Below are 71,204 nucleotides of genomic sequence, written 5' to 3'. Positions count from 1 at the left end.
TATGTTGGATACCATTTGAAATATCAAAATATTTAGAAAATGGAGTCTGAAAGGTAGAATATAGTTCTTTAATTCCCTGCATCGTTCCTTTCATTTTAGACGTATAGCATCCATTCTGTGTTAATAAATAGAAAGCATAGGGAGAATATTAGACCAAATTCCCAAGTTAAATAGAATAAATTCCAATACAGTAATATCGAGGTAAAATTCAAAGGTGTGACTTCTTGAATTCCTAAAAACAAAAACAAAAAACCTCATTGTCTATCTCCTCCTCCTCCTCCTCCTTCTTCTTCTTCTTCTCTTCAGTCAGTTATGGAGTTTGAACTCGGGCCCTGGGCACTGTCCCTGAGCTTTTGCCATTCAAGGCTAGCACTCTAACACTTTGAGCCACAGCACCACTTCTGGTTTCCTGGTGGTTAACTGGAGTTAAGAGTCTGAAGGGCTTTCCTGGGGGAGCTGACTTCTAACTGTGATCATCAGATCTCAGCCTCCTCAGTAGCTAGGATTACAGGTGTGAACCTCCTATCTCTTCTTTAAGAGGGAAGAAAGCTTGTATTTTAATAAATATTTTTATCTGGTTTGTGTCTGCATTCATTTGTTTGCTTGTTTATTGGTTTTTGTTTTTTAAGACAGTGTCTTACTCCATAGCCATGCCTTGAATTCAGTCCTTTGCCACTGCCTTTCAAGTACTGGGGAATTACAGGCAGGTACCACCATACCTGGCCTTGTGTCTACTTTAAAGCAGTATTTTTCACTCCAGTATAACATTGTTTGATCTTGTTAAATAAAGTTGCAATACCAAACTCCTTAGCCTATCACCACAGTTCCTGTGGTGTCCCTTAATGTCCCTGCATGTCCCTTAAATGTCCAGCAAAATGGACAATTTTCAACAGAGCAGCAGTCAAACAATCTTAGCACATGATTTTTTTTTGCTCACAGCACTCTACCACTTGAGCCATCCCTCCAATCTGGCATTGTGCTGTTTAATTAGACAAATAATCTCAAGGACTTTTCTATTCAGGGTAGCTTCAAACCACAATCTTCAAATCTCAGCCTCCTGAGTAGCTAATATTACACTGACATCCAGCTAGGCATCTTTTGATTTAACCACTAAAAACAACTGGAATAACTCAAAGAGCTGACCAAAACACAACAGAACCACTTCTCATAACCAATCTGAATCAGCCCCACTGTCTTCAGTGGAGTTGAGGACAGATAGAGTCTGGTGGCTCCAGATGCTAAGATTAACCTTAGAGTCCAACTTGCATTTGTCTGTTTACACACATGTTGGGCTATACCTCCCAATATAATAAAGAGGTTCTACTTCTGTCTTTATGTCTTGTGCTCTAATGCTGTTTTAAGTGTCTGGATTTCACAGTAGGAAAGTACAGAGCATCAACGGAGATTCCCGAAGCATTTCATTTCAAATCACAGCTCTACCATCATGCCAGGATTTGCCCACTGGCAAGAATTTGAACCAGAGAGAGAGATACAGACAGACAGAGAGACAGAGACAGAAAAAAGAAGGAAGAAAGGAAGGAAGGAATAAAGAAAGAAAAGAAGGAAGAAAAGAAAAAGAAGAGCTATCAGCTGCCTCACAGATCAGTTTCAAAGACTTAGGCTGATGGTATGCACAGAAAATTCATATTTTCTGTACATTGGACCTAACTGGTCTCATACCTTTAGAAACGTGAACAAGTGTACCTGAATGCCCTCCTCATTAAATGACATTAATTTTTAAAAAGCATTATAGAGAATACTAATTGTGGTCTTTCAAGAACAGTGAAACCAGACACAAAACCAAGGCAGGGTAAAAGATGGGGTACAAGGATCTACCTGAAATGGGAAGCCATTTACTATACCCTGTAGCAAACCCAGATAGCATGTAAAGAGCATCAAAACACACTGATTCCATTAACAAGTCCCGTCTCCATGAACACATCGAATAACTTTTCCTAGCTCCCTAATAAAACTTGTCCCTTGATTTCACCCTTTAGGAATTTCAGTCAATGACCACAAAAATATTACAAAGAGTGTGGACCAGTCACGAGGCATGAGTAAAAGAAAGCCTTGAAGGCCTTTTCAACCATGGTCTAGTCCCCATGGAAGGAAAGAAACTCCACATTTCTGTTTATTAACCAGAGCAGGGAAAGGGAAGAGCAGGAATGGATTGGAAAGAACTCTTTCTCAGATGTTCTATACATAACTGGGTTGAGATGGGAAAGACCATCTCAACCAAAATAGAGGAGGAACCATTTCAAATAACACTGTTCTTCTCCAGACCTGCAATCCCAGCTTCTCAGATAAGGTGGGAGGATTGCAAGTTTGAGACCAGCCTGAGCAATGTAGCAAGAACTTGCCTCAAAAAATAAATCTTAAAAGGTCAGGAGACATGGCTTAGGGGTAGAATGCTTGCTCAGCATTTTTAATGCCCTGGGTTGAGTCCCAAAAATAAGAAATAAAAGTGAATACTGATCCTAAATACATAAAGATTTTTCTCCTTGGGGGAATTGCCAAAGAAAGTCTAAGGAAATCATTTAAATTCACTTTGCTACAATGTCTGTGGATATTGACTCCAGGTAAATGCATTCTAGAAGTCCTACAACCATAAATTCAACAACCAACAGAACAACTTCTAGATAAGGATTTGGGAATCTAAACTGTCCAAAACTATTTGCACTAATATATTACACAAATATGACACTAGAACAATTTCAAACTTGGGTTTTCTGGTGGTTAATTGGGGATAAGAGTCTCTTGGATGGGGCTGGGAAGGTGGCTCAGTGGTAGAGTACTTGCCTTGCATGCATGAGGCCCTGGGTTCAATTCCTCAGCACCACATAAGCAAAAAGAAAAAAGCTGGAAGTGGCGCTATGGCTCAAGTGGTAGAGCGCTAGCCTTGAGCTGAAGAGCTGAGGTACAGTGCCCAGGCCCAGAGTTCAGGCCCCATGACCAGACCCAAAAAAAAAAAAAAAAAAAAAAGAGTCTCTTGGACTTTCCTTCCCCCAGCTGGCTTTGAACCATGAACCTCAGATCTCAGCCTCCTGAGCAGCTAGGATTACAGGCGTGAGCCACTAGTGCCTGGCTCAATTTTGAATTCTTAGCTCACTAGTTTTGCAAACTTTTATTCCACATTGTTATGTATTTTTGCTTCAGCACCATTATATGTTTTATTTTATATATCTATTTTATTTATTTTATTCAGCACCTTTATATATTTTGTGAGAGTTCAGGGATGGAAAGACATTCTTTTCCCTCAAAGAGCTCACAATCTAATAGGGAAGGTAAAAAAAAAAAAAAAGCAGATGTGATCAATGACTGGTGTATGCTTTCATGCAGACAAACACGGGGTATTTCTGGAAGCAGTGTTCATTTCAGATCTGGAGTAAGAGTCTTCTAGTTCGAGCTAGGTACTAGTGGCTCATACTTATAATCCTAGCTATAGAGGAGGCTGAGATATAAGGATAGAGGTTAAAAGCCAGCCCAGGCAGAAAAGATGTTAAAATTCTTAATTAACCAGCTAAAAGCCAGAAGTGGAGTTGTAACTCAAGTGGCTAGCCTTGAGCAAAAAAGTCACAAGAGATCGCAAGACCCTGAGTTCAAGCCTGGTACTGGCACCACAGAGACAGACAGACAGAAAGTCTTCAGGAAGAGGTGATGCCAAAAACACCATGAGAATCTGGCTGAGGGCCAGGCAGTGGTGGCTCATGCCTGTAATCCTAGCTATTCAGGAGGCTGAGACCTGAGGATCACAGTTCAAAGACAGCCTGGGCAAGCAAGCCTGGGACACTCTTATCTCCAATTAACCACCAGAAAAGCTATAAATGGAGCTATGGTTCCAGTGAAAAGGCTCAGAGACAGTGTCCAATCCCTAAATTGAAACCCCAGGACTGGTACAAAAGAAAAGGAAAAAAAAAGGAGAAAAGTGGGGGGAGAGAGAGATAATCAGATGTAAGGGTGTATACCACAGTGAGTGACAGCTTGAAGGACTGAAATGTGGACCCCCCAGCTGAGACATGGGGGTGAAGATGTTGGCAGGTACCAATGCTTAGCCTTTGTGTGGGTGTCTGTAGTGTTCTGAGACAGTGAGAGTTCCTAAACAGGGCAGAGACATCCGGTCTGCATGGTAGAAAGCTCACTTGGCAGCCATTTGGAGATCATAAAAATATACCAGGATGAGAGAGAGACTTGTTAGGGCATTGTTGTGAACAACCCAACTTTAAAAAAAAAATGAAGAAGGCTTTCCTGCTATAAGGCTAGTTCTCTAGGTAATATCAACATGAGTTTATGACCAATTAGAGATGAATAAGAAGGACGATGGACAACTGCCAACTTCCGAGATTGGGAAGGAGGGTGGATCCAGGGCTACTCACCAAAGCAAGGAACTATGGCTCCTTCATTCTGCCTGTGGCAGTGGCTGACCTGCACACGATCCTTGCTTCTTAGTATCAGCAAGCCAAGGGGAAATTCTGTCTCAGCTCATCCAGGCCCTCTCCTGTGGGGCTATGTGGAACTTTGCCTTCTTTTTCCCAAAGGTGAGAATCAGGAAGAACTTTTAACTGAGTAAAAGGCATAACCATCCCACCCACCCAACTGCATTCGAGGAGCCTGTACATTACCAAAGCGAAGCAATGGGAAACACTTGGATGGAAAAAAAAAAAATTTTAACTAGGGAGATGCTTGGCCTTCTCTCTGAGCATACAAATGTTTAGAGAGGTGAGATTCTAAATGTACTGATGTCTTTGAAGACGCAAAGCCAAATGTGTATCTAAATATAGCTTATTAAGGGGGGAAAAATCAGGCTATGGAATACTTGGATTCTGTCTAAAACTATACCTAGGTCAGTAAACATGGCATATCTCCTTGAGAGTGGCAGATACTATTTAAATTTGTTTTGACGATGGGGTGTTTGGCTATTTTTTTTAAAGAGAGTGTCTTACTATGTAGCTGGCCTTAAACTTTGATCCTTCTGTTCCAGCCTTCCAAGTATTGGAATTACAGGCATGCATCACCATGACCAAATCAACTTTTTTATTTCCTTCTTTCAATGCTTCTTTCCTTCTTTCCTTTCTTCCTTCTCTCTGTCTCTGCCTCTGTCTGTCTGTCTGTCTGTCTGTCTGTCTGCTTGTCTGCCTGTCTGCCCTTCTCTCTCTCTCTCTCTCTCTCTCTCTCTCTCTCTCTCTCTCTCTCTCTCTCTCTCTCTCTCTCTCTCTCTCTCAGAAATTTTCAAAGTTCCCATTCATGAGTTTTTCTTATGTTAAAGAATTCTTCTGGCTCAATGTGTACTCATTTTGATAAAATGTCAAAATCTGCCCCCATTTTCTGGTGTGGGAATTGTACATATGAAATGATGATGGAATCCCACACAAAGGTAAAAGGGAGGGGGATAAAAGGCTTGCTGTCCTCCCATTTTCCTCCCAGTGGGAAGGAAGATGCTCACACCTACCAGGGCAGGATTTGGAAGGGTTAATGAGTGTTTGCAAGCACTCTGAGGTCTGAAGATGAAAGGTGCGCTAGGAGTACACAATCTAATTGATGTTTGTTATTTTGAATGTTTCACTGAAGGACTTTTCGCTCCATAAATGAGCTCTCCTCCAGAAATGCAGAGAAGGACATCGCAATGAAGAGTCTCAAGTGTGGTCTTTTGCCCACATCATTTTTTTTCTTCCTTCAATAATTTCACAGGCACAGTGATTTTCCACTCAGCAGTGATTATTTCTGTTAGAATGTTGACTGCAGGTGGTGTGTCCCTCTGGCTGAATCTATTTACAACAAAAACAACCATTTAATTCCTATTTCTTTGGTACTAAATTAAATACATAGATAAATAAATAATAAATAAGTTTGAGCCTTTGATGGGCCAAATGATGTACTTTTCAATCTGTTTTTTTAAAAAGCAATATTGAAATAGCTTTATTTTTCTTGTGTGTTGGAAATTAATACGTGATCAAATATTTGCATGTTACACTGTATATTGATTGGGTGGAGGTTTGTGTTTCTAAGAAGTTACTTTCATAATCCAAAGGCTAAATAAGAATCTTGTGCATTCATTTATATTCTAAAATAGGGCCTATTTGCTCAAATACCTGTACATCTAAGTTTAGGAAGAGAACTCCAAATACAGGTAAACTCCAAGATAATGGATGTTGTGCAAATCTCAATGGAGAGAACTTAGTTCTTTGATGATTTGCCAAGCAACCTAACAACCTTCCCTTCCCATTCTTGTATGTGTTTCTCTTGACTCCTGTCATTAAGAACCAAAGATTACTAACTCAGCCCCAAGCATATCCTTAGCCAAGTCAGAGTGTAATTCCTAAATCAGTAGATAAAAATTAAAGGACATTACATCTTTCCATATTTCCTTTAAGGTGCAATAATTACAAAAGCAGAGATACTCTATAAAAAACAGAATTTCTAGGGGTGTTGCTTGGGTATAGGGTGCTTACCTAGCCAGCACAGGGCCCTGAATTCAATCCCCAGTACAAAGAAAGAAAGAGGAAGGGAGGAAGGAAGGGAGGGAGAGAGGAAGGGAAGAAGGAAGGGAGGGAGAGAGGAAGGGACGGAGGAAGGGAGGGAGGGAGGGAGGAAGGAAGGAAGGAAAGAAGGATGGAAGGAAGGAAGGAAGAAGGAAGGAAGGAGGAATTTGACTAGCATTTATGTAGATCTTTTCCATTCTAATTTCACCCTTCAAGCTTCCAGATGGCTGTTCTAGGGTGAACCATTTCTAATGATATTGTACTTAGAGAACTATCTATAGGAAACTTTGATCTTTACCCATCACTTCTCTATATGTCACAAAAGGAAACAGACGAGGTTTAGTTTGGGTTCTTGGTGAAACTCATCTCCAAGATAAGGCAAAGCCTTATCCTTTGGTCTCTAATTGGCCCCTCTACCACTGCGCTCCAATACTTTTGAGAACAGTCGACTCAAAGGAGTGCTGGCTTAAGGATTGTTTGGGGAAATTAAATTTGTAAGTGGTGGTCAAGTTCCACTCTTCATAGAGTGTTTCTGGTCTCCTGATCACTGGAACTTTCAAGGAAATCTAGAGAAGATCGACACCTAATGTGATTACACTCCTTCTAAAGGTGGCCCTGAATTTTGTGCTGGAATTCAGAGACCTTGCGCTCAGTGAAGGAATACCTTCGCCAGCACACAGCACTTGACCTGGCTCTCCGCAGAGGCCTGTGCACATGGCCCAGAGGAGAAAACAGGAGGCTATGTGGGGAATCCAAGCAACACACAGCGTCCTCCTGAAAGCAGATTTTTGTTTTTAATAAAATTAAGTGAATGACAGAGCAATGACCCTCTGTGATAAAGGAGGCCTGTGACAGTAAAAGCTTTATGATCAGACCAGTTGGAGGAGCTCCACTGGCCAGCTAAAACTTTTGACTAGCTAAAGCTTAAATCGCACGGCCCTAGGAGCTTTACCGCTTATTTTCTGTAATGGTCTCCTTTACACATGCAAGAAAGTGCATCTGGTTTGTGTGCAAGTCACCATTTAAACTCTGCAAGCAGAAGGAACAGTGGATGGATTTCCTATACCCACCTTCCTTAACCCCCTGCTGTAACTTGTCCTCCTCTTCCTCTTCTTCCTTCTTCTTCCAATTCCACCTTCTTCTCCTCCTCTTCCTCTTCCTCCTTTCTTTCTTCCAATTCCACTTTCTCTTCTCTCCCTCCTCCTCTTCCTCCTCTTGCTCTTCCTTTTCCTCTTCCTTCTCCTATACCTCATCCTAATCTTCTTGTTCTTCCTTCTCCTCCTCTTCATCATCACCATTTTCAGCTTTAGCCACTAATGAGCGTCACATTTTTGTATAGGATCATTTCTAGAAAGCTAGTTTCTAAACTGAACTTTTTTTGGGGGGGGGGCGGTCATGGGGCATGAACTCTGGGCCTGGGCGCTGTCCCTCAGCTCTTCAGTTCAAGGCTAGTGCTCTACCACCTGTACCACAGCGCCACTTCTGGCTTTTTCTGCTTATGTGGTGTTGAGGAATCGAACCCAGGGCCTAAAGCATGCAAGGCAATCGCTCTACCACTAAGCCACCTTCCCAGCCCTTGAACTTTTTTTTAAACTACATCTAATACTTCAGGGTTGACTTTACCACCAGAAGCAGGGTTCCCTTTTTATTAAGCCATTTTCAAGTTGTACATTATCAAAGTAACAAAACATAACCTCCGGAAAGATGGACAAACAGCACAGTTCCCTGACTGTCCTCAGACTCCCCGACCTTTGCCAAATGTCATCTTTGTATAGGACTTGATCAAGATGTTTCGTTTCCTTGTTTCTGTGTTTTCTCATATGTAAAATGAGTCTATCAGATGAGAAGACCTGCAAAGTCTCATCTAATCCAAAAAGCTCAAGATATCTTCAAGAACTCATTCTTGCTCACTCTTTGCCCTCCAATAGCCTCCCAATGAATATTTATACCAATCCAGACAGCCTGAACACTTTGAGATAAGGTTTAACACTGCTAAATCCTTTGGAGAAGCAATCTGGATTTAGATCAATCTAGAACAAATTCTTTGAAGCCTTCCTCACATGGAAAATGATCATCCAAGTTCCAGAATGAATTACCTCTCTCCTTCCTGAAAGTAGAGTGACACCCTTGTCAAAACTTGGCTTCTGTCTTTTTGTTTGAGACCAAAACATTGTCTCCTAGCCCCAGAACAAACGCAGCCCAGCCAGTGTTCTCATCCACTCCAAGGGGATCCAGATGGGAAGCCACTCCTCCCCCCAAAACAAGGGCCTTCGCTCATATTGGGGGCAGGATAGAGACCAGCGGAGTCAACCACACAGTCTTACAGCAGCATGACCCCATGGGAAATTTTCCCCAGATCTTCAGGAACTGAGTCTCAGTGGACCACTTATTGTGTAACTTTGGCAAATCATTTAATCTCTCCAAGCCTGAGCTTCCTTTTGTAGTTAATGGCAACTATCTTTCTGAGTTACCGTGTGGACTAAAGGATCTCTATCTAGTGTACCATGCACAGACCTACTGAATATTCCACACGTTTATACTGCTAGTGTTCCAGTGAGTGGCTTGAAAGTAGTCTAAGCAAATCCTTAGAAAATATTGCCAGAAAACTATATTGCATTGGCCAAAGGCAAAAAGACCCAAATTACTTCTACAACCTTCCACTTTATGAGTCTAGAAAGGAATTACTGCTCCTCAGGGTAGCATTGAAGAAGGAAGAGAAGGGGGAAGGTTCTAGCCTTTGGTGGCCTGGACTGACTCATTCCTCTGGCCAGAGGGAAGGGAAGGACTGAGAAGAACTTTAGGAATGAAGGGAATTAACCCATGAAGTGACTCCGCAGTTACCGATGTACTGATAAAACAACCAGGAGATGGAGAGAAACATGTGCCTTATAAAGTTTAAAAAAAAAAAAAAAAGAAAGAAAGAAAGAAAGAACCCAAAGAGTACTTGTTGTCCTAGATAAAGCAAACCAGCTCCCATCCTCCCTCCAAAGCTATTTATTTGTCTTGCTGGTATGGAAGGAGTGAGAATGTTAATTGTTCCTACGTATAAGGAAGTAGAAGAAATATCAAACTGGAGACTACCCCATGACTCTCAGGATTCTGCCAGCCAATGCTTAACCTGCCTCCCATCAACTTCTAAGGTGATGTTTGAAATGGTCGGTTCATCATTTCCCATCCAATGTAGAAAATGCCACTTTCCCTCCCAAGCCACACAGTACCCAAAAGAGAAGAGGAGGCAGAGGCCAGGAAGGAAGCTACAGCCACCAGCCTCCCTGGGAGGCCCAGGACTTAGAGTCAAAAGGCCCTCCTGGGGAGCTTTATCCCTGAGCTTTCAGGGACTTTAGGTTTTGGGGATCCCCAAAGAAAGAAAAGTTAGAAGAGCAAGTGTTCCCTATGCTTGGGTGATGTTTGTGTCTGTATGACTATTATTAGAGATAAAGGATCAAAGGGGGAAATCGTATCATTAAGTAGAAAAGAGGTCATTATTTGTTACACCATCTCACTTTAAAGGGACTACTTGGAACAAAGAGCAGTAACTAAAAGTAATTAGGATGGAGACTCAACTGTCCCAGACGTATGATTGCTGACCCTACGCCATCTGGTAGATGTCAGAGAAGACCTAGGGCCAGTTCCCAGCACAGGGCAGAACATGTGGGTGGTTCTATCATCAAGGGCCCCAAGTCCTAGAACTCCAGTCCTAGCTATGTTGTGCAGTGAAACTCAAAAGCACTCATTTCACTGGGTGCCGGTGTCTCACAACTGTCATCCTAGCTACTCAGGAGGCTGAGATCTGAGGACCACATTTCAATGCCAGTGTGGACAGGAAAGTCCTTGAGACTCTAATCTCCAATTAACCACCAAAAATGACCAAAGTGGAGCTGTGGTTCCGTGGTAGAGTGCTAACCTTCAGCAAAAATGAAATATATAAATAAATAGAAAATAAAAAGCCCAGGCCCTGAGTTCAAACTCCAGCACCAGCACCAAAAACAAAAGCAAGCAAAGTCACTCATTCCTCCAGGCTCTTCCTCCTGTGAACAGTCAGGAGGCCCAACCAAGATTCCTTAAATTCCTGAGTTACTTACTGGGGCCCAGGAGCCGGGGACTGTGCTGTGCTCAAGTTGAGTACTGGCTGTGTCCTCTAAAGGCTGTGTAATGTTGGCCATCTTCTACACCGTGTAATGGCCCTGCTGGCATTGCAGGTCAGCGGTAGAGCAGTGGCCTTGCATGTGTCAGACCACGGGTTCCACCCTCAAGGGGAGGAAGAAGCATCTTCCTGGGAAGACTTGGGAGCAATGCAATATGATGCACTGGGGTGTTGGGTGTGAGCCACAAGATGAAAACAGAGAAGGGTCCCTGGCTTCACTGGGAAGCCAGGGGAACTGGAGCAAAAACATTTAGTAGAAATAAATATCAAATAAAACACTAAAATGGTAATCTTAGCTACTTAGGAGGCTGAGATATGAGGATCGTTGTTGGAAGCCAGCCAGGGATGCAAGTCTGTGAGACTTTTAATGACGATCAATCACACACACACATACACACACTCACACACACACATACACACACACACACACACACACACACACACAAAGCCAGGTGCCAGTGGCTTACTCTTGTAATCCTACCTTCTCAAAAGGCTGAGATCTGAGGATGGTGGCTCAAAGCCAGTCTGAGCAAAAAAAAAAAAAAAAAAAAAAGACTTCAATTTATCTCCAATTAACTACCAAAATCCTGGAAGCAGAAGTGTGGCTCAAGTGGTAGAGCACTAGCCTTCAGGGGAAAAAAAAAGCTCAGGGACAGTGCCAGGCTCTGAGTACAGACCCTAGGACCCACATCAAAAGAAAAAAGAAAATAATAACAGCAGCAACAACAACAAAACCAGAAAAGGAGCTGTGCTGTGGTTGAAGTGGTAGAGTGCCAGTCTTGAGCAAATAAAAGGTAAAGGACAGCGACCTGGCCCTTTGCTTAAGGCCCAGGACCAGCACACACACACACCCATCCCCTCCCCCCCACACACACACACACACAGATGAAGGACTGGAACTAGAGGTCAGTGGTAAAGTGCATGTTTAGCGTATGCATAGCCCTGGGTTTCCAAGTACCACAAAGAAAGATGGAGGGAGGGAGGGTGGGAGGGAAGGAAGGAAGGAAGGAAGGAAGGAAGGAAGGAAGGAAGGAAGGAAGGAAGGAAGGAAAGAAGGAAGGAAGGAAGGAAGGAAGGAAAGAAGGAAGGAAGGAAGGAAGGAAGGACAGAGGTGAGGGAATAAGATAAGTTTGTGCATTTATGCTGCTTGTGCCAATACATTTCTTTATAAGACCTCAGTCTTACAAGTGAGATGCCCTAAAATTTATCCCTAATCGTTACCTAGAAGTAGCAGTTTCTCACACACTGTGACCCCTGGAAGAAGTGCACGCCAATTTCCATTTACGCATCAGAGCTAAGAACTGACGAAAGGTAGAGATGATGTGGACTGGGCTGATGGTTCCAGCTTGCAAAGACAGAAAGGAAGAGAAATGAAAGAGAACTGAAACAACATCTAAAGGAAATGAATGGAGTTTGGGGGAAGAAAATGGCAAGGGGAGGGAAGTGAATGGGAGCCCATCAGCCTGGCTGGTAGGAAGGAGAAGATGAGTGTGCTCCAGACTGTTCTAGAAGGTGAGCTATGGAACCCTCTGAGCTATCTCCAGTTCACAGACAAGGGGACCCAACCACGTTGGCCAAGAGCTGAGAGCAGAGCTGAAGAGGATAGTCTCTTGGTCAATAAGGAGGGGAGAGACTCAGCAACCTCAGGGCTGGAGAGAACAGTTCTACCTACAGGACAGACAAAGCCTCCTGAGGCCTATTTCTCCCCAACTTCCCCCTGGGGCCAGAAGCCATGTGCTTTTCCTGCTGCAAAGCATTTCCTAAAGCAAATGAGATTGGGACAGAGGCCACCATGGCTGTTGAAAGAAAAAGAAATCTGTTTCTGTTCAAAATGATCTAATAGAGAAAGAAGAAACGGAAAGACCATGTAGCAGTCACATGGTGGCTGGCTTCCATCTCCTGGGACCCGGCCATTCTTCTGCCTCGGCCACCCAAGTCGCTGGGATTACAGATATATGCTACCACACTTTGCCCTTGTACTTTTTTGGTTTTGTTTTATTGTTTCATTTTTGTGCTGGTTTGGGGGTTTGACCTCAGGGCCTGGGCACTGTCCCTAAGCTTTTTTGCTCAAGGCTAACTTGCTACCATTTGAACCACCCCTCCACTTCCGCTTTTGGTGGCTAATTAGAGATAAGTCTCACAGACCTTCCTGCCTAGGCTGGCTTTGAACTGCAATCCTCAGATCTTGCCACCTAAGTTGCTAGAATTTCAGGCATGAACCACCAGTACCAGATAACATACTTTTTTAAAAAAAAAATTATTACTAAAATAAAACTATATTGCTCTTGGAATAGGAAACAAAATTATTTTCTAAACATTTTTTAAAAGCACCTTTTTTTTCCCCTAGTACTGGAAATTGAGCATAAGGCCTCGCTAGACAAGCTAGACAAGCCCTTGACCCAGGACTGCTACTCATAGCCCTTTTGTTTGTATTTTGTTTTTGAGATAGAATTGTAGGGGATTTTTTTCCCCCAGGCTGGCTCAAACCTTGATCTTCCTACCTCTGCCTCTTGACTAGCTGAGATTACAGGCATGGACCTGTCCTTTAAATTTCATTATTCTCCAGATTCAAAGCCTTGGGCTAATATTCCATATCCATTGAGTATAACTGAAGAGGGAGAGATTCCATTACATATATCTTTATTAACCTCAGTGTGGGCCTAATTCTTTGTCTTCTCAGGAGCCCTCCAAAGCCTCCAAGCCTTTTGTAAAAATAATCCCAGGGGTTATTTTCATACTGGGAGCTCAGGAATTTCCTGCCTCTAGAACCTGACTCGTCTTGTCTGTGTGTGCATGTGTGCACGTAAGATGCAAACGCAAGTGTGCGCATGAGTGGTTATGTGTGTGCATGCGTGCTTGTGTGCATGCCTGTGACATCAAGCTGGGCTTGAAAATCCTCGAGGACAGAAACTGGGTCTTCTTCTTCTTCTTAGGACACAATATTTCATAAGCATCTGTTGGATGGTGCTGTAGATCATGAAAATCATCTTTCCTTATTTATCCCCCTCATCTGCCCGGCCCCAGATTTCTCTCTGAGTCTTCAGCACCTATCCTCATCACCATTTCTTGTTCTAGAAAAAGAAGGCACTGCATTCTGCTGATCTCTGAATAACCCAATACTATCATCTGTCACTCTTCCCCAAGGCCCTGGTGTTTTGAAGCACACACAGCTTTGTGGATTTGAGAGATGGCTCTAAACCCATGGTTAGTCTCCCCAGGGCTAGCTGCCTAATGGTGTGGTTCTTGCAATAACAATACTTACTCTTAAACTGCTGCTTCTATGAGCCTCTTCAAAGCCTTTTACAATCATTAGCTAATTAAGGCATAGCTCTGCCCTAGTGACTACAGTTATAACTCCCACTTGACAGATGGAGAAACAGAGGCAATGGTTAGTAAGCACAGCATTCCAGGGTCAACCTCTTAGCCAGAATTAAAAGTCACCCGTGTCTAATTCTGTGCTGAATCCATTGAACTGCATGTTGTTCTAACTCTCAAGAAATGGTTCTACATGAATGGTGACTTGGCTCCTCTTGTTCAATGCTATTGTAACTCTTTAGGCTGAAGCTGAGTTCACTTTCAAAGAGGACCAACACACAAAGAAATCAAAAGAACACGCCCCCCCCCAGTGCAAAAAAGTATTTTCTGTATGTTATTGTTTCCATAAGAACCCTTACCTTAGATAAATATTTTTTGAGCATATGTAAAATGCATATGGCATCTTAGACCTAATTACAGAATGTTACCCATTTCTAGCCCTTTCTGCCTGGCTTCTTTGATGAATAAGATTTAAGAAAGACAAAGAAAAAAAGAAAGAAGACATAAGGAAACTTGAATTGATGGGAATCCCCAATTAGGATCAAATAATAATAATAAATAATAATAATAACAGAGTAGACACTTTCCAGAGATATAACACAGCATGTAATTAGAAGGATTAGAGGAAGAGGTGTTAAGTAAGAAATCTTTGTGGGGTTTTTTTTTGTTTTTTTTTTTGGTTCCGTCATGGGGCTTGAACTCTGGGCTTGGGCACTGTCCCTGCGCTCTTCAGCTCAAGGCCAGCGCTCTGCCGCTTGAGCCACAGCACCACTTCTGGTTTTCTAGTGGTTTATTGGAGATAAGAGTCTCACAGACTTTCCTGCCTGGGCTGGCTTTGAACCGTGATCCTCAGATCTCAGCCTCCTGAGTAGCTAGGATTACAGGCATGAGCCACCGGCGCCCAGCTTCTTTCTTCTTCTTCTTCTTTCTTCTTCTTCTTCTTCTTCTTCTTTCTTCTTCTTCTTCTTCTTCTTCTTCTTCTTCTTCTTCTTCTTCTTCTTCTTCTTCTTCTTCTTCTTCTTCTTCTTCTTCTTCTTCTTCTTCTTCTTCTTCTTCTTCTTTTCTTCTTCTTCTTCTTCTTCTTCTTCTTTCTTTTGCCAGTCCTGGGGCTTGAACTTAGGACCTGGGCACTGTCCCTGAGCTTCTTTTGCTCAAGGCTAGCATTCTATCGCTTGAGCCACAGCACTACTTTTTGGCTTTTTCATGGTACTGAGGAATCGAACCTGTCCTGCATGCTAAGCAAGCTCTCTACCAATGAGTCATATTTCCAGCCCAGGAATCTTGATTGATTTGTTTGGCAGGAAACATATGATTCAAATGCTCTAAAAGAAAAGTTGAGGTTCTTAGCAGATGAATAAAACCAAATATCTAACCAACATGGTGTGTTTGAAATTTGGGGTTTTTTCTTTGGATTTTGCTTTTAATACTGGGACTGGAAACAAATAGTTGAGATTCTTATCAAGAAAGGTGGCCTATTTCTTGGCTCTCCAGTCTATGTCTAAAGGCCCTCAGAGCACAAAAAAACAAGATGGTGGAGGTTGGGTCCTGATGGACACCTTCTGGAGAGTTCCCACTGCTCCAGGTCTGCATGGGCAATGGAGTTTGGGGTTGCCGGGAAGGTGGGGTAAGAAAAATCCACATTCACATTTAACATGAATGAAGACACAGGGATAAGAAGGAAGAGAAAGTCAAGAAATTTGGGATGGGGGGGGAGAAAGAGGAGGAAGAAGAGAAAGAGGAAAAGGAGAAGGAGGAAAACAAGGAAGAGGGGGAGAGAGAAAAGGAGGAAGAGGAGGGAAGAGGAAGAGAGAAGGGAAAGGAAGAGGAACAAGGAGGAAGAGGGGGAAGAGGAAGAAAGAGAAGGAAGAAGGCCGGGCGCTGGTGGCTCACGCCTGTAATCCTAGCTACTCAGGAGGCTGAGATCTGAGGATCGCGGTTCAAAGCCAGCCCGGGCAGGAGAGACCGTGAGACTCCTATCTCCAATAAACCACCAGAAAACCGGAAGTGGCGCTGTAGCTCAAGTGGTAGAGCGCTCGCCTTGAGCTGAACAGCTGAGGGACAGCGCCCAGGCCCAGAGTTCAAGCCCCACGACCAACAAAAAAAAAAAAAAAAAAAAGAGAAGGAAGAAGAAGGAGGAAGAAGAGGAAGAGGGGAAGAGAAAAAGAAAGGATAACAGATTGGTTTTAAATTTGTTTTCTGACTTTTTTTTTTTTTTTGGTCAGTCATGAGGCTTAAACTCAGGACCTGAGCACAGGCCCTAAGCTGGTTTTTGCTCAAAGCTAGCATTCTACCACTTTAAGCCACTATTCCACCTCCATTTTTGGTGGTTAATTGGAGATAAAAATCTCACAGACTTTCCTGCCCATGCTGACTTTGAACTGAGATCCTCAGATTTCAGCCTCCTGAGTAGCAGGGATTAGAAGTGTGAGCCACCAGTCTCAGATATTTACTGATTTTTAAGTAAGGTCATTTTCTGTGCTTGTGAATCCAAGTAACATTCATTTAAGGTTTCCTGGAGACCGCAGCAGACAACCCCAGCGTAAGCCCATACAGCACATATTTCTTATGGAATCATAAATATTTAAGTTACTGTGTCCCTCCTTACAAACCCATGAGATGTATTAATACAGACTTAGGATTTGAATTTGGAAGGTTTTTTTTGCATGTGAATTACCTATCAGAATTAAAGTAATTACAAGCTACCACTTCACAGTTCTTGATTATTCTCATAGCCCTGGCTTGAATAAACCAGGTAGGTACAAGCCTGTATTTCAGATCCCAGACATCTTGGGGCCTTGAACAATGTGTCATTTCTTGCACAGGAGAAAAGGAGCTGGTAATAAATACCAGATGGCTTGTCCTAGCTGAAAGAGCTTAGACACAACTGTGAGCTTCTGCCCCTGTACTTGGCCTTCTTCGTTGCAAAACCCCTTATTAAAGACAAACATGAGAAGTGGTACTGTGGCTCAAAGTGGTAGAGTACTAGCCCAGAGTTCAAGGCCCAGGACTGGCCAAAACACACACACACACACACACACACAACACTGGCCAAAACACACACACACACACACACACACACACACACACACACACACACACACACCATGAGAATCTACAAGCTGTCACTCAAATGAAAAAACTTTGTCTCAGCTTTGACACCTTCCAAGCCACATCTGGACACACAATAAGAGGATGGTGTTATCTCCCCTATCCAGAGTTTTGGGAGACTATCAAGAGTTCTTCTTTCCTTCTTTTATGATGGTGCCGAGCCAAAGAGAAAGGATACTACCATGGGTTGGGGATGACAGTGACGGCCATTACTAATGGTGCTGATTATTATTTGCAGAAAGTCCAAGTGTACACTCATCACGGCGATAAGCTCTGGAGTAGCACAGAGAATGCCTCCTGGTGGTTCTCAGGGCAGTCATCTTGGGCTACCCCTTGCCAGTATCAGATAATTGCTAGATGCTAAGTTTCAGCTACCTGTGTGGAATCTTCTCCAGCATTTGATCCCAGCAAAGCATCAGATTCCCTCCTGATGTGAGTTCTCTTTGATGTCTGAGATCCTGACGAGGATAAGAAGGAGTCTTTGGAGGTGACTACCTGCTGCTGGCCAGCTTCATACCTTGCCTGGCTCCATGGAGCCTCTCTTGGAACCCTGGGGAGTCACCCCTCTCTTGGAGAATGGGGAACCCCACATCAAGCAGTTTCTTGCCCAGGATCTCCAAGGAAGTACCGTACACAACACTCACTTCTAAAACAAGCATCAAGATGAACATTTCTTCTTCTTCTTCCTTTTTTTTTTTTTTTTTTTTTTTTTTTGCCAGTCATAGGGCTTGAACTCAGGGTCTGGGTGCTGTCCCTGAGCTTAAACATTTCATTTGGTGGGTATGATGATGCATGCCTGTAATCCTTAACACTCAGGAGGCTGAGGTAGGAGGATCTCAAGTTTGAGTCAGCCTGAGCTACATAATGAAACCCTAAGAAGTTAATAAATTAAAATTTTAAATTAAAAAAAAAAAAGCCAGGTGCTGGTAGGTCACACACCTAGCTACTCAGGAGGCTGAGATTTGAGGATCAAAGTTTAAAACCAGGGCTGGGAAGGTGGCTCAGTGGTACAGTGCTTGCCTTGTATGCCTGAGGCCCTGAGTTCGATTCCTCAGCACCACATAAGCAAAAAGAAAAAAGCTGGAAGTGGCACTGTGGCTCAAGTGGTAGAGCTGAAGAGCTGAGGGACAGCGCCCAGGCCCAGAGTTCAGGCCCCACAACTGGACCCAAAAAAAAAAAAACTTTAAAACCAGCCAGAGCAGGAAATATCCGTGAGACTTTTATTTCCAATGAACCACTAAAAAGCTGGAAGTGAAACTGTGGATCACTGGCCTTGAGAAATAAAGCTCACAGCCAGTGCCCAGGCCCTGAGTTCAAGCTCAAGGACTGGCACACGCGTGCGTGCACGCACGCACGCACACACACACACACATTCTCTGTATATGCAAAGGCTGTGAGATTTTGGCCACCAAATATGAGTGGTTTGGTTTGGTTTGGTTTTTAAAGAAGCCAAGAGTGAAATGTTGTTGAGACATTTATAGAAGCTTCTGTGAGTTGTCCTTTCCTGAAACAGAATTTCTGTTTGATTTCGTGGCTCTCAACAACAGAGATATTGGTACTATGGGGCTAAGGGAATAAACTCAGGACTCTGTTTAATGTTATGTCACCAACATGCATGAACTGGCCATCTTTTCCATCCCTGGCAGGTGACTGGAAGTTGGCCTGGGCCCCTGAGAAGAGGACTGGGGGAGTAATGGCTGGTGGGACTGAGCCGGCTCAGGAACTAAAACCTGCCATTCTGCTTGTTGAGTCATTGACAATCCCCAACTTTCCAGCCTGAGTTGGGAAATATCTGAACAAAATAGACTTCAGATAGCTAACCTTTTCCCTCTCCTTTGACTGGTGTTCCAGAGAGCGGAGCCATCCAGTTGTAAGGCAAAAAGAGACTTATTCCAAGTTCTTAACCTCTAGACCAAACCAAAACATAAAAATCTTGCATGAGTTAAATTTATACATTACACACACACACACACACACACACACACACACACACACACACACACACCTGGAAGTACCATTAAAACCTTGCATTATGAAAACAAGATCAGATAACAGGGTCTGATAAGCCCAGGTAGGATGAATTGCATACATGGGGCATCAAATACCAGATGGAAGTCATTGGCTGCTTTGGGCAGTCCTATGTGAATTAGAAATGGAGGGCCCTCATCAAGCCAGGGAGCTAGGTTTTCCTAGGTAAGCAGGTGGCTGCATTGGGGGCCATGAGGAAGGTTAGACCAGGCAAGCTAGATGAACCTTCTCCTCTCTTTCTTCCCCTAAGAGCAAAGGTAAGATGGGAGGAGAGCCCATAGGCTAGACCTAATACCAGAAAGAATAGGATTTCTCTGACTCTAGTTCTTTCTGCTCAGTGACGTTATTCTTGAGTCTACATTCTCTAAATGAGGGGCAATGGCCCAGAAAATTCTGGACAGGGTTCCCCAGGGAAATAGCCACCACCCTGAGGCCTGCTCCCAGCTTCTTTAAACCTTGGCAAACATCTCCTTGTTCCCAGCTCCCCCTGGGGCGGGCATGCAGCAGCTCGAGATGGCAGCTCCCTCCCTCCCTCTTCCCCTTGGGAGGATGAGGCAGCCCCAGCAGGTGTCTCTGACTTTTCTCCTGAGGCAAGAAGCAGCTGCAGGTGCCTCTAGTCCCTCCCTCCCTTTTTCCTCCAAGAGGGAGTGGGTGGCTAGGGAGGTGCCCAGCCACTCCCTCCGGCCCCCCCAGGGCTGGTAGCTTAGGGAGGGCCCTCTGTTACCAACTCTGTCTCTCAGAACAGAAAGCTGGAGTCCCATAATCCAAACCCCGCCCTTCCTCTCGTTTTTCCCATCAGCCCACTCTGTTGAGGAGGTTCAACCTTACTGTCTAGTAGCTTTATGGTGTTCCCTAGGACATAGCTGTTCTCTGGAGCTGCGTGGACTCTTGGATTCTTCATGCGACCTTCCATCTGCCAGTTACCCAGCTGGCTATCAGGCAGCCCCACAATGCCCAGTGAGGCCTAGTACCCAATACTCAGCTTAGCACATGTAGGAGATAGCCCTCCGGTTTCCAGTGTTGGCAGCCCATACCAGGAAGACCTATATATTCTACTCTGGATATGATTGAACTCAAACCTTAGGCAGCCAGGCTGCCCTTGAACTAAAATTCCACTAGATCCCAGCTCCTTCCTGCTGGGAATCCAATCACTAGACTCTTAGGTCAATGGAGACCTCTTCCCAAAAGCAGATGATCCCATTTGATTTGAGGATCACTCCTGAAGATAATTATTCATTATAAAGCTATCCCCACTTCCCCTCCCCCCTTCTCTCACCCCTCTCTTCCTCCCCCATCTATATCCCATCTGTGGTAGGTGGGACCACTTTGTTATGAAAATCAAGTCTTCCTGGTCTTTCTTTTTATCTAATTTTATCTAATTTATTCCTGATCATCTTCTCTTTTGCTCTGAATAAAGTTGACAACTGGAAAAAATGCACCATTTTACAGACAGGGAAACTGTCTGTAAACTGACTAGAGAAGTGTTGTTTCTTGGGGATGATAGAGCCACAGTAAAGAAGACATCCTCATCTCCTGCAGCCCACACCTCCTTCGGTCTCCAGATTGTAATGTCTGGAGATGGTAACTTCCATTTTCTTCCAGCTCCTATAGGGAGAATGGGAATGTCTGTAATAGTCCACCCCCTCATCTTGGAACAATCCAGGCTGAATTTTGAATATACTTCTTGACAGGATGTTGCCATCAAACACCACTATCTTCTGCAAGTGTTGCTTCTTACCTGCACAATTTCCTGTGAAATCTTTTATCAATAATAGAAATACAACCAGATAAAACGCAATTCCAAAATCTCTTCCACACCTTCCAAGAGATGCTTGGCTTGTTACTTACATAGCTGCATAGGAGCAATGAACAAGTATGTTATAATCTGGAAGGACCCTCAGAAACTTCTCAGGCTACCCCATGGATTAGACCATTGAACAAAGGGTGTCCAGTGCTATATTAGGATCCCAAGAACATTCACTAGGAACTGATTAAGCCAGCCTTGAGTCCTAGACTCCCTGCTTCCAGTTCATCAGGCAAAGCCAGCACCACCATAACTAGGTAGCCTGCACTTGTTTATGCAGAATGAATATTGTAAATACAGTGTTTATTATACTCTCAACTGCATGCATAAAAAGACAGTGCTCTCAAAAATCTCAAAAGAAAACAAGACATTGAGGTCCATAATAATACAGACAAGCTGGGCATAGTGGCATGTGCCTGTAACTCCAGCTACATGGAGGTTGAGGAAGGAAAATCTCAAGTTCAATCCCAGCCTGGACAACATAACAAGGGCTTGTTGAAAGAAAGAAACAAAGAAGGATAGAAGGAAGGAAGGGAGGAAAGAAGAGAGAGAGGGAGGGAGGAAGGAGAAAGAAAGAAAGACTAGTGACACTGCTGAATTTAAATTGATTTGCCAGTCCTGGGGCTTGAACCTAGGGCTTGGGCACTATCCCTGAGCTTCTTTTGTTCAAGGTTGTCACTCTACCACTTGAGCCATCATACCACTTCTTGCCTTTTTTATTTATGTGGTACTGAGGAATAGAATCCAGGGCTTCCTGCATGTCAGGCAAGTATTCTACCATTAAGCCACATTCACAGCCCTTAAATTGAATTTTTATAATGATTGTATTTGAATGCACAGCAAAGCTAGATATATAGAGTAATCCTATAGTGAATCCTTTTTATTAGCAAACCACCTTTTTGTCAAAGTAAATAATTCCTTCTGATGTTCATAAATCAGTTTTACCTAAACTGAAGTGTGGTGTGTGTGTGTGTGTGTGTGTGTGTGTGTGTGTGTGTGTATCTTGAGAGCTAATCCTCATATTACTTTAACTAAACCTCAGAGTCCACAAAGGACATGATTTTGGAACCACTTGGGGAGAAAGCCTTTGAGCAGTAACAGATCTGGGAGATGAGTCAGATAGATACACTGCTTCTCTCATTTCTCCCATCTTCTAGGTACCTCTTCACCAGAGCAAAGCCTCAACCATAATGCCACAGCTGAATTTCATAGGAGAAAAACTATGACACGATAGACAAGAGAGCCTGGCTTATATGCAGAACAGCTGGTATTGGGGCTAGGGATGGAGCTCATTGGTAGAGCACCTGCCAACTATGTACAAGGCCCTGGTTTTGATGGACATGCATACACACACACACACACACACACACACACACACACACACACACAGCATGGCACAACCCAAAGATTGATATCAAAAGGCAAATCCATATTCACTATTTCTCACCAACATCATCCAAAGGGAGGATCCAAGAGAGATGCATGATATTGAATAAAAGAAGTTCTATGTGGATTAAGAAATTAAACCCGTTATAAGAATTGAATAAATATTTTTTAGATTGATAACCCCATTGGTTGGCTGGCTGGTTTGATTGCATGTTTGTTTGTTTGAAAGCTTTAAAGGACCAAGAATTACATCAATAATGAAGCCACATAGAACGTGTTTGTGACAAAGGGACAGCCAGTTTGTCATTCTCCAAGTAAACAGTGAGGAATCAGGTGAGCAGAGAGGAAGTCTAATATTATGCTAGAATTTTCCTCTGACCCATGATTATAGGACCCCCACACTCCCCCCACAAGTAGCACCATTAATGGAGAGGCATAGTTCCAGGGCTCTTCCAAGACAGAAAAGGGTCTTTGCTTGCTACATGACATAAAGGAGGGTCTCTGTAGGGACAGGGACGCCATGTTGCTCAGTTCTAGTTCCTGCCACTTCAGACATTGCATTCCACATACTAGGGCCCTGGAAAATAACAAGTCCACATTCCCAGGGCCCCTTCCCCCAGAGCAACCTGGCCTAACCCTAGGGAGCTATGGCCCGGCCCAGTCTCCACCTTGCCCTCCTGCAATGTGAGACACCCAGCCAGGTGAGGGTGGAGTACTCACAGAACTGACAAATGGGAAAGCATCACCCTGGGGCACTCAGCTCCTAAATTGAGTTCTTGGTTCAGGGAGAGAAAAAAAAAAAAAAAAACAAGAGAGGAATTTTCCACTGCCCCATTAATCATGAGAGCAGTAGGCTTGGAGCAGGAAACTCCAAGACAGGCACTCCAGGTCTCTCTGGACCCACCCAGCCCCACCATTCACTACCCTCTCCTTTGCAGAGCTACCACGCATTATGTAAACCCAACATGGATAATCCTTTGTAGGACTATATATCTTCCCACTATATAAGCTGGTGGCCATATCTACCCACACAGGAAAAACAACTGGAAGCAAATTAGAGGGGAATCTACTGATCAAGCCTGCTTCCCATCTTGGGTTTTCAGAAACTGATTTAAAGCATATCCCTCCTGGGCGCTGATGGTTCACACCTGTAATCCTAGCTACTCAGGAGGCTGAGATCTGAGGATTGAGGTTCCAAGCCAGCCCAGACAGGATCTCCAATGAACTACAAAGAGCAGGAAGTAGAGCTGTGGCTCAAGTGGTAGAGCATTAGCCTTGAGCAAAAGAAGCTCAGGGAGGGACAGCACTCAGGTGAGCCCCGGGACCAGCACCAAATAAAAAAATAAATGCACACATACCTAAATAGATAACTAATGAAATAGCATAGTTAGAAAAAATAAAGCATATCCCTTCTCCTGGTTTTCTCCCATGCAAAAAGTCCAGTGAGAGGTCACCCCACGACTTACCAACGAATTTACACAGGTACTTTAAGGTCCTTATGCCTCTGTACTCTTCTGAGTACAGAGTAACATTTCCCACCTACAGCAGTTATGAAGATTCCGTGAGATGACACTGGCACATAAGCAGAGTGGATGTTAGTTGGTCACGATCGTCAACTCGTTGGTTCTACAATTCTTGATGGCTCACCAGCATATCCATGAGGACTCAGCTTCTCCCTTGGAGGATGCTAGTTGAGTAGGGAGACAGATGGTGATGGAGTTCTTTCCTGGCTCTATGCATCTTCCCCATAACGCCACACAGTAAATACACGTGTGCTCAGTGCACAGCTGATGAGTCTGAGGTCTAGGGGTCATCTTGGAGACCTGAACCCCGGTCTTTTGAGCCCAGACACAGTACTATTGGTTTGTTTTTGTTAAGGCTTGGTTTGAGTTTTTGAGACAGTGTTTCATCCTATAGACCAGAAACTCACTATTTAGCTCAAGTCTTTTTTTTTTTTTGGGGGGGGGGTGTCCAGTCATGGGGACTGAACTCTGGGCCTGGGCGTTGTCCCTCAGCTCTTCAGCTCAAGGCTAGTGCTCTACCACTTGAGCCACAACACCACTTCTGGCTTTTTTCTTTTTGCTTATGTGGTGCTGAGGAATCGAACCCAGGGACTCATGCACACAAGGCAAGCGCTCTACCACTGAGCCACCTTCCCAGGCCCTAGCTCGAGTCTTTTTGTGTATATATGCTCCTACCAGGGCTTGAACTCAGGGCCTCAGACTCTCACTTAGCTTTCTCACCCCCAACCCCTCACATATGGAGCTTTACCACTTGAGTCACACCTCCCATCTGACTTCGTGCTGGTTAATTGGAGATGAAGTCTTCTTTCCTACTTCCTACAGGGTGCCAGTGGCTCAAGCCTGTAATCCTAGCTACTTAGGAGGTTGAAATCTGAGGATCGTGGTTCAAGGCCAGCCAGGGCAGGAAAGTCTATGAGATTCTTATTTTCCCATAACCACCAGGAAACCAGAAATGGTGCTGTGGCTCAAAGTGGTAAAGCACTAGCCTTGCAAGAAAAAGCTCAGGGACAGCACCCAAGCCCTAAGTTCAAGCCTCACAACCAACAAAACAGAAACAAAAAAAAAATGTCTCTTTCCTGACCAGATTGACTTTGAACCCTAACTCAGCCTTCTAGTTACAAACCACAGATGCCTAATCGGTCTCAACCTCTTAAGTGCTAGAATTATAGGCATGTGCTACCATGTTCACCTTATGTCTCATGTCTTAAAACCATATTCTCCAGTCTCCTCACCCAATCTTTTTCCTTTTTCTCTTTTACAGCATCCACAAAAGTTTCTAATGGCTTCCTGAAGGTAACTCAGATCACAAAGTACGTGACCTATTTTAGGACTGTGAGTAGTGGATGTAGAGTTACCTGTAAATTTTCATTACTCATGGTTCATGTGACCAGTGCTGATCATCTTCATGATATCATAGCAGCCCTGAATGTCAGCATGGGACAAATGGCCCCAGAACTATGAACTGCCATGAGGCTACCCCCTTACACCCAGACAGTAACAATTAAACATTGCCTATTAAAGGAGCCCTAAAGAAGCATGGATGAGTAGAATGAGGCACCATGGGCCAGATTTTCCTGCTTTTTCAGAGGAATTGCTCTCTCATCTTTCAGAAGGCGGTAGGGGCAGTTGGGGGGGGGGGGGAAGAGATCATGTAAATGAGAATCTAGCAGAATAAACTAAAAAGGATCCCAGGGCAAGCAAAAAATGGTCATGTTCCTACCTCAAGCTAAGAATTGCAATGCCATTTTATTCCTCCTGCGTTCTCATCTTGCAACTTTAGTTGATGAACTGCCCTCCAAGTGGGGAGTCCTTCAGTCCCCAGACAGCTGGATCATGCAAGATCAGTCTAGAATCTCTGCCTAATTTCTCCATACAGATCCCCATTCTTCTCAGCTGTATGGTAGAAAGTCCTTATTCACCCAGGCCCAACTTAACAACCTGATGTGCTTTCCCTGGGTCTCCCTGATGGCTTCATCACATTCCTTTCAGAATCCAGGAAGAATTCCCAAAGGCATTCCTGGAATCTCCAGTCTGCCTAAGTCCAGCTTCACAAAGGACAGCTTGACCTCTTACCTATGAACTTCCAGTTACCATTTCCCTCCACTTCCCAGCCACCCCCACCTTCCCCCATCCCTGCCCTGATACCCTCCTTTCCATGCCCTCTCTCAACTACTCATTCTCTTTTCTTGGGAGAAAGCTGGCTCAACCTGCTTTTCCCAGCCCTTTGTTCCTGAGCCCTCTTCCACATCTAACCTGTAGGGTTTCCCCCAAATCAGACCCAATTATACACCTTTGAATTTTGTCTTCTTGACATGATTTCTTCTCTCTACTTAGTAACCTGATTGAGCCCTAATACCTTGATTCTGGCCCTGTCCTCCAAAATCCCACAAATTCTTCCAAGTTATAGTAACTATTCCAAAGAGCTCTCTCTCTCTCTCTCTCTCTCTCTCTCTCTCTCTCTCTCTCTCTCTCTCTCTCTCTCTCTCTCTCTCTCTCTCTCTCTCTCTCTCTCTCTCTCTCTCTCTCTCTCTCTCTCCCCTACTCCCTCTCTCCTCAGCCTGCCAAGAGCTGAGATTACAGACACTACTGCCATAACTAGCTTGTCTGCCTCCTCTTAAATGGGGTGAATTTAACATTGTGTCTCCATTCATGAATCCCTATTCTCTACCCTCATTGTCTGTTTTCATGACCTCCAAATCCTTACAATGATTGCCAGGGAAATTCTGAAGTCTGTACCATGCCTTTATCCAATCCTGATTCTAATCTTTGCCTATTGAACAACTGGATGATATGCCCCAATCATAACTCAAGGTGTACGAAGCTAGGTTTGTCACCGCTTCTTGAATCACAGCCATCTCCAGACTGTCAGTGTCCTTCTAAGAATACTCCAGGGGTGTTGGGGAAAGCAGAATAAAAAAGAAGGGTCGAATTGCCTTCACTACCACCCAACAGTCTTGCTCGTCCTCAGACAGCTTCGTTGGTCCAAGTTTCTACTGATTTTTCTTTCCTTCAGAAAAATTCCATCCATGCATTTATCCAGGCACCTCTGCACCTCGCCCCTTCAGCTCAGCTTCCTGATTAGATGTCATTGATTACCTCCTGCCTGGGCTTCTGCCCTGGTCTCCTGACTAGCTTCTCTTCTTCTGTCTTTCTGTCCCTCACCATACTTCCTACATTCACCGCCACATGTATGGCAGTCCTGTCTGCCAAAACGCATGGAATGCCCTCATAGTGAGTGCCAAAGGATGGTCTAACTTGACCTGTCCCTAATTATCTGGCCCCAACTTCTTTCCAGCGTGTGTGTGTGTGTGTGTGTGTGTGTGTGTGTGTGTGTACTAGGGTTTGAATTGACAGTTTTGTGTCCTCTCCCCACCCCCCACCCCGTGGCTCTCTTTCCAGTTTTTCCATGTAAGTCTATGCTTGCTGTATGTAGCCATATGCTTGCATGACTCCAGACATGAGGGTTTCCTTCCATCCTGCTTCTGTGATGTTTTTTTACCCTGTATTCAAAGCCTTTTTTTCCCCCATGGTCCCACCCTTGATCACCTGCTCTTCCCTGGGACCTCCCTGATCACATGTGCTAAAATACGTTTTTTTGGTTTTGTTTTACGTGATCCACTTCCCCTCAGCGAGTCAAAGCTGCTCCAGGGTTAGAGTAAAGCCTCTTCTCCTGCCATCTTGCTGGAAGCTTGGCCTTGTCTTCCACAATGCTGACTATCCATGGACAGTAGACAACGCGGATTCCACAGCTGGGAACCGTCTCCTCATTCACAGTCTCTGCAGAGTCCTTGACCAGGCCAGGGAGCAGATAGATAGATTGACAGTTGCCTCTTTCAAATAATAACAGCTCCTGTCTGTTCAACATCTACTCTGTGCTATGCCTTTTACCATGCTGTCTCACTTGATCTTATAGGACCCTGCATTTGCCTGTGACAAAATATATTTCCTGTCATCTAAGATCATGTGACTCAGTGATTCTCTCCTCTAGTTCTACTCTTCAGAGCTCTTCCCTAAACTCAGGAAGCCCTGAAGGGTTTCATTAGCAATCTGCCTGGGGTGCCTGAGTTGATACAGCCCCTGATTCCAAAGAGCTACTGGTTTGGAATTTGCTACTGCTATTAATCAGCTCTAGCCAGAAGTCAATATGAATATCAGAGGCAAGAGAAGCCGTCAAACCTGTTTGTCTAAATGTTTCTGAATCACTGCTTTCTCAGTGTTGAAGTTTTATTCATCTTTCCTACCACTGGGTCACCAGTGGAGACATGGGCAAATGTCTGGGACACTGTCGACATTTTGTGCTTTTAACTTTTTGCCTCTTTTTTCCCTTGAAGATATAACTGAAATATTTTGCCTCTACAACAGTCATGCAGACATCACCATGCAAGTTTACCTCGCTTATGTGAAAACACATCTTCCAAAAGTGCAGAGAAAGTATTCACTTCCTCCTCCCATCTAGGAATCGAAGACTTCCAGAGATCTGCGATCTAACTGAAGTCTGACTTCAGCTCCTGCCTGCATGCTTCAGGAAACTGGCTGAGATAAGAGTTCAGGGGTCGACTGGCCTTTAAACAAAGTCCCAAGGGCTCTTTCCAGTCTGCCCAGTGCTCCATAAGAATCACAAGGCCAGCAAGGCCACGGGGCAGAAACCTATGTCCAGAGAGCACAGCATAGCTCCCTGCTGACCTCACCGGTGAGGAACAGAGCCCCAGGCCTGTCAGGACGGAGCCTCAAGGCCACATCAGAAAATCCCAGTCCTTCCCCCTGCCCTTTCCTTCCAGTGACTTCGGCCCTAAGTTAAAAAGAAGAAAACTTTTAAAAACTATTCTCTCCTCAGCACGTATTGAGCTTCTAAGGTCTGCTCACAAGGAAGACGGAGACCAAGCACAGCTATTTTAAGATAGTGAATAAACTAAGACGAATTTACATGTGGAAGTGTCGGGATGAAGGCACAAACGTGTAAACACGGGCACACTGGGACAGAGACATGACGACTGGAAACCAATATCATCAGAATGTTCAGCTTTATTCGCTTTTTCTTTTTGGGGGGAACACATAGAATTTCTGGCTTAGCTACTGTCCATACAGCCAATATTGTATTCCAGGCACCAAAAGAACACTTAAACATCAGGGTCAAATACATTGTATTAGAACATTTTTAAATACTGTCCAACTATTTGACCTCATCCTGGACTAGATGAATAACCCTGGTGGGGGGGGGGGGAAGGTGGGGGGGAACCTATAGAGGCCACAGTGGAGCTGACAACATTTTTCCACTGATAACACCCTTCCCCGAAGGACCCATAAACCATCAACTCCATGATATGCTACAGTACTGAAATGAGGGAAGCAGGGCAAGAGGGAAGTGAGCCCCTTGTTGGTATCAGGTAACAAGTGAAACTGGGCATAAAGACGAAATCATCTCTGAGGTTCTGCATATTTTTCATCACTTTCTTCATAAACCTGCTGATTCCAAGAGGAAGAAATGAGAAGTGAAAGGATCAACTCCAAGCCCTTGGCAGGTATCCACTTCTATTCATACCGATGCATTCCCTTGACTTCGTAGAGCACTGACAGAAAAAATACACATGAAAACCTGAATTGTACTGGCCACAGCTGTGTCGATCCTCAGCACTTTAGGGATGTAAAGAACAACAACAAATCTCAAATATCCGTCATGTTGACGTTGGACTTCATTGGGCACACTACTTGTTGCATAAGAGTCTCTATGGTGTTTTTTGTTTGTTTGTTTGTTTTTGTTTTATTTTTATTTTACCAGTCATGGAGTTTGATCTCTAGGCCTGGGCGCTGTCCCTGAGCTACTTTTTTGCTCAAGGCTGGCACTCTGCCACAGGAGCCACAGCACCATTTCCTGCTTTTTCAGTGATAAAGTGGAGATAAGAGTCTCACAGATTTTCCCATCCAGGCTGGCTTTGAACCATGATCCTCAGATCTCAGCCTCCTGAGTAGCTAGGATGACAGACGGGAGCCACCGGCATTCAGCTGTCTCTGTGTGTTTATCAATGGACTTTGTACAACTAACTCGTTCTTTGTCTGATAACTGCCTACATCTAGTCACCACCTCCCAGAAGGCAACTTGTTTAGGTTTTGGGGGTAGGTTGAGATTGCTAAGATGCCTTATTACAAATTACCTGGAATTCTTCTGCAAAATATCGGATCTGGTGCTGGCCAGCGTCTCTCCCTCTCCATGCACAAGCTCAGCGACTAAATTTCAAATGGCAGAGCAAGAACAAAGTAAACGCATCTGTGAAAACTTCCACTTACCATACCCAAGTGATCTTTGGCTGATGCCTATGCATCTCCTGTGGCTGCTGTCAATTCTTGCTAGGTAACGCCTTAGCCATTCAACACCGGAAAACCTGGACAGGCATTGATGGTATGAAGGGTAATAGTATTTCAATACTAGGTCAGGAGTATAACTCATAGGATGCCACTTGCCTGACAAGAAAAGACCCTAGGACCAGTTAAGGAATTTGCTATTCAGCAATGGAGGCAGAATTTACAGCCGGGCTACCTGGCTCCAGAAGACACCCTCTTTCTCGCTATGGTACAGGTAGAAAGGTGGCGTGACTGAACACTGTGGACTGACTCTCCTCTTGACAGCCCAGGAGGCAGATCAAAAAGGTCTGTGAGGGTCTTGTTAGCTTTCTTCCTTTCCTAGTCTTCTATTGGATGGGTGTGCCTTCAGAGTGGGTCCGCCTTCCACATCAACCCCAAAAAGATGAATAAAATGCAGCCTGGCATGCCATCTTTTGAGAACTAGCCCCCCATGCTGGGTTTTCCCTTCACTTTCCCCTTCCCTCCTGTGTCCAGTAGTTAAGTCCGTGGGAGCCCATGTCAGCCAACACTCCAAGCAGCCTTTTGGCTAAATCCAGCAAATTTGGGGTAGAAACCAAACACACGCAGCAGTGAAGTTCACAGCATCATAAGATGAAAACAAATAATCAAATCAAATCAAATTCTGTCCTCCTCTGAATGCTATACCCTCCCACCCCCCTACCCCCCCCCAAGGGGAAGGGAACTGTTTTAAATCCACCACCCCTCCATTCCCAGACAGAGAAAGAAGGACAGGGGTCCAAGCAAATAAACAAATGAACCCCCGCTTCATTTCCTAGGCCTATATACAGTTTCACAGAGCCAAATCATTTTAATTAACAGTAGCCAGTCTCTCTCAGATCTAAGGATGAAAGGCAAGAGGCCACAGAGCGTATACCCCTATTAATAATAATATTATTATTATAATTATATTTTATGGCAGGTTCTCTAACCTCTGCTGCTCAATCCTGGTTAATTTCTTTATTATAAAAAAGAAGGTTCTTTTATTGGACTGAGTGTTTGGTGATTAGTTTGGTTGAGTTTTACCAGCCTAGACATAATTAAAGCAGCAAGTCTCCGCACGGTGACTGAAACTCCGTTATCTACCAAAAAAGTGGGGGACAAACAAGATTAAAAAAAAATAACCACTTTTTGAAGATGATGAAATATCCTCATTTGGTCTCAGGAGGAGGTTTTGTTGGTTTGGTTTAGTTTTTGGTGTTTGAGTCCAGTTCTTGCCGTGTAACCCACACTGGTCTAGAACTCATGATCTACTCCGCCTTCTAATGGCTGGCATTAATATGTGTAAATACCCTGGGTACAATCCCTAGCACCATCTAAGAAAAAGAAAAACAAAACAGAGCTTTTACATAAGAGACCATACCAGGCTCTCCCAAATTACTGAAGACCACCAAGCAATCAAATATAAGCATAACCTGCTCCCTGCCAAGAACACTCTCTGAGGGACAGGCAACACTGAGAACTAAGACGGTGAGTTTTCACCCCAGTGTTGACCTTTGCCTGCTGCAAGATGTTGGGCAAGGGACTTAACCTTTTGGGAGGGAGGGGTTAAATGGTTAGTCTGCCTTACAAGGGGAAACTGCAAGAGAATCACTCAACAGGAAGAACCAATAGAAAAGGGCTCTAAGGAAAAGCAGCCAGAAGATGGAGGCACTCAGGATCTTTTCTCTTGCTCTCCATTTTTGATCAAGGAGAGCTAGTGTGTCTCAAAAGAGCGAATAAAAAAGGGAGCCATATAGGTCTAGAGACACACTATGAGTTAATTGATCAGTTTAGCTTTTCTAAGCTTTGTTGTCCTCATTTCTAAAGCAGATATAAAAATATGGACATGATAGGGTTGTTGGGAAAATTTGGTGGAAAGAGAGAGAGAGAGAGAGAAAGTACATGGTAGGTACTCCATATTCAATGTGACACAAAGGCTAGGAACAGGAAAGTACACAAATGGCTTACTGGTATTTCATTTCCTTATACAACAAAACAATTTCTGTGTCTCTAGACTTGGAAGCCACCCTGTACCTTCGCTGGTAATTATTATTCAACAAATTGTGATGTATTAGGTGTTCAGAGACCCTAAAGTTCTCTCTGTCTAAAAATATTCCATCTCCTCTGATACCTAGAACTCCTATGAAATTCACTTGCTTATTAATTCAGATTGCAAAGCACTGAAGGTGTCAGAGACAGTCAACACTCAACAATATTTGAGTTCTAAAGAGTACTTCAGCCCATTGACAGTGGCTCACTCCTGTAATCCTAGCTACTCAGGAGGTGGAAATAGAAGGATCTCCATTCAAAGCCAGCCCAGGCAGAAAGTCCCCATGAGACTCTTACCTCCAATAAACCACTCAAAAACCGGAAATGGTGCTGTAGCTCAATTGGTGAGTGCTAGCCTTGAGCACAGAGAGGCTGGGGGACAGTGCCCAGACCCTGAGTTCAGCCCCACAACCAACAACAACAACAAAAAAGAGTGCATCAGTAGAACTCTGAATATAGCTGAAGCTTGTTGTGACATCAGCCAAATGCAGGGCTCTAATGCTAAAAGAGGAAAAGTGGTCTGGAGGCATGGCTCAGTTGGTAGTGTACCACTCAAAGAGCAAAAGCATCGTATACTCAAGTTCGAGTCCTGGTCTTGGACCTAAAAAGAATAAATAAAAGAGGAAAAGTACCAACAGTTCAGTGTCACTGATTGGACAATACCGAAAAGGAACAGGTGAGGCCCCATAAAAAAGGTGAAGTGGATCCAGAAGAATATCACTGTTCTTGAGTTAGTCATCCATCTATAAGTCATTTCTTGGCAAAATTTATGTTCTGGTGGTCTCCATCCCATAGAGAAACACCTGCATCTCACCTTCTACATTTTATCTATGTCTTTACTTGTATCTTACTATCTACATCTTTTTTATTTTAAAAAAAAAAAAAAGCTTATAAAAAATGAACATTAGCCGGGTGCCAGTGGCTCACGCCTGTAATCCTAGCTACTCAGGAGGCTGAGATCTGAGGATCACGGTTCAAAGCCAGCCTGGGCAGGAAAGTCCATGAGACTCTTATCTCTAATAAGCCACTAGAAAACCGGAAGTGGCGCTGAGGCTCAAGGGGTAGAGCGCAGGGACAGCACCTAAGCCCAGAGTTCAAGCCCCACAACCAAAACAAAAAACAAAAAACAAAAAAAAGAACATTTGTTTAAATGATAATAGTCTGCACTCATCATGGCAGTCCATTTTGACAGTAGCATGAAAAACTGTGGTGGGATTCCCCCCACCCCCCATTCCCTCCCCTCCCCGTCAGTCATAGGGCTTGAAATTAAGGCCTAGGTGCTGACCCTGTGCTATTTTGCTCAAGTCTACCTAGTGCTCTACCACTTTGAGCTACAATTCCACTTCCAGTTTTCTGGTGGCTAATTGGAGATGAGAGTCTCATAGCCTTTCCTGACCAAGCCGGCTTCAAACTGTGATCCTCAAATCCCAGCCTCCTGAGCAGCTAGGATTACAGGTGTAACCCACCAGTGTCAGGAGCCCCAGTGGGATTTCTGCCTGGTGGCAGGTATGTTCCATGGTCTCTGATGGACATGGAGAAAGACAGGCCCCTACCCCTTCACACCACTTCAGATATACTGGGGCTGTGGTACATTCTATTTAGTTTGATTCTCCTAAGACTCCTCTAATATGCTCTCTAGAGGATGGCCAGCCCATAATCCGAGCAAGGAAGTGTGGGTGCGGTGGCTACAGGCAGGGGGAGGAGGGGGGAGGGGTGACATGAGCTCCTGTATTAGACCTTTCATATTTCATATGGACAGTTTGATCCCTTAAGCTCAACAAACACCCAGAGGGTAAACTGTCAGCACCCTGCACAAGAATTCTGCCCTGAACAAAATGACCTTTAAGTTCTTAACTAGTTTCATATTTTTTTCTTAGGTCTCTGCATACATATTTCTCTTTGGTCACTCCCTCACATCTTAAATGCATTTATTTGCTGGTAAGATTTGCCCTCTCTGGCCAAGAGTCACTGATTAACATCTAGTCTGCAAACCATGTAGAAATGTAATCCTTAACAAAATGGGGCCAGTCCTGAGCCAGCCAACACATTGTATTGATTTGCAAACTTCAGCCCCATGGTGATGAGCCTCTTTCTCGTGAAATTACAGCTGTCTGTCTTCCTCGAAAGTCTGTGTGCCCTGTTCAGGTTAAACTAAGAGTCTTTCTGGTCCCACCCTTGACAGACGGAGAATTACACAGCCTAGCTCAAAAGACACGTAACAAGACATCCTTTGACTTCTTTATTTTCTTAACGATGTGAAATCAAGATGACAACTTCCATTCGATATCCTTATCTAAATAAGAAACATCAATCTCCCCCTAAGAGTGATCCAAGCCACTGTTGCCTTCCATGTGGGACTTAACACTGTGGACTTTTCTTCGTTTGGTTGTTGTTTGAGTTTGTTCACACGGAGAGCAGATATATCAACACTCCCTCAATCTAGGACAGGCCCTTGGGGACAGGCCTTCTCTGTGGCCTTCAGTAACTCAGACACATCCCCAGAGCTTCAGTTTTCCAGGTCGAGACAGAGAGAAAACCCAGGTGAGCCGTTCTACCTTAGAGGACCGCACCCGATGGAAAAAGTGGATTGATACACGGCCCTGTCTCCCTCTTCTCTTTTCACCTTTGGCCAGCCAGCTGGCTGCGAGGGCGGGCATTCCGCCGGGGCTCTTGTATCTGGGGTAATGGAAAGCGGAGACACCTAATCCCCAAACTTCATCCTAGACACCGGCTGTAGTTTAAAACCTCCACCTTCATCAGAGCTGCTTGTGATTAGCAACGCTGGCCGGCCGGCAGGGGAGCTGCGCCCTCTCCTTCCTTCCCTTTGCTCGCCCTGCTGAGGAGCAGAGGAGAGGCTGGACTGGAGAAGGGAAAGCTTGCAGAAGAAAAGCATCCGTCCAAGCCACAAACTGGAACATGGGCCTTTGAAATGCAGGGCGTGGGGGGGGGCCCCCAAACTCCACCCCTTTGTGCCAGGCAATCACATGGAGAAGCCAAGAGGCAGCCCCAGGACCCCTGACCCAATTAGGGAGGCGCAGACCTTGTGTCTCCCCCATAAGCCTGTGATGGAAAGGCCAAACCTACTTGGTGAGCTCCCGTCTCCTTCACTGTTCCGTTGGTTCTGAGCCTCTTTTAGTTGCCCAGAGACATGGCAAACCTCTTCAAGGAAGGCTGACCCCAAACACGGTTGAGTTAGAGGCTCACTTGCTTGGTGTAGTTTTAGTAAGGGCAGAGAGAAGGCCTGACTTTGATCTAGATAGGTCTTACTACTCACTCACTCTGTTCTCTGAATCTGGATACAAATTCTTCCATCTGGGTGAAATTATGCATTACAAATGCCTTCAAAGTGCCCAGTGCCAGTGGCCACTAGCTACTCAGGAGGCTGAGATCTGAGGATCATGGTTCAAGGCCAGCCCAAGCAGGAAAGTCTGTGAGACTCTTACTTCCAATTTTAACCACTAAAAAAAAGCTCGAAGTAGTATTTGTGGCTCAAGTGGTGGAGTGCTAGCCTTGAGCAAAAGAGCTCAGGGACAGCACGTAGGCCCTGAGTTCAAGTTCTAGGACTGGCTCACACACACACACACACACACACACACACACACACACTCAACCCTTCCCATGCCCACACTGGGACCATCAAATTCATAAAGATATTCCAGGTAAACTGTTCAAAGTCTGACTATATGTGCTGCTAATTCAAACAACAATGAAAAAAAAAGCTTATTTCTAATGTTTCTTTAAAAAAAAAAAACAGTTTGGAGCTAGGCTGGGCATCTAACACAATGGTATAGCACGTGTCTCCCATGCACAAGGCCCTCTTGGGTTCCACTTCAACCCCATAAAAATTAGAAATAAATAATGTTTGGGGACTTCACCAATTTAATCAGTAAGTAGTGTCACCAGCTAGAATGAAAGCAAAACCTCCATTTTTCTGCAAGTGTCTTCTCTCCATGAGGCTTCTGGTTTCTTTGTAGGCTACCCAGCAATTCAGACCCTCTGCCCACTTCATTTCTGCAGTTGGGGGGGTCTCCTTGGGGCAAACTCACTAAGTTAGCATCCAGTTCTAGAAGCCATAAGCCTATGACCTGCACGCACTCTGAAGCTATTCAGAGTTGCTTTACTTAGAAACACAAACTATCCTGTGGGGTTTCTATACCTTTAGGGCTAGCTAGCACTGGGAGCAGGAAGGCCACCCCTCTCCCAGGGCAGTGAGCTGAGTTGCAAGCCTTTGCTCAGTTTGAGGTGGGGGTGGGGGGCCGAGGGGGGGGGAGTGAGCAAGCTCAATTTCCAAATCCCACTCCAAAGCCCAGCCTGCCAAACTGTGCACACAGACATGACAGGGGATTGCAAAAATGCACCCCAGACAATGTAGCTAATGTACCAGGATCCCCTGCGAAGGAGTCGGGAAGCCACCCAGGGTAGCAGGAGCTAATAGGAGCTTTAAAAAATATATATTTTTATTTATTTTTATGTTTTTGCACTGAGCGACTTCCTCTCTTCTTTGTCTTCGCCAAAGGGAAAACAGACAGAGAGAGAGAGAGAGAGAGAGGACAAGGAAAGAAAGAAAGAAAAAGATTAGATTCTGGCTATATCTGGAGAATAGCCTGTAAGCAATTCAGGCAGAATCTCTCTACACAATGGATGAGAGAACTGTGAGCCAGGCTGCCAAAGTCAGCAGGACAAGCAAGTCCTGTGTATTCAGCATGAGAGGGGTCTGGACACATTTCAGAAAGAGCAGAGAATCCGAAGACAGGAACACTGAAGCCTGCTGGGGTTGACAAGTATAAAATACAAGTTAATCTGTGATGCCCAACATGATACCAAGGACAGATGAGGGTAGAACTGTCCTTCCAGGCTCTTTAAATATCACTTGTTAGAATTCTAGCCTTTTCAGGTAAAAATGCTCTAAACTAAAATAAAATAACATTCAAGGGATCATGGTATGTTTTTCCCCCCTCTCAAATGGTTCTCAGAGAAAATCCCATCTGATTCAATAGAGCCCAGAACAATCGAACAAGTGCCTCAGATCATGTTATAATTAACGGGCAGCATCAGAGGAGAACCCCAAGTTTTTCCAGAGTCCTAGCACAGCTGTCAAAACTGTGACAATCATTTGTCGTTCACACATTCAAATGATCAATGATTTTCCTTTTCTTCTTTTAGTGCTTCAAACAACTGGCAGATTGTACATTATGATATCAGGCTGACATCGATGAGTTTCTCTGATTTTCCAGGTTTTCTCTTCCCTAGACTTTTCGCAAGAGGGTCCAGAATCCTCAAAGTCACATCTGAGGTCATGTCACAGCCAGCTTGATAGTATCAAGAAAAATGAAGCTGTCGTTCAAAAATCCATTTAAAGTGCAGGGGAAGGGGGTTGTTGGGTTGCTCAGTTGATTTAGAAAATGACTACGACTTTGGTTGTGTAAATAAAATGCTATGTCATCCTTCCCAGGTTTTCTCTAGGCCTTTGAATCTCCCCTTTGATTGGAAATTGCCAGAGGGGGGTCTGATGACTTTTGTCCCAAGAACACAAAATGACTTTAGGATATGGGATGGATTGGGGAGTGAAGGAGAAGGGGCAAGAATGGCACCAGATCTTGGAACTCTAGGTATGACAATGTCCCACTGCAAGAGAGCTCTCAGAAATAGGCCATGCCACCATATCTGAATTTGGAGAAGGGGTGTTTTTCACTAAATTTAGCAGCATGCAACATCTGGAAAGAATCTGCTCCTGTTTTACACCTCTTGTCTGGTGAAATACTGAAATGACAGCTCACAATGAGAAGGAAGCTTTAGTAATAATTGTTCAACCTTAGATAATAGACATTGAGTGCAGAAGGAAGACTGTGGGTATCCCCAGCTTGATCGTAACTTATCTGTGTGGGGACTAAGCCAGAGGCCCAGCCAGCCATACTTGATGTTATTTGATTTTTAAAGGAGAACAAGGTAAATGTCACAAAGTAGGAATGACATCATGAGAGTCTTGGTTTCTCTATTTCCTAATCTGTTTTTACACAGTATGTATATATATATATATATATATATTTTTTTTAACCAAGGTGTTTTTAACAAACCTCAACCTAGACACTCAATTTAGGCATTTGTTTAAAATATGAAAGAATTGTTCAAATCCAAAAGGTTTATTTCCTGAACTTCTACTGTGAGGCTTATATATAGCAAAAGCTGAAGGGTTTTTATTTTTCTGTTAGTCTTTCAAGTGTTTCAAAGAAAAAACTCAAAACACTACATATTTTTACCCCTCCACCGCCTCCCCCCACCAAAATAAAACCCTCTATGTATTTTTGCAAATATTCTTCTATGGATAAGTGGGTGTAACTCTTCCAAAAGTGAGACAAAAGCTTGGAAATTAATTGGGAGTATCATTTACTCAAGTGTATGGTAGATCTACAATTATGCCCTATTTTTCATGCACGGTGTACGTGTTGGTGTTAGAGGTTCCATTTAGGACCCTTGCTTAGCTTGTGCTCTAACCACTTGGGCTACACCGTCAGCCTTTTTTTGCTAATTGGAGATCAAAGTCTCTTGGATTTGTCAGCCTCCAGAGTAGCAAGCTTTATAAGTGTGAGTATGCTACTGGTACCTGGCTTTATTATTGGTGTTTATGTGGGGGTTCCTGTTTTTTTTGGGGGGGTTGGGGGAAAAAAAGACAGAACCACTGAAGACCTATAAATCTAACATTCCAAAGAAGGAACTGAATCATTGTTGGCATATAGACAATAGATAGATCATGTTAAAGCTTTGCATCATCTTCTAGAAACACCTGGGAAGGCTGAGTCAAGGTATAACACTGAAATGACATAGGCCTAAAAGAGCAGGGTGAAGTATGCCATTATAGCTACAATACCTAAAACAGAGATACAGACTTGGGGATTTCTCTCCGTGTTTCCCCCCCCCCAACCACCACCTCTTCCCACCACAAGAATGTCAAGAATTTGAGCTCCCCGTTCTTAAGGTGAAAGGGCATTAACTCAAATCTGCTCTTGAAGAAAAGAGGTGGCAAATCCTGAGACATGGAACATTACAATCAAATCTCCCAAGTTTCAGTTGGCAAAAATGGGTGATGCTCCCCCTCCAAGCTTCCAGAAGAATTGAAAGCATTGTCATCATCATGGGTCGATTAAATTAGGAGCCAGTGAGATCTCCATTGCAGCGCAGTAATTCTCTACTCCTTTATTTCAACATTCAGCTTTAGGTTTAAAATATTTGCTAAGAAAGCAGAGAGGCGATTAACAGAGGTTGGGTTTTTTTTTTTTCTTTTTTCTTTTTTCAAATGTGTGCCATAGTTACACATTCTATCAACAGAGTAAAAGGAAAACTATACAGCAGAAGTTACAAAATGGTTATTTCATGTTTCCGCAAACATTCCAATAAACTTTCACTGTGGTGTTATTCAACAGTAGAAGAGCAAAACAAGAAATGAATTTCAGGAGCAGTTCAGCTCATCTAATCTCCAAGAGGAATCCATCGGCTGTAGTTTTTTTGACCTGTGAATCTCAACCAGGAAAGATTCCCAGTTCCCCAAGGGAGAAGATTTGTCTGCTAGACATACATCCACAAGACCAGCAAGCAGAGAAACTACAGCTCCCGAGGGGTCCCAGGAAGTTCCTCCAGCCCCCGCCCGCCCCCATAAATTCCTGAGCTGCACAGAACTCCCCAAAATTCTCCCAGAATGGGATGGGTAGGCATAGTTTCCTAGTGAATAACTTAAAATGTGTCTGGTTTGGGGGTTTCAAATCAGCTAGATTCTATAAACCAGATTCTATGTAAAAAGAGTTCAGCCACCACTTCGATAGGATGTTATTTTGTTGTTTTAAAATAGTTTAACTTTATTGTTATTTTTTATATAATAATATTATTCCAACAGACTGTTTAAAGGCAATGATCACTAACACAGAACAGGACAGGGAGGCTAAAGCCAGGCGAGGCTGATCTCAGGACCATGGCCTGCAGGAGCCAGGGGTCCCTGACATGCACATAGGTAGCTCATTCATAAGCTGCAATAAGCTCATAGCTTAGGCTGCAGAGGTGAGGGTGGAGACAGATACTGCTATTCAATAAATATCATCCAAAAACAAAAAACAAAACGGGAAATAAACCCTCCAGAGCACAATCACCTTAGGTCAACTGAACATAAATCTAGTTTATTCAACTGAAAATTGAAAAAGAAAGGAAACATGAAAACCAAAAAAAAAAAAAAAAGCAGTTCTTAACACTAGCAGTAAATAAAATTTGTACAACAATTCAGTCTGTATAATATGATGAAATAAATCTACATCTCTTATTTTGGTGCTTTTTGAATTATACATACAAACAACAATTACAGGGACTTATTCACAAAGCATTAAGAGGCCTAGAAGTGACCCTCCAAACCCTCACTGGCAATTTGTGTGCCCAGAACTGAGATTTCCTTTGCCCAGGCCCCGTAGCTTTGAACAAATGATTTTGCCTACAACTTTTATCTTTTTTTTTCTTTTTTTTTCCTTTTTTTTTCTTTTTTCTTTTTTTTTTTTTTTTGTCCTTTTAATGCATCAAACAACTGGCAAGTTGTCCATTAGAATATCAGATCTAGTTTCTTCTGAATTTCCATACTTTATTTTCCCCCATCTTTCTTAAAACTCTTGGCATCCTTCATGCCTTTCTTACAGCTACCCAGGTGCAATAAAGTCTTCCTCAAATGTACAACAGTATTTCTTACAATATAAGTTATATGCAATGTTCAGCAAAATTTCTTCACAGCACTAGGGACCCTGTTAAATAGGGAATATGAGTCTGAATGGCTTATTCACAGATGGGGTCCAGATCCAGGGGTCAGAGCACAGACACCACCGTGAGCTCCTTTGCAAAAGAGACAAAATAGTCATTTTTGCTTTCTGCCTTCCCAAAACATATATCCATCGCGGTTTAGGCTTCATGATACTGCTCCTGCAAAAAAATGCAAGTAGAAGGGGTCGGAGGGACTCTTGCACGCGCTCAGAGACGGGTGGTCATAGAGCCGGGCTCTGCTCTAACCCATGGCGGTGACCATACTGGAAGGATGATGAGGTCCAAAGGAGAGGCCGGACGGTGGGTGCATGGGCGTGGGTGTGCTCAGCATGTGGCTGGAGTGGCTGAAAGGGGAGATGTGGCTGAGGGAAGACATATGTCTGGACAGGGCGGCGGGGTTGAAGGAGCTGCTCTTGGGGAAGTCCTCCAGCGTGTCATGCACCTTTTTGCACTTTTTGGATTTGCTAGACATTTTTCGGTTTCTGGTCTGGATGCCTTCCTTCTTCATAGTCAGGGGTCTGTTAATCTAAACAAAGATCAATTTTTGTTTTTTACTTTTTTTTTAACTGCCTTTGAAATGGCACAGGCATTTTAATACCACTGGCTGCCCACCCCACCCATTCCCAAGTCTGAGATCTCTTTCTGTTTCAGTCAGCCACCTTCCTTTCTTCCATCCTTCCCAGAGACCTGGGTACCTAAGTCTCATGGGAGGGAGGGGAGGGGGTGGAATTCTGTCAGTTACTTTGACAGACCAGAGACCAGAGGGGACACACTCCAAGCACAGCTTAGCCACTTGGTCAATATCAGCAACCATGGAAGCAAAAGTTTTCCCCTGAGCACGGTACACAGTCAGGGGCCCAAGGACAATGACTCAGTCTCCCTGACAATTAAAAGTACAGTCACCTGTTCTATTCCTTTAGAATTTTCTTGGAATGTTTCCTGAGAGTAAAAAGGGATTGAGTAACCTTCCAGAGGGAAATACCATTTTGTCTACTCATCTGACAAAAATCTATGCTAGGACTTCCAAGCACTGCCAAGCTAATCTGTTCTTCAGATTCTGAAGTCTCTCTGCCCTGGAAGAGGGGATTGTACCTCTTGCAGAGGGATTTTTGGTTACCCCTCTTTCTCCTGGGCCTTTCACAATTCAAGGTGTTATATATAAAGTCATCCCTCCAGGAATTTGTACCTTCTGGGGCCTATTTGAACACAACATGCTTTTTCCACAAAATAACAACAAGGGTTAGAATTTGCTAGTCCTCCCAAGTCTGGCTCTCCCCTTCTAACTAGACAAAGAAGCAAACACCAAACAGGAAGTACTGGGTCCAAAGCACTTTGTTAGGGTGAATGTGTCCTTACCCTAAAAACCGCCAACCTTCAGATTAAAGAGCTAGTGGTAAGATCCAACTTTAAAGATATATACTCTAGATAGCTTACTCTCCCTTGCTCACTGAGAAAACCTGGTTGGTCCTTTTTAAAACATGTGGGCTGAGGGACCCAGAGCCAAGGATGGCTACTTTACTCAAGCAAACAGAAGCTTCATCCTATACAGGGTCAGTCGAGTTATCCTCAACAACACACCTGCCACAAAAAGCCAATGGTAGATCTGGCCTTGTTACCAGAGAAATGTGACCCAGGGACTCCACGAGTGACTCTCCCAAGCCTGCTTCTTCCTGATTTCCTAAGAGGAAATGTTCTCTTCCCTCCACCCCTCCCAGGCTTCTCCTCCTTGGAGGAAGAGGTTCCTCTTGCCTCAGGATCCATCTGTCTGTCCCCTGAGCTACACAGTGACAGTTAAACAGAAGAGGAGCCCAATGGCCAAGAAGGACCACAATGCTGGGCACAGCAAACACACCGTTTCCCGGAACTAGGAGGCGTCAACTGAGAAAAGGACAGAGGCCCACACAGGAGCTGAGCCCTTCTTTCCCCCATTTATGCCAGGGAGGCAAGGTGAGTAGGAACAGAAGTGTCAAAGAAGGTCATTGCCAAAAGAAATGTCTCTCTGGGGTTTCCTCGAGTTATCATCAAGACAAAGAAGATGACAGAAATCTCCTCCCACATCAAATCTTTATGGAGATAATGTCTAGATAAGTCCCTAGGAGCTGATATCTAGAAGCTCACTGCCAGATATCAACATATAATATCTAGTTACAGAGAGGTGCTCAGGCCCAGATAACTAGTCCCAACACCACAGAGATATGCTGATACTAAGATAGGAAGTTATCTAAACTCCTAGATAAGAACCAGAGTAGAAGACCAAGAGCTGAACTGGAGGCCATGAAAATGGTAGTAGATTGCTATCGCCCATTGTTGAATACACATAAATAGCTTCCTTTGACAAATCCCAGCCATACTACAAGAGAGAAAGGGGGGGTGGGCACTTGTAGGTAAGGAAGTTCCTATTTATGGATCTATTTGTCTATCTCTCTTTCTACCCATGAAGGTAGACTTAATTAGAATTGAAGGCAGGTGCTAGTGGCTCAGACCTGTAATCCTAGCTATTCAAAGGGCTGAGATCATGGTTCAAAGCCAGACAGGGTAGGAAAGACTGAGACTCTTATCTTCAATTAACCACCAAAATGCCAAAAGTGGAGCTGTGGCTCAAATGGTAGAAGCACTAGCCTTGAGAAAAACAAAAAAAGAAAAAAGAAAGCTCAAGGACAGCACCTAGGCCTTGAGTTCAAGCCCCAGGACTGACACTAATAGTGATGATGATGATGATGACAATAATAATAATGAGTAGGGGAGCTGAGGATTTAGCTAACTAAATCTACTGACTCTTCTATATTATTCAACCTGGTTGCTTGCTTTTGGGGGAGACCATACTTCTTCAAGTAAAACTTAAAGAGCTTCCATTCTGTCTACATAATGGGACTATTTGAGACTCAAACACAACCAAGTAACAAGAATGTTCTTGGAAAGTCATAAATCACAAGTCAAAAAAATAACTTCAGAGCTAGATGCCAAGGGCTCACATCTTTAATTCTAGCTACTCAGGAGGCTGAGATCTGAGAATCTTGGTTTGATATCAGCCTGGCAGGAAAGTAAGATACTTATCTCTATCTAAGTTAACCACCAGAAAAGTTGGAAGTGGAGCTGTGGCTCAAGTAATAGAGCACTAGGCTTGAGCAAAAACATCCAGGACTGGCGCACACATGCGGGCACACACACACACACACACACACACACACACACACACACACACACATGCACACACACATGCACAAACACACAAACCTGTTCAAATCATGACCAGAGAGCTAATAAATACCAGTACCTCAAATCTCCCCAATTCCAATTATAAGCACAAGGCTTCCTCTATCTCCACAACAGTGAACAAGCAAACTTCTGAGTGAAACCAGATCTAACAGATCTGTCTACACAACTCACAGCCTTGGATCCAAGGGGAAAATATCAGAAGGGGCTGACAAAGGCTCCAGGGTGGTTATGGCAGGCCCTCAGACCACTGGGTCAAGACACGATGATATTCCCAGGGAGTTAACAAGGTCCCGGAGAATCTCAACACCTTTATTTCCACCAAAAATGAATACGAAGTAGGATGCTAGAAGGTTATCCTTAAAAAATTATCTATGACTCAAAAACTTGATTTAAGCAGCAAAGGAAGCTTCCTCCTCAATTCCCAGGCCTTCCTAGGTCAGGTAAATTCAATGCCAGATTTGCCCTGAGCAAAAATGTCTCCTTCTTCCTTGTACAGTTCCAGAGTTTGCCAAAGTCAAGTGACTTTAGGAGAACCAGAGAAAGTTGAAGAAGAGAGGAGAGGGAAGGGGAAAAGGAGGGAGGAAGAAGAGGGAAGGGAAGGGTAGAAAAGAGGGGAAGAGAAGAGAAGAAACTTGTTTTTCCCTTGAGAATTAATGTAAATTTTAGACTGCATCTGGGTTGTGGCCTATCAGACAAAATTAAGATGAAGATACAAATTGGGAGGAGGACCTGAAATTAAAAGTTTAGCAATGACAGCTTGACTTCTGTGGGCAGCAATTGTCTTCCTGCTAATCTAACATAGCATAGGAGAAAAAGCAAACAGCCTCTGTCCCTGGCATAATCACCAAGCTGGGTTGTGGTTCTCTGGTTCTCTGCACAGGAAAGTTGTCTAGGACAAAAAGACACCAGATGAAATCTCTCCGACATTTCATTTCGTCTTTGAAATCTAGGATCCATTTGAAATTTGCAGCACAGGTTTAGCCAAGATTTTTTTTTATCCCTCCAAAATAAAGCTGCTGATTTTTTTTTCCTCTTAAGAACTCAGGCTGCTTGCTAGTGCCTCAAATTTGTAATCCTAGCTACTCAGGAGGCTAAGATCTGAGGATCCCGGTTCAAAGCCATCCCAGGCAGGAAAAGTCCATGAGAATTTTTATCTCCAATTAACCACCAGAAAACTGGAAGTGGAGCTGTGGCTCAAAATGGTAGAGAGCTTAGCCTTGAGTGAAAAAAAAATAAAAGCTTAGGAGGAATAATGCTCAGACCCTGAGTTCAATCCCCATGACCAACAACAAGGACAAAAAAAACCCCAAAAAACCAGATAGATCCACAAAGCATTTATCTCAGCTTGCCTCCATGCAAAGTTGTGTCCAATACACACAATGTGGGTTGTCTCTCTTCCATCCGTAAATCCCTTCCAACCTTAGCAAGATTGCATAAGACAAAGCAGTTCTCTAAGCTAGGTCCTGCTAGTTGATCAGAGGCCTGTTACTTGGCCCCAAAAGAGGGTGAGCCTAACCTGACCCATTAGGGTGTCTGGACAGAGCAGCAGTGGTGCTAAGTCAAAAGCCTAGTCAGAAATGGAGCCTCGTACTGGCTGGCCCCAGGAACTTACATTGTGCAGCTTGTAGTAAAGCCCACAGGCATTGCAGACCGGGTCCCCGTTGGCATTCCTCCTCCAGAGGGTGGTGGTCGTGGTCTGGCAGTTGGCACACGAGGTCCCTGCTCTTCTAGCTGCCGACTGGTGGTAAGGAGAGAAAGGAGGGGGGACACCAAGAGAAATGTAAATGTGTTGTCAGAGCTGAGAAAAGGGCTTAAGGAGAAGGGGAAAGGAAAACAAAAGGCAGACACTATGACTGAAATCCCAACTAGCAAATGGCCCACACAGAAGTAATAATAAAAATTCTCCAATTTATGCCCGAGAAGAAAAACATTCCCAATTCCACAAGATGGCTGAAACAGGTGAGACTTAACCTGTTCCTGTCCAGTGCAGCAGTGAGATGGAGCAGAAGGCCCTGAAAACATTACTATGCCCTCTCTCCACCCCACCAAGTCCATCAGAGGACTCATCTTTGTGGGTAGCAATGTTGAATTAATGAGACCCATGTTGGAGTCAGGCTACCACTCACGTTGTTCAGCAGAGGTGCAATTCCCAAGAATACCAGTGTTCAAATAAAGTAGTAGTAACCATCAGGACACACTAAGCAAATGAAAAGCAAATCGACACCCAGAAAGCCTCTGGCAGAACACAAGTTGAGAAATGCTAGATTGTAGGAAAGACACAGAGGGGCCTTCGTTCTCTGAAAGGATGCCTGTGCGGGTGTGAGTACTCACTCACGGGTGCTACAATTTAGGAGCAGGGCAGCCCAAGTCCACAAAACCTGTCCAATATGCAGTCATCCTAAATTTATATAGACAGCTGGGCTGGCCTGGTACAACCAACTTCAGTTTCTCTAGGTGGCCATCATTGGATGAGACAAATTGAAAAGAACAAGTACTTGTGCTATTCAGCAGGAATCCTAGACACTTTCTCTCATGCTCTCTCTCTCTCTCTCCACACACACACACACACACACACACACACACACACACACACACACACACACACACACACACACACACACACACACACACACACACACACACACACACACACACACACCTTACTCTCATTTCATGTCACCTTTGTGAAGTTAGATATTTCCTATATGTTATTTTCCAAAGAGAGAAGTATCAAGGCAAATGTCAGCCAAAGCTTGCATTTAAATTCCTTGGCTATACCATTGCTTTTCTTTTCTTTCTCTCCCCTAATAGAGAGATATTTCTTTCACTATTTTGATGCGTTTAATTTAAACACTTATGAGATCACTACCTTCAATGTCCATTTGAAAAAAAAGTTCAAAATTGGTGAAAGAAAATGGAGTCACTTCTAACATGCTCCTCTCCTCCCCGTCATAAAAAGAGAACTTCAGCTGCAATATTCCTACTCTTCTTATGGAAGAAAATGGCAAGAAAAGGAGACAGAATTCAGTGCGTCTTTTATCTATGAACCTGAAGCTTCTAGCATGAAGGCTGAGGGTATAACTAAAATAGTAAAGTCCTTGCTTAGCATGCTCAAGGCCCTGGGTTCCATCTCCAATATTAAAGATGGAAAAAACAAAGAAAGAACAAAAATTCTGATAAGGTTTTAAGAACATGTGACATAAACTACAAGGTTCCTAGTGATCTTTTCCACCAATATTTCATTAATCACAGAGTTGAAACAAATACAGAAAATGGCTAGATTAAAAACAAAGAAAGAATATGGCAAGATATGGGAAAATCCAGAGTCAATTTTAAATTCACTAAATTGATTTCCTTCCTTTCAGAGTTGTAGTCATTCTACAGATGTGTTCTACGGGGTTAGAGATCTCTGATGTAAGTTGTTTATTTGTTTGTTTGTTGTGGTGCTTAAATGTTGGGCCTAGGCATTGTCCCTGAGCTCTTCAGCTCAAGGCTAGTGCTCACCACTTTGAGCCACAGCTCCATTACTCCATTCTGGTGGTTAATTGGAGATAAGAGTCTCATGCACTTTTCTGACTGGGCTGGCTTTGAACCACGATCCTCAGATCTCAGCCTCCTGAGGAGCTAGAATTACAGGCATGAGCCACTGGCACCCAACAAGTTTTTTCTTTTCTTTTCTTTTGTATTCAAATAAACAGGAAATTAAAAACATCTTAATGGACAAGGTCCTAATTTTTGCTATCCACTTAACTATATTTTATGTACTCTAAGGAGGAAAACATTACACAAAACCAGGGCATTAATAATTTTTGGACAACTGTGTTCTGTGTGATTATTATCATCTTCCTATGGTTATTTTTTCTTTGGGAGAAATATTCACATATACCACAGAGTAATATCTACTCAGATACCCAGGTTACCCACCCCATCATCTGTGAATGCATAATACAAACATAAAATGCCAACTACTGAAATTTAGCTCCAAACAACTTGATTCAGTATGTAATCCTTTGCAGTATATTGAAAAGTAACGTAAGAACACACATGCTGAGATGGACTCTTGTACTATTATATAGTCTCTAAGACTCAAAAGCCACACTGGAGGGTTTGCTAGCAGGAGCAGAGTATAAATAAAGCAGCTGTTCAGTCTTTTGCTAGTGGTGAAACACATGAAAATCCTAGCTATCTACAGATCTTGCCTCTAGTTTATCTCTTCTGTTTCCTGAATTCATTTATTCAGCATTCAATGCATGTGTATATCACAAAAAAAATCTAACCACATCATACCTATGATATATTCCAGTATATTTTCATTTGGGGAATTAGAAAGACAGCTGGAGTGAATAGACAGGAAATCGAGGGAAGAAGAAAATGCAAGGTCCTGAGTTTGAACCCCAATACCAAAATTAAAATAAATAAAGGAAGAAGAAAAACAAAAGGTGCTAGGTGTTTAAAAGTCAAGCACCTCTAATGAGGGGGAAGGGTAACAGCTCTATGTCTTCAGAATGTTTCTCTGTAGTATATGAACTTAATGGAACTAAAAATACCATATCACCCAGATGATTAAGACAAAATATAGCTTACATGGCTGCTACCAATGCACTCTAGAATTAAAAGCAATTATTACTCAGCCTTGTAAAGATTTCCTCTGAAAGCCAAGAGAGGACAAAATTATATAAAATGGAACTGAACCCTCCTCTGCTGACAGAAGAAAATGTCAAATAAACTCCCGACCATCCATCAACCCAGTCTCAAGACTTTTATACCTCCTTCTCCTTTATCTGCCTTTACCTTAAATATATATTATATATATATATATATATATATATGTGACAAAAATTAAAAACTATAGCTATATTGTGGTTTATTATAACAGGAAAGTTTGTGTTTAGTTTTCTTTTCTATCTTTTCTTTCTTTTTTTTTTTCAGAAGGCCAGGTTTTGGGTGATTCAGAACATTCTTTTGTGGTGCAATCACATTCATTCTGTGCTAACACCTCCAGCCATTTTTTCCCCCAACCATTTCTTGTTCTGATCCGTCCAAACATCTTGATGTTTAGGTTAGGGAGGCTACGTTGTTGTTTATGAGTTATCTCTAGTGCTCAGATATCCGGCAGCTCTTTCCTAGGAAGTTAGCCTTGCACAGGAGAGAAAGGAAAGAAAAAACAAAACCCAAACTGCATGAGTGAAGTAAGGGGGAGGCTGAGAAAGCTGGAAAAGAGAGCAGAGATCAGAAAGAATAAAGCCCAGAGATGCAAGGAGTGCCAAAAATTAAAGTCATGTGAGCATTTCCATCCCTAGAAAGTTTTTCCTTTTTCTACAGAGGGGGCAAAAGGTGTTAAATTGCCTTGGAGTCTGCTGGGTAAGGCGGATAATAATGCTTTAAAAGGAATACAAAGGTTGTTGGGGGATTTTTCCCTCCCATCTTAGAATCTGATGGATGCCAATTCATCCATTCATCTGCAAGGGGAATTCCCCTCCTCCCTTCTCCATTTGGTAACTTTCAACACCACATAAAGCATTTTGATCTCTTGACTGTGGTTAGTTGTCATCTACCAAGCCCACTTTTGTTTGTCTGTTACATATTCACTATGCAATCTGGCCTATGACTCCAAAGACAAGCCTTACAAACAAACCCGTCTGTTGGTTTTCCTTGTAAGTGCATGACAGTACCATATTTTGCCAAGTATTCCTAATGATTAAGCATTTCAAAGAAGAGAGAGAAGAGGGGAAGGAAGGAAGGAAGGAAGGAAGGAAGGAAGGAAGGAAGGAAGGAAGGAAGGAAGGAAGGAAGGAAGGAAGGAAGGAAGGAAGGAAGGGAAAACTACCACTCTTCAGATAGCAAGTTCAAACACAAAATAAGATCAAATGCTAGGTGTTATCATTCCAAAAAGCAAGACAGGAATCTCAAAACTTTTCCCGCAGGAATTACCTCTGTAGAGTCCTCCATTCCTAAAACCAAAAAGCAGGGGGCGGGGGGGGGGGGGGGAGTGCAATGGGCCCTGTGGTTACTGCTTCTAAAATCCACTTAATTGACCCCATCAATCTTAAAACAGCAGAAGAGATGCACTCACAGTCCTCAGTCTGCAGTTACTTTCTCAGAGCCGGCCTCCTCCTACTTCCAGAACATGTTCTGGATGGCTCCGGCTTCACACTCACTATCTGTTCTTTGATATAGTGACTTTGATATAGTAATAGTTATCTGTGTCCTCCTAAGTACAATTATTCTACTGGAAAATAGATTTTAGCTGTTGACTTTAAGAAGTCAGTGTCTTAAAATTGGTGAAATAAAAGGATGAAAGGGGAAAAGACAACAATAATAGTTTCCCTGTAATTTGAAATGAGGGCTGAAATGAAAAGGAAAGGAAAAGAGAGGAGAGGAAGGGAAGGGAGAGAAAACAAAAGGAGGAGGAGGAAGAGGAGGAGAAGAACTATCCTAAGCCAGTGGACATGGTTTTTGAACTGTCCTGCCAGTTTCCTGTTCAAAGCTACTTTCCTGGAGAGAGGACATGGGAGACACACGCGCGTGCACACGCACATGGGCACACGCGCGCACGCGCGCGCGCACACACACACACACACACACACACACACACACACACGGCTATGTGAGGTCAGTCCTTCAAGAACTTACCAGCCTTCGTTTAGGCTTGATTAGGGGCCGGTTCTGTCCATTCATTTTGTGGTAGAGCCCGCAGGCATTGCAAAGGTAGTGTCCAGTGCCGTCTCGCCGCCACAGTGGGGTGGACGTTGCCCCGCAGTTCACACACTCCCGGCCTTCTGGAAACAAGACCACAGATAGGTCACTAATGGAAGGAAGAAACTCAGGAAGGTGACTGACCATATGTGGAATTAGGAGGAAAAAGAAAAAAAAGAAAACTAATTTTTTTCTTTCCCCTTTTTGGGGCACATTTCTCTCTCTCTCACACACACACACACACACACACAACACATCCCCATGCCATTCTAAGTGACATTCTAAAGGTGCCCAGAATCATGACATAAGCATTTCAAAGACCTCATCTGCAGAAATGGGACATGAATACACCACCACCACAGAGCCTTCTTCTCAGCCCACTTGACTTGATGGGGGAGGATCAGACAGGGAATAAAAAAGAAAAAGGAAAAGAGCGATCTCAACTTAAAACAGTTCTGTAAGAAAAATTCTGAGCCCTGGACAGATGGTGACAAAGCAGAACATGTTTTTCATCTCCCTCAAGTGAAAAGAAAGAAAAACAAAGGTGACCTGTTATCATCACTGTGTCTGACTATAGAGATTGATTAAATAATGAAGAGCAGAATGGAGAAAAAGGAAAGATTATCAGTGGCTAGATAGATACACAGATAATAAATAGATGTACAGACTGATCAATTGACTGACTGATTTGAGTTGCTACAGCTTTAGATTTTACTTCCAAATGAAATTGTGAATGTCTCTGGTGCCAACATAACCGATTAAGACCCAGCAGGGTCTCTCTAGAAAATGCTAGAGCTTTCCAGTCACGGATAGAAGGGTTGAGGGTAAATGAAAGCCCTAGCTTGTCCAGCCTGAGGTTGCTAGAGGGAAAGACAGTGCCAAACTTCAGACAGGAATTCCAGAAGACAGGAAGAAGAGAGGTGGGCTAAAGGACAGGAAAGAAGGGATAGAATGAGAATGCGGAGTAGAAGCAAGTTAGCCAAAGATAGGGTGTAGATCAGTTCATTAGCCAAATCCTACCTGCAGTTTCTCTTTTGCTACACACACAAATAAATAGGCTGGGCTTTTCTTGTTGCATTCATTCTCAGAACTGGGACTGGAGATCACCCAGGACTTACTTCCCTGAAGTTTGTTGGGGAACACCTTTAAATTACCATTATGCACCCAGGTGAATTTGCTAAGTGATTTTTTAAAAAATGATTTCTATAAGAGGAAGAGGACGATACTTTTCAGAAGAATCTCCTCTACATTTTTGGCTGGGGGAGGGGCAAGGAGGACAAGGAATTCCCTAGAAGGAACTAGGACCCTAATTCCCTACACAAGAAAATAATACAACTCAGGTTCATCTCCTATGGAGGCAGGCCCAAGTATCAGGTGGGAGACAGGGAAGAAAAATGAGCCCTACAGATTGCTTTGCCTCCAGAGAGTAAATCAATTAACATCAGCCTAGCAGGAAGGCTGGAGTAGGGAGAGACACCCCAGAAGACCACAGGCACTTGGACTCCCCTAAAAGGGAAAAACAAGTCTGCCTTAGCAGCTCAGCCCTTTGGAAAGTCCCCGGATCAAAAATGAGGGAACTAGGGGCAGGCATAAACACCTGTGGCCTTGCTGCAGGAGAAGTTCTACAGGAAGGTTACAAACCTTGGCAGAAGAAGGGAGTGTAGGAGGCCAAGCTTAAAGGGCAGAGCACTTGCCTAACAAGTATGAGACCCTCGGTCAGACCTGTAGTCCCAAATAAAGCCAAGTCTGCCATCTTTTCCAGTAGTCTGTCATGGTGTATTTCTTGTTTGATTTAAATGTATGTGTATGTATATATATATATACACACACACACATACATATTCTACAGAGGAATATTTTTTTCACTATCTAAAAGCTCCTTAGCCTAGCGTCTACTCTTTCCTGTGTCCTAGATCTCTGGGACAGTATCTAAAAAGCTTGCATGTAGAGGCCAAAGGCACTTTCCTAGGCACTCAGCAGTATGTTTTCTAAAAAAGGCTTGTTTGTGCGCTAGCCAGGACCCTTTTGTTTGGGGTCAAAAGCCTGAGGGATGTGGCAGACTGAACATGGAGGAGGCGTGAAGGAAAGAGGAAAGGCATGAGTGGGCGAGAGGTGCAGCAGCTGCCTGAGCCAGGAGGTTGCAGGCCCAGGGTCCTGAGCAGAGTGGGGCCCAATGCCCCAGGTCTGGCCTGGCTAGGCCTGCCAGGGGCATCTCCTTATCCAGCTCAGATAGGAATCACCTACATCATCCCTTCCCTATAGGAGAGCCTACTACTGGCTCCATGCTTCCTCCACCCTCCACAGCAGCAAAATACCACAATGACCTGACCACCATGGTTCAGTACAGCGTGGATGGCTGCCCTGCTCCTAGGCACCCTGGCACGGAGCGGGAGGCTCTCCTAGGCTGACACCACCAGGCTGATTTCCTTTCCTTTTGTCAAGCAGGAGGGAGATGACAGCTTCCTTTTCAAAGCAACGGTTGCTCATTGGCAGGGGCTCTGCACACTAGAGCAATTTTCTGTCTTGATTCACTCGGCAAGTTTGCGATTGCCTTCTGTGGGCTTTTCTTTTCCTCTTGTCTAACTCTGCTTCTACTCTGTGACTTCAGCACACAGCCAATTTTCCTAATGGAGCCCCGACTCTTTCTTGCTTTCTGTCTTCCTCCCTTCTCACCCCCTGCCTGCCACCAGCCGCTCAGGCAGACACCCCTTTCTTAGGTGACAAGAACCACAGAGCTTGCAGGCCTCTTGACATTCAATAGCCATTCTCAAATAAATGCCTGTTGGGCTTTGGATAGAAACCTTGAAACTGGGTAGTGAAGGGGTAGAAAGAAGATTGGATTATTACTTTTTTTTCCCAGAGTATGGAGAGGAACATGCCCATAGAGGTCAGGAAAGCTGAGAAATGACCCTCTGAGAAAGAAAGCAAAAAGGTTTTATCTTTTATGTGTAAAGGTAGAGCCCAGCACAGAAAGCTTAGATGTAAAAAAAACAAACACAAAAAAAAGCAATAGGTGCTCTAACCACAGCTGCAACAGTTGTTCCAAAACTCAGAAACAACCCTGACAACTCTCTCTTCTCTGCCTCTCCTTCAGTAGCTGAGGAAGGAAGGAAGGAAGGAAGAAGGAAGGAAGGAAGGAAGGAAGAAGGAAGGAAGGAAGGAAGGAAGAAGGAAGGAAGGAAGGAAGGAAGGAAGGAAGGAAGGAAGGAAGGAAGGAAGGAAGGAAGAAGGAAGGAAGGAAGGACCCCTTCCACAAGAAAGAATTCTCATCAGTCCACCCTCTTCAGGCCAAGGGCTTCTGGAACCTTCCCCTCCTGGCTCTAAAAAGGCCCAGCTCCCTCCCTGGCCAGGTGTACTGCTCTTGGGTCTTGTGATCCTGAGAGAGGAATAAGGAGGAGGAAGTAGAAACCCAAATTTCAATGGCTTCCTCTCCCCTCCACCAAACAAACTACAACAGGCATACTGCTATTCCTAGCCTTGGTTTAGGGAAACTCCAGCTGTCTGGCCCTTTCCACTGAGTTCACTATCTTAAGGGGGGAAGGGGGGATAAGTGAGAGAAGGGGACAGACTAAAACCAGAGCCAGAAAGTGCACCATCGAAGGGACAGGCAGAAATGAGGGCAAAGAGACCAGAGTCCTTTGGAAAAGTCGCTCCGTTTCCGTCCCCACCCCTCTTACAACCACTAAACATACCTCAGAGACCACGATCACCCCTCAACCTCCTAGCCGTACCAGGAAAGAGAACTTGGTTTAAAAAAAAATCCATTGCAACCTCAAAACACCCAAGCTTGCTCGGTGATTTTAGCCCTCTGTTGTGTGGGTCAGAACCAACTGTATCCCCATTTCTCTCCATTCCTCCACCCCCAAAACCCATTCCCTGCCAAGGACCGCTCTGGTACTGCCTGCCTCTTCTCCTTCCTCTGTCTTTCTTTATTTGACTGCACCAGCTAGCCTACCTCCCTCTCTCTCCTGCCTACTTTCATGTACTGAACATGCAGGTCTGAGTTTTGCTGTCAGCCTAACCGCATCCGGACTCTATTAAAGTTCCTAGCTCAGGATAAACAATGCAACTGTCGCGTGCAGCAGTCTGAAAATAATTGGATTAGCTAAAACATATCAACTAAATAGAGACAGTCCTGCTCAGGCAGTCGGAGTAAATGTCACCCTGGAAGAAGAAAAAAAAAAAAAAAAAAAAAAAACCTGAAAACTGATCTTATGGTCACTGGGTTCCTAGACCCCTCCCTCTGAAGTTTACCAAACCAGAGCTTTGGAGACACCACAGTATCCAGACTCTTAAAAGACAAGTGATTTTCACCAATAGACTTTTTTTTAATGGAATGGGGGGGGGGTGCAGTTGGAGTGGCTCAGAAATGAACATCTGAAATGAACACACTTCTGGGGACAGAAAAATCTCCACAAAAATCCTATCTAAAATTGCAATTCAGTCTCATCTTTGGGAATCCCTGTCTTTCTTTGCTTCCATCAGAAACAGAGCTGATGACAGATCATCATCATCTTATTTTGAAAGCAAAAAAAAAAAAAGTTGTGTGTACATGATTGAGTGCAAGCAACTACACTAATAGGATCAATATCTGCAGCAGATTTCCAGACAGGGTTTGCTTTCTGTAAGTAGAGGAGGAAGCAGAAACGTGCACACACCTGAAGAATCTTTTGCTATCTCCACTGCTTCCCACCAGCAGAGGAATGGATGTGTCCTAAGGTAGCTTCCAGCCCAAGCTGGCACTGAGGGTTGTACAAATACAACTCTAGGTAAGAAACTGAACCGTCTGCATTTCATTCAAGTGTCCCCATCCTGAAGACACCTTCTGTTCCCACAAGTTGAGCTGAGTCGCTTTTCCTCCAAGCAGAGAATGTGAGCTGTTTTTGCTGCGTATCTGCCTACTTCTCCAACTCTCACACACACCTTTATTTCTATGTGTCTCTCAAAAGGACTATCCCCTGCTATTCACCCACTGTCCCTCTTTGAGCTGACCAGCAAGGAACAGCCAGACTGACAGAGGCCAAAGGGGTCACAGGAGGGACCCGTGTTTGTTTAGGTTTGAGGAGGTTTCGTTTTAGCTTTAAACACTCCAGATTTATTCCCAGGGCCTTCCATTTGGTCTTGGAAACTGAGTAAAGGTTACAGACAGAACCCACAAGTCCTGTGTATCAGGAGAAGGCATAACTTGGGGTTTGGTTTTCATTTTCCTTCCCCAGATCAATGGGGGACGCCCCCTCTCATCCCAACCTCTAGTTTCCAAGACAGGAAAGAAGTAGGGGAGATAGGAAGACACCCCAGATTTCTTTCCAAGCTAAAAGAACTGGAAGTAAGCAGATTGCCAAAGGGCTGGGCCAGCCCCAAACACACACACACACACACACACACACACACACACACACGCACACACCTCTTTGGTGGCCTCTTTTGCCCCATCCTGGATTTAGGAGGAAAAAGGTGGGGAGCAAGCGGAAAAAAAAGAATCTCAGGGAACAGCGGGCCCTACCTGTGCTGGATCGCGCCTTGGGCCTTGACTTGCACCCGAAGCCGGTGGGCGAGCCCCCCAGCAGGCTGCTGGGCGGGAAGAGTCCGGAGCCGTACTCGGGCACGTAGGGCGGGTAGGTGGTGATGGCGTGGTGGGCCGAGGACGACGCCCCTCCCAGGGTGGTCATGCTGCCGCGGGAGTGCGTGGCCTCCAGCTTCATGCTGTCGGGCAGCGGCACCTGGTACTTGAGGCACTCTTTCTCGTCCTGCCGGGCCGAGCCGGCGGAGCCTGGGGTGGACAGCGACGGGTCCGGGGAGACATCCTTCGGTGGGGTGGGCGGGAAGGTGAAGAGGTGCGGGCTGGAGTGGCCCGCCGCCAGCGAGGACGAGGAGGCCGGGGGGTAGACGGAGAGCGGCCCCGGGGAGCCGTGGTGGATGGACGTCTTGGAGAAGGGACTGAGGTTCCAGGGCGAGGCGGTGTGGTGGCTGCCCAGGGCTTTGCCGCCATCCAGCCAGGGCAGAGATCCGTGCAGCAGAGGGGGGCGGCACACCTGGCTCCCTGTGGTGCCACGGGGAGGGGAGGGGAGAAGAGGGGACCGGAGAGAGGGACACCTGTGAGCCACAGCGCACCTCCAATCTTCCCCCGGGTGGCCCCCCTCAGCCTCCCGACCCCAAATCCAGGCCTACTACTCCCCGATGTCTGGAGTCCCTGGCCGGCAGCACACACTGGGGGTAAGAGGCTGACTTGGCCCATCTGCCCATCCCCACACCCATGAGTGGCCCAATTCTGCACCACCAAAGGCCTGTACCAGGCAGGACAGAGGTGCTAGCTAGGAAGGGCTGGGGAAAAGTCCCTGGGCTTCTTTGGCCTCTCCCGGATACACGGTCTAAATCACGTTCCTTAGGGCCCTCTTCATAGAATCTGACTTGATTTATTGGACCAGAGGCGTCCTCCCCCCCCCCCAAACCCCTGCCCACCCCATCCCAGACTTAATCCCAGGCAGCCTGATAAGAGAGTCAGCTGTGAATGATGATGGTTGAAGTGCAGGCTGGCCCACACCAGAGCTGGACGGCAGAATTCCCTCCACCCTAAAGAGAGGCCCAGAGGCCCGGCTCCCAGCGCCCAGTGCAAGGCCCACACTTGGGGAAGAAGATTGGGCTCATTTTAGCTTAATTTCACCCTGAGATTTGGTACTTGCTCAAAATGGGTACGGCCACTTCGAAACGCCTAAAGTAAGATTTGCAAAGGTTAGTGCATTGCGCCCGAGCCTCCCAATGCTGAATTCTGGGGTGGTATTTTGTTGTTTTTTTTAAATTCTGTTCCTCACACTCCCCAATCTTGAAGGAGAAGAAAATTAAACACAATCCCCACGTAGCATCCAAAGCCACAGTACTATGAGGGCAATATGTGAATTTTCACCTGAGACACCAAATTCCAGTTCATGTGTCTATTTTCAACCACGGTGACTCAGACCCAAGTATGTTTAGCCTTGGTTTAAAAACACACAAGTTTTAAAGTAGCCATAACTTGCACAAGGCCACACTCAGAGGATAGATGTAAACTGCAAGTGAAAACCTCCACACTCTTATTGATCTACCTGCCTCACAATTTGACGTTCTTTCTAGTCAACCATCAAAAACAATACTGAAACTAAAAAAAAAATCTTAAGACAGAGCAGAGGAAGGGGAGGAGAGCGGAGGGGGATGGAGAGTTCTCTGAAGAGCAAGACTTAAGATTCATCTTAATGCAGGAAGTAGTAGAGTAAGTAATATTAAAGCTGCATTTACCGCATTTCCACTTAACTGCTAATCGGCAGAGCATGGGCAAAAAGGGCACCCGATCTGCACATAGTATTGTTTAAAGCAGGGCTGAGGAAGCCTGCTCCCAGCTCAGCAACTAGGCTACGCTCTGTGATCCTGGGCAAACCAAAGGCAACTCTTCAGTTAGGGGACCACAGCAGACCACCAGCTGGCTAGAGATAGAACACCTCCCTCTTCTCCCCCTGACATTTTGCAAGTATTTTTTTTCCTTTGAGAACAAACTTCCAGTTTTGCTCCCCTCCTCTTAAAAACCCACAACATTGGATTTTTCTTTTTTCTTTAACATTTCAGAACGCTTCTAAACTTCTCCAGGTGAGGAAAGAGATGGTAATTACTCCTACCTTTAAAAAAAAAAAAAAAAGCTGGTGCTTCTATCCTAAACCTTTAGAGGAGAGCCGGTGTAGGGGCCGGTGTAGGCCGGAGGTGAGAAAGCCAGGCAGGGCTGCAACTGCGGGCCTGAAAATTTCTGTGGAGCCGGGTATCAGGAATCCCAACATCTCTCCCAACTTAAAAGACAGTAAGTAGTCTCAACTCCTAGCCCCGATCAGTCCCCGAAATCCAGTCCTCCTCCCCCCCCAAGAGGAAGCGGAGATCAGCGTTAAGAACCCAAATGCACTGGGAGTTTGGGGAAAAGGTCAAAGACAGAAGTGAGAATAAATACATCTTTGGGGGGGGAGGTGGTCTTACAAGCAGGCGCAAACCATTTGAGGGGTGCTAGCCGCAACCACCCCTAGGACAACCCCAGGAGACACCGGGCTACCTGAAAGCCGTGTGGGAGAGCGGATTCTCCCGGCGGGCCTGGCCGGGAAGCCCGGGCCTCGCCCAGGCTGCCCAGGATAGAGAGAGGCCGGCCTCCCGCGGCGGGGACCTCCCGGGCCGCACTACCTGCGGGCGCACGCTGGCACCCGCCAGGTGAGCGCCGGGCCGCGGGGACCCCGGCCAGGAGAGACGCCGGCCCAGACTCTCTCTCTTTTTTAATCAGAACTCACTCAGAGCAACAACAGAGACGCCTTCGGCGCCCATTTCCGGGCTCCGATTGTTTTTTTTTTTTTTCTTTCAAATAAACCAGTAACAGCACTCAGGGGCTTTCGCTTGATCTCAGCCTCCCTGCCTCCTCCCCCGACCCCAGGGAAGCCGAGCCGGGCCGGGCCGGGCCGAGCGCAGCGGGCGCCAAGGAGCCGAGGCGTCCCCGGGCGACGGGGGGCGGACTCACCGTGGTGGGTCGGAGGGTATCTCTGCACCGTGGCCCTGACCGAGTTTCCGTAGTAGGACGGGACGTGGTTGCCTTGACCGTCGATGTTAAAAAGTACATCCACTTCTTCGGGCAGTGGGTACTGCGCCGGGTCCATGTAGGAGTGGCCGAGGCCGGGGTGGTGCGTGTCCGGGTGCTGCCCGTTGAGGACGGCGGGGTGGTGGTGGCTCACCCAGCGGGGCTGATCCGCCGTCACCTCCATGTCCTCGGCTGCGCTCGCGCCCTCTCGCCGGGGCCCGGAACCCGCGCGCGCGCGCGGAGGGAAGAAGCGAAGGGCGATCGGCCTGCGAGGCTGCGGCCGTCGGAGGCCCCCGAGGGCGCTGGAGAGCTGGCTGACGGGTGGATAGAACGCAAAGTCTGGGAAGGAAAGGTGGGCTAATGAAAGGATTGGGGGAGGGGGGAATCTTTCAATGATAGTTTGGAGAGAGAGCGAGAGCGAGCGAGAGAGAGAGAGAGAGAGAGAGAGAGAGAGAGAGAGAAGCAAGGAAGGAAAAAATTCACAAACTAGATCTAGCAGATTTAAAAGGAGGGGGGGATCCTAAAAGGGAGGCGAGGACGCTGGAATTCTGAAAATCAGGTTCTTCCGTCCACGGGGGCTCCTCGCCGGCGCTCAGAGGCTGACTTTCCTCGGATCACCTGCAAGGGAGAGAAGGGGAGATCTGCGTGAGCCGGCCAGGACTGGAAACACCTGAGTCTCTGGAGGAGGGCTACACCGCCCCCCTCCCCGAGTCGCGGCGCACCCCGGGACCAGCACCCCGCGCGCGGAGACCCAGAGCTGGAGAGGCAGACAGCCGGGCTCCGAAGGACACCCCGGGCCAAGCCGGGGAGGGGGGGAGAGGTCTCCGGAGGGAGCCCCGCGCTGGCTGAGAGGTTGCCTGCCCCTCGGACACGTCCCTCCCTTGGAGGAGGTGGGGGGGGGGACACTGGTCCCGGGACTCTTCCTTTCAAGCTCCTCAGAAAAGATCCCCTTCCCCCCCAAAGAAGAACTGCGTTTTAATTTTGTTAAGTTCCCTTCCCCAAATAAGATGGGAAGAAAAACAAACTTTAAAATACATATTTTTTAAAAAAAAGTCACAGTACCAACCTGGGTAGCGAGGAGCAGGGAAGAAGGAGGAGGAGGAGGAGGAGTGACCTGCTCGGTCAGATCGTGTAGCTCGCTCTGCCTCGCTCGCTCCGTCTCTCCCTCTTTTCGTCTCTCCCTCTCTCTCCCTCTCTCAGTATTTTTTTTTTACAGGGAATGCATTCTTTCTCAAAGTATCAAGACGGCGCCAGGCAGCTCAGTGTTCGCAGACAGCTGTGGCGCGACGCAACTTAAGGAGGTTCTAGTGTCATCCGCGCCGAGGGGGAGGAGCCAGGAGCAGGCCGGCAGGAGGGGACAGGATCCGCGGGCACAAGGAAACTGCAACCCAAACCCGCTCCAGGACTTCGCCTCCCCCTCCCCCCCTCCCCAACCCCGCACCCCGCCGCCCCTCCTCCCACCCCTCCACTGACCGGAAAGGGGCGCCGCGGAGGGCGGCCGCGGGCGGAGGGGCCGCGGGCAGGGTGGGCGAGGCCAGCTGGGGTTTGGGGTTGGAGGGGGGGGGGAGGAGAGGGGAAGGGGAGGGGAGGGGAAGGGGTGGCGGGCAGGAGGGGAATTGGCGCTCTGGCCCTTTAAATGTAGCCTTGGCCAAACCGATTCATTGGGGGGCTCTCGGTAAGAGTTTCCCGTCCCCCTGAAACCAGCCTGGCTCCATTCATAAAGTTAATTTCGACCCACGGGCTTTCCTCCTGCAGACTTTTACTTGTTTTAATTGGCAAACTTTTTTTCATATTAAATATTGTTGTGGTGGTTGTTGTTATTATTCCATCCAGGGTATTGGAGGTTTAGGGCTACGTGCACATAAAACCGATCGGAGGAGGGGGAAGGTTTCCCGGCCAGGTGTTTTCAGATGTTTTTCCCTCTTGGGCCAATTTCCTAAGAAGGTGAGGAATCGGGCCAAAGGGATCGGTGCCTGCGGACCCGAGCGTACGTGATCCATCGGATCCGCCCCCCCCCCCCCGGCCCCGGCCCCGGGCTTTCACCAGACCCGGGTGAAAACGCCTCAGCTGTTGCAGTTGTTCTTTCCAGACCTAATAATATTTGTAATCGATGTGTGTGCTTCAGACTCGAGCGATGATGAGAGTGATGGATGGCGGGAAAGAGCTGGGGGGGGGGGGGGGCGCTGGGACTCACAGGTCTCCCAAAGTAGAACTAACTAGGTCTGCACTCCGGTGGCAGAACTTTTTCCTCCGCCCTGCCCGCAGCCTCCTCCTGACTCGGGCTCCCGGCATTTCTCCCTCAGCTCTGGAACGCGACCCCTCCACCGATCTCTCCCTATCCCCCCCCAACCCCCACCCCACACACCCCTGCCTCCCGGAGACCTCCCGGGCTCAGCGGGACTCTGGACCACAGTCTGCCCCAGGCGCGGCTCTAGGCTAAAGGAGCGCGTCTCCCAGGCGCCTCGTGGAAAGGGGCGTGGTTTTGTGGGGCGTGGCTAGGTAATGGCCAATCAGCGGGCGAGACTGTGGCCGGGCCGCAATTGGCCCGCTGGCGGGCTCCAACCTCTGCGGCCCGGCTCGGTCCTTTGAGCCACTGCATCCCCTAGTGGCGCTCCGGCTTCTGCAGCCGCCCTGGGGGGGAAAAAAAAAAACAGGGCTGAGAACAGGGTCAGGGGAGAGAAAGAAGAGTCCCCAGGACCACGCCAGGGCGATGAGTGCGAGGATGATGCCCTGGAGTGGGCTGAGGGCCTGGTTTGGGTGGTTATCTGATTTAAATGTGCTATTCCTTTTTCCATTCCTCTACCCCCATAAAATTCCTCCTTTCAAAAATCCCATCTATGAGAAGGCCATGCCTCAGGTTTAGTCGAGAAGGGTTCCTTTTGGCTAGGCCTTGTGGGGAATGCCTTGTTTTTAAACACGGTTCTTAAAGAAAGATGAGTGACATTTTATTTGCAAGAATGGGTCCCTCCTAGTTTTGGATTTGTACCTTGAGTCCCCATCTTCCTAAAAACTGGTTTGTTTGAAATTGAGGTTGAATTTCTAGATACCAAACAGAAAGAAAACACCTAATTAAAAGGGGGAAAAAATCTCCTCCCGCGTGCCTCCTGTGCTTGGTCTTGGTCTTGGCCTAGGAAAAGCGCATCGATTTTCCTTCTATTCTCACCGCTCACCCCTCCTGGGCCAGTCCAGCTGCCCGCATCTCCAGCTCTCTGCGCTCTCAAAACCTTTTAATTATTTAGTTACTGCCGAACATCCGCCGGAAACCACTCCAGCAACCAGAAGAGACGACCATACGGACATTTTTGCCAAGAGGCCCAGGATTAAGATTAAAGATAGAAATTGAAAGAAAGAAGAAATAAAAAGTGCTGCTTCTCGAGTCCATCCCGGGGGGCCCGATACCAAGCCGCCCAATCCTAATTCACCTTCTCCAGGAGAGCCCCAAATGTGCCTCTTGGGTCCCCCACCTTTGACACCCAGACCTAGGGACACAATACAGACTAAAGCGAGGCAATCCTCTGCAGGGGGTTGGGGTGGAGAGGCGACGCCAGGACTTGAAGATGTTAACTTCTGAGGCTAAGAAAAGACAAAAAAGAAAACCTTTGGCAAAGGAGGCCTTCCAGTGTTGGGGCGCCTCGCTGATAACGAGGAAGGGGACAGGAGCATTCGTTTTAATTCAATCACTGCGTGCGGAGTCCGGCTGCACTGAGGGTACAGGAGGGCGACCCCCATCCTTGGAAAAATAAATGATCTAAAGGCCCCTGTGGGTCTGGGTGGTTTGAGGCTGGCAGAGAGGGGCTGGGGGGCCTGGGACTCGATGCCCGAGGTAATGGAACCAGCCTGCAGGGGGTATTTAACATGTAATTCCCAGCCGGTCCGCCCCTGTTCCCGGACTGACAGTGGGTAATTGGGTAAGAGGACGTTGCTCTTTTGATGGCCCGCGCCGGCCAGTCTCGCCGACGCCACACTGGGTTTGACGTCACGGGCCCAGCCCCAGAGTCAGAAGCACAGATGGGGGGGGGCAGGGAAAGGAGGGGAGGGGGCTGCCGAGGAGGGAAGGCTGAGGTCGGCTCCGGGACCCTCGGGGAAGGAAGGGGGGGAAGCTGGGAAGGGATCGAGGAGGGCGAAGCTGCGGCGCGTGGCCTGAGGCGGGGAGCCAGGCTGCGGGGGTCTGGGTCAGGCCAGGCGCCGGCCTGACCCGCCTAGCCGGCAAACGCAGGCCGAGCTGCCTGCACTCTGGGCGGGCAGGGGGGAGGGGAGAGGGCTCGAGGCTGGGACAGGGGAGGTGGAAGGAGAGAAAGGTGGCCCCGATTCTCAGTTGCCGGTGCCCACCAAGCTGCTCCGGGTCTCCAGTGGAGACCCAACAGCTCCCTCCTGCAGACCTGACGAGACCCCTCCCCAAGCACTCGGGTCGGGGCTTGGGTGTAGCGAGTTCCTCCTGCGGCCGACCTGACCTCTCGCGGAGGACGGAGGAGGGCCCACCAAGGATGCCACCAGCACCGATGCTTTGGGGGAGCGGGGTGAGGGGAGACCCAGGTCCTGTGAGGGCAAGAAACCTCCCTCGCCAGGGGAAGGGTCTAAGAGACGCCCTGGACACCTGGAGTCCAGCGCCCTAGCGCCGCGCGGATGAGGGCGCATCCACCGCCCTCCGAGAAGCGGGGATTCAGGAGCCAGGGCGCAGGGTGAGCCAACTTGGCCCACCGCAGGCCCGGGCCTCCAAGAGGCAGTTGCAGGCATCAAGTTAAGCGGGGTATGTGTGCCCTCTTGGGGAGAGGGTAAGAAACGGAGTCTCTTCTGGGTAGGGATAAACTGAGACACCCACGCCCCGCGCGCGCGCACACACACACACACACACACACACACACACACATGCCCCGTGTGCAGGTCCCTCCCACCCGCCCCTCCTGGGGCCCGGGGAGACCCCCCATCTCCACGGAAAGGGGGAACAGAAACTGGAGGCCTCCTGGGTTCCAGGAGGTGGAGCAGGTTCCGCAGCCTCAGCCCTGGGGCTCGGCGTGGGGGGGGGGCGACCCAGAAAGGCGGAAATCCACGCAGCCGGCGGCGGCGGCGTCACCCACCCGAGCCTGGCGCCTAGCGCATCCAGGCGAGCTCCGCGGGGCCGAGACGCGGGGAAGGCGTAGCCTCGGGGTGTGAGCGCTGCCCGCCCGGGGTAACCGGCACAGCGGAGCCCGGGGGTCGAAGTCCTAAAGTTACTAATCCAGCGCCGGGGTGGGGAGCGTGCCTCGGACCGCCCGGGGCGGTCATTTGAGCGTGTTTACTTAAGGACTTTGCAAGTCGAGCGCGCGCGAAATAGTCGGATTTCCAGCGAGGCAGCAAATATTTGCAAGCTGGAGAAAGAAGCGGAGCCGGGCCGCGCCGTCGCGTCCCTCCCCCCCGGAGCCGCGGCGCCGGCTGGGGCGGACCCGGACGCACGGTTAAGCACTGAAATGCAGCCCGGGGAACCTGCAGGGCTGGAGGCAGAGGGGGCGGGGGGGAAGATGGTGAAGGCGCGGTGCCGCACTGGAGGCCCGAAACCAGAGACCAACCCGGGGCTCCGGCGAGCCGGGGCTCGGGGAAGCGTCCTGGTACAGCTCGATCCATCTTCGATCGGTCAATAAAAACGGTGCGAAACGACCAGGGTCCTCTGAGCGTCTGGGGAGGAAGTGGAGGGCAAGAGGTGTCGAGGCCGGCGCCGCCGCCGCCGCCCCTTCAACCAAAACCGAGTTCTCTGCCAGGCGGTCTGCAAAAGTGATCGGTGGGGGCCCGGGCGCAAATCAATCGTGTGGGACTTGAGAACCAACAGTGTGCGGCTCGGCGGCGGGGCCTTTAACTTGGTGTCTCCATCTTTAACGGTGGCTATTGTTGGAGCAATTAGCCAGAGACAATAACCACCGAGAGGCTTTTAATTCGAGTCGTGCGCTGCCTGCAGCCCAGTCTCGTGCGCTCTCACCGAGTGGCCGGGGCTGCTGCTGCCCGCTTAGGGGAGGTCTAGTTGGGGCTGTGCTGGTTCTGTTGCTGGCCTGCTTTGTTTATGGAGCGGATGTGATCAGAGGGGAGACCTAGGCGAGAGCCACGTGAGACAGGCCCGGCAAGGAAACCCCGTCCTTGGCCTTCTCTAAATCCAGTTGTGCGCCTGGGGATCGCCGGTGCCTTTGGGCTGTGCGCGCCCGGGCTGCGGCCGCCGCGCGTGTCCCCGGTGCCTGGTGAATAAAAGCCCAGAACGCTGGAAATGGAAATCGGCCTTTCTTTCTTTGATTTCTGGGCCGTTTCCCCCCCCACACACCCCCGCCCCGACCTGGGCCACCTAGTCCGTTCTAGCTTCCCAAAGGGGGTAGGAGGAGCAAAGGAGAGACCCCTGCTTGTGTGGCGTAAACACCTCCCTCTGCTCCCGAGCCAGACTCTACCCCCTCCTCAGCCGCGGCCCACCGCGGATTAGGTTACCGTGGCCCGGCGAGGATTTTTACTGGATACGAGAATAGCACAGGTAAAGCTGTATAAACAGCTCGCCGGCTGCCCGGCCGAAGGTTACGCCGGGGACACGGCCCAAGGCGCCACCTCTGGGCCCTGGCTGCGCGGGTTGAAACCGCTGGAGACCCCCCGCTCCGGCGGGGCGCCCCCCCGGACAGCACAGGTTCAATTATATATCTCTATCTACATATATGTGTATATATATATTCTATATCGCCACCCCCTTTTCACGTTCCCGCGTGAGATGAAATGCCAGCGGGGGAGAAACATCAAACAATGTGATCTGTGGAGAGAGGAGGCAGTGAGCCATGTTGGCTGGAGATCTATCCAGATCTAAGAAAAGAAAGACGAAACACAAAAGCAGCGATCGGGGAAATTGGGGAAAGATGGAGGATGAGTTACCCCAAAACTCACTAGTCAGCGGAAGGTGGGTTGGAGGTGGGAAAGGCGTCTGCGGGCGCCCACTCGCCCTGGGGTCTGCCTTGGCTGGGAAATGAGCCATCGTTTTGGGGGTGATATGTGGTTTGATTTACTCTTTTTCTTTCTTTTATTGTTTTTATCTTTTTTTCTCTCCCCCCCCCTTTTTTGCTTATTCATCTATCAACGTTGAAACCTCGGAAGGAAACCCGCCCAGGCCAAGAGAAGCAGCAAACGACTCGGAGAGTCAAAGAGAGAAGAGATGCGCCCGAAGATTAACTCCTCGAACTCCGCCCCCCCCCATCCCCAGCCGGGGTTGGGGCCCTCAGCTTCGTGGGATGTTGGTCCTTCCCCCTGACACTACCATCTTCCCCCTCCCCCGGCTGAGAAAACCCCTTGATTGCTGAGAGATAAGATAAAATAGAGTAGGCAAGGGGGGGTAGTGAAGTGGGGGTTCGGACGGGGTGAAGACAAGACGGCGATTTCTGCTTTGGGGTGTGACCTTGCTCACGTAAGGGGGTGTACCCCGGAGAAGCCAGGAGTTGGAGTGGGGAGGGGAAGAACTCCTACCCCCCACCCCAGAAGGCAAAGGAAGGCGTTTCAACGGAGGAAAGGTTCGGCTCCCATTTCTTGCTCCCTCCTTGGCTTCTCGGTGGAGCGAACAGGAAGGGTTGACTGGCCCGCTCCCCCAGACTGCGAGCAGCTTTCCAGTTCCCAGCCTGGCACTCGACGCTTCTCCTCTAGGGAGGCCTCTGGTTCAACCGCCCAAGCACCCAGGATTCCCACCACCACCGCCCCCCAGCACCCAGGGAAATGGCGAGCCAGGGAGGCCGGCTTCACCAGTTTGAACGCTCGGGAGCCGCCAGGTAGAACCTAGCATGGACCTCACATTTTGGAAGGAGGGGCGGGGAGAGATGTACCGATCGGATGACCCGGGTCACTTCGTCCCTGCCCCACACTGCCCAGGGCTTCAGCTGGCCACACAGCTCCAGAGCCCCCGCCGCTGGCTCGGCCCCAGCCCTGGCCGGCTCTATACCAGCCACTCCAATCTGGCATTTCTGGAGAAGGCGGGCTGTATCTTAGGGTAATGTGCGTTCACTCCTCTGGATAAGCCTGAGGAACTGGAAAACACCCCCACCCCACTGCTGCGGGACGACCCACCACCACCAGCCAGGGGGGAGTGGGGGGGGGTTGTTGTTTCCAGTGGGGTGGATGGAAAATTGGGGAGGGCAATTCTGTTCGGATCCAGGAGCTCTCCCCACGGGCTGGCTTTTTAAAAGCACGAAGGGTGTGTGCCTTTGGTTGCACAGAGACCCTAAGTGCAGAAGCTGAGCAACTATGCCGGGCTCAAGGGTGTAAAGATCAAGATTTCCCTGTTCCCCTTTTGCCTGGCTCTTGGTCAGTCCGGGGGCTTCCCGACTCTCCTCCCATGAAGCATCCCTGCTCACACTGGTTTTCTCTGCCCCCGGCCACCTCCTGGTCTCTAGCAATTTGTTACATGAAATAAAACAGCAACCAGTCACAAGTGCCTATCGGTTCACGGGCGCCTGCAGGCCCTCAACAACTACAAACGGACAGCATGGCCTGGAAGCTTCCTCCACTCCTATCCCTTCTAAACCGCACCCAGTCAACAGGACCCTAGCCCAGCTGGACCAGCAGCCAAGCCAAGGGGGCCATCAGCCCCAAATCTCTCCTCTCAATCTCTCTCTCTCCCTCTCTCTCCTTATCCCACCAGTTAAGAAAAAAGCGATCAGAAATATTCCAGCTACAAACAAAGACATAACCAGGGGAGAGACACACACACTTCTGGGGAAAATGGCTCCAATAAAAAAAAGGACCAAGCACAGCAGTCTAGAGGTGATGAACCATAACCTAGAACTAAAGAGCAGGGGATACTGTGCTACCCCTCCCCTTCCTTTATCAGACTCTCCAATTCTCAGCCCATTCCTTACAGTGTCGGGACACAAATAACCAGAAAGAGGGGTGTGCAGGGCTGTTCTCAGCCACCACCGCTACCGCTACCACGTACCTGCTTCCCCGAGGCTGCTTGACTTCCCAATAGAAGGACTTTATCAAACCAGCATGTGAGGTACTCACGCTCACCTGTTCCAGGTAGCCCTGCCTGGCCCCCACCTCATATATCTTCTGCAAAAAGACAGAGTCAAAACATTACGTGAAGGAAAATGCAGGTTGATGGTGCCCCAGTTTTGAAAGGGGACAAAACAGTTCCAGAGCAAAGAGAACTTATGCAGGGTAGCGGGTGCACCACAGCCATTAGCCAGCAACCTCAGAAAGTAACTCGCTTCAACCTGGAAGTTGGTTCTTCTGCACCCTCCCCAAATATGGGTATCCATCAATAATCATGGCAGCTGGACACTAATCATGGGACTGGACACCCACTTCAAGTCTTGGTCTTTCTGAACCTATACACATCACAACCTGGTTCAAACCTGCAGAACACAACGCTCTTCCGAATAGCACAAACATGACATGGGAAAGCCCGAACTCCCCCACGAACAGCAGCGGGGAGCGGGGATCGCCTAGCACCTCATTCAGGAAAGACCCCTGAAAACACTCAATCCTTTCCGGCTGCAACTCACCCCTCCCAGCCTGCCAAGGGCAGAACAGCTCACCAAGACCACCAGCACTACTTTTTCCTGAGCAACCAGTAAAGAAGTGGGAAAGCTGTAGGAATGCTTACTTTATCATTCACCTCTTCAAAGTTCTTAAACCTCCACCCCCCAATCTCAGAGTCCTGGTGAGCAGGGTGTGGAAATACAGGAACCAAACCTAGGGAGGTAGGCCCACTTCCAACCCTTGAGCTGAACAGACTAGAAGCACCGATGTCCCTTTCCTCAGGCACCCTTTGGTAAGCAAGAGGAAGAAATGATGTATATAAAAGCAACTCGCCCTACACAGATTTACCATTCCCTCTTCCCTCCCCCACCTTTCCTTTCAACCTTGTCTTCCTAGAGAAACTCTCTCTCAGTAAAGTCTTGGCGATCTGGCATCCAGAAGAAAGTCTATAGTATGTCCTCCCTGCCCCTCCCATTCCTCACAGCCTTTGGTCAGTCTCTCTTTTAGGGAAGATGGGTTTTCCCCCCCTTTCACCCACTTCAGAGCGCTTCTAGAAGTCGAGGGATCTTCTGACCACCAGTGCCCCGAGGCCATGCCGGCACATCTGGGCTGCAACTTTTATCATACTGCTCACAGCTGCATCCTTAATTATATGCAGAGACAATGAGCCTACACATACACTTGTAAGCAGAGCAAAATAAACACACAAGTGACGCTTGGGACATTGCAGTTTCCTTTAGAGGAGGCACCTGAGCAAATGGGTTATTTTCTCCAATTCGCCTCCCCCCCTCTGTCTCTGTCTCTGTGTCTCTCTGTCTCTGTCTCTGTCTCTGTCTCTGTCTCTCTCTCTCTCTCTCTCTCTCTGTAAATATGTGTCAGGCCCTTGCTATGCATTGCCACCAGTGTTGATTTCTCCTCCAGCCTTTTTTTTTTTCTTCTGCATCCCTAATTCTAATAGCTCGTTTCTTCCCAACAAGAACATCCACCCGCTCACACAGCCCGCACGCCCAAGGTCACAGCAGAAAGCAAAGGATTTCCCCGGGCATCAGAAGGAACAATGAGGAGGAGCGAGGTCTAGTTCACTTTCTGGCCGAGGCCGCGGTGCCCGTGGTAGGTGGGAGCTCCTCCTAATTCCCTCCACGTGGAGCCGGGCTGGGAGGGCAGAGGGGGACGGGAGCGGGCCGTGTTCACTGACCTGGCCGCCGAGCGGGGGTCTCCGCAGGCAGAGGGGACACGGGGAGAGATGGCCACCGCCGGTCGTCGCCGCTGGAAGTGCTCACTGCAGCTCCGGCGGGCTTCCAGCGAGAGGTAAAAGCTGGGTGCTGTGCATCCTTGCGGGGAGCCCCCTCCCCTCCGCCTCCCCCCCCCTCACTGTGGAGAGCCGAGCTCTTCCGGGTTGCGCAGGGGGAAAGGGAGGGGGAGAAGGAGAAAGAGGGAGGGAATCAATTTCACCCCCTTTGCAAACACGCAAACCGCACATGGAGGGGGGGCGGGTTCTGACACGGGGAGAGTCGAGGGGGGTTGGCAAGAAAGACGGCCTGAAAACCTGAAACCTGGGGGAAAAACACCCACCGAGCCAGCCCACCGTCTTCTCGTCTTCTCGTGGGGTTGCAACGAACACCATCCATGTCACCAGCCCTGGCGTGGACTGGGTGGTTAACGTTCAGTATAAACGCGGTGGTGACATGTTTCCGGCCTCTTCTGGAAAAAGTGGGGAACTCGATAGGTGCACCAAGGGGTGCCCCCAGTAATGATCGGTGGAGGAGCCAACTAACCCCAGGCTGTACCCTTCTGAGGCTGGCCGGCCCCACTGCCTCTGGCTCTGGTTTAGGAGCAGGACTCGGGGCTTGGGCTTGAGTTCTAGGCACTCACCGTACAAGGCGAGGTAGGGACGCATGTCCACCCCTGGGGGTCCAGACTGGAGGTTTAGGAGAGGGAGCGGAGGGGGTCCTAACTCTTAAAAGAACAATTCTAGAGAAAGTACAACCTCCAAGAAGCGTGCGAGAAGGAAGCAGGAAGCAGGCGCTTCCAGAAATACAATGTCTTGAAGGAAAATGGATCTTGCCTGTCTACCTAGGAGCTAATAAAGTTCACCCTCCCCTTAGTTCACCCCCACTTTCCCATTCCAGGATGGCGAGTAGATCGCAATCATCCAGGAGAGAATCTGTCCTGAATAAATTTCAGCAAAGAGTAAAATGAAACTCCATAAACATTGGGGTAGAAAGGTCAGAGTCCATTTGTTTTGACAGGTAGAGTTCTGCCCTTCACAATATTTATATGAAAAGAATATGGAGACTGACTTTAAAAA

General features: G+C 46.8%; 1 protein-coding gene across 3 annotated transcripts; it reads right to left on the bottom strand.

Annotated features, from left to right (window-relative positions):
• Nucleotides 1-39,334: 39,334 nt before the first annotated feature.
• Nucleotides 39,335-70,605, bottom strand: Gata3 (GATA binding protein 3). 3 transcript variants are annotated; one of them, XM_069990323.1, is made up of 7 exons: nt 70,469-70,605; nt 70,092-70,191; nt 59,381-60,055; nt 56,369-56,905; nt 50,803-50,948; nt 45,782-45,907; nt 39,335-41,479 (listed from the first exon to the last, which is right to left on the bottom strand). In XM_069990323.1, the coding sequence occupies exons 3-7, from the start codon at nt 59,619-59,621 to the stop codon at nt 41,195-41,197; spliced, it is 1,335 nt and encodes a 444-aa protein (XP_069846424.1). In that variant the 5' UTR covers nt 59,622-60,055; nt 70,092-70,191; nt 70,469-70,605; the 3' UTR covers nt 39,335-41,194. The 3 variants fall into 3 exon arrangements, with proteins under 3 accessions (XP_069846424.1, XP_069846425.1, XP_069846423.1); XM_069990324.1 differs by lacking the exons at nt 70,092-70,191; nt 70,469-70,605 and adding an exon at nt 60,504-60,762 and having other exon boundaries at nt 50,803-50,945; XM_069990322.1 differs by lacking the exons at nt 70,092-70,191; nt 70,469-70,605 and adding an exon at nt 60,504-60,758.
• Nucleotides 70,606-71,204: the final 599 nt, after the last annotated feature.

Source organism: Dipodomys merriami, unplaced genomic scaffold, assembly GCF_024711535.1.
Source record: "Dipodomys merriami isolate MVZ:Mamm:240054 unplaced genomic scaffold, mDipMer1.0.p SCAF_4, whole genome shotgun sequence".
Classification (NCBI taxonomy): domain Eukaryota; kingdom Metazoa; phylum Chordata; class Mammalia; order Rodentia; family Heteromyidae; genus Dipodomys; species Dipodomys merriami.
Note: the sequence above shows the minus strand (reverse complement) of the source record. Positions and strands in the feature narration are given on the sequence as shown.

Coding starts and splice junctions, on each gene's coding strand:
- Gata3 (XM_069990323.1), bottom strand. CDS start 59,621: ATGGAGGTGACGGCGGATCAGCCCCGCTGGGTGAGCCACCACCACCCC. Junction 50,949..56,368: donor CAAGGCGCGATCCAGCACAG/GTAGGGCCCGCT, acceptor TCTTGTTTCCAG/AAGGCCGGGAGTGTGTGAAC. Junction 41,480..45,781: donor TTTACTACAAGCTGCACAAT/GTAAGTTCCTGG, acceptor ATCTTTGTTTAG/ATTAACAGACCCCTGACTAT.